The following is a 72,089-nucleotide window of genomic DNA, read 5'->3' as shown; positions in this document are numbered from 1 at the left end:
TGTAAGAGCTCATAAACTCAAATACAACTATTCTCTCATAAACTCAGGATAGATGAACAGAATTGTGAATTCAAGTAAGCAATTTTTACTAAAGGTCGTAAAGGCAAACGATCCTGAAAAATCCAATGCATTTGAAGGTTGTGATTCTAAACAGAAAGTTGATTTAGTTAAAGTTGTTTCAGAGTATGATGTTCTATTTCAAGAACCAAAAGGTCTACCACCCAAGCGAGAAATAGTACATGATATTTATTTGCAACAAGATGCTCCATTACCTAACAATGGAATGTACAGGTTGTTAGCTTTAGAGAATGCAGAGATAAAGAAGCAGGTACATCAGTTCCTCGATCAAGGGTTTATACGACCAAGCACATCACCATGTGGATCTCCAATCGTGTTGGTGAGAAAGAAAGATGGTTAGTGGAGAATGTGCATTGATTATAGAGCACTAAATATAATAACGGTCAAGAATCGTTATCCTCTTCCTCGTATTGATTGTTTATTAGATCAATTGAAAGAAGCAGTTTACTTTTCTAAGTTAGACTTGCGAAGTGGTTATCATCAAGTCAGAGTTGCAAAACATGATGCATGGAAGACTGCTTTCAAGACAAAGCAAGGACTTTATGACTGCTTGGTTATGCCTTTTGGCTTAACTAATGCTCTTGCTACATTTATGAGAGTTATGAATGATGTACTCAGACCATTTATTGATGACTTTGTAATTGTCTATTTAGATGACATTCTTGTTTTTAGTAAGACATGGGAGGACCATGTAAAGCATGTAAAGCAGACTTTAGATGTTTTAGAAAGAGAAAATCTCTATGTAAAACTGTCAAAATGTGAATTTGGCATAACATTTTTAAATTATTTGGGGTATATTGTAGGGGGTCGTGAATTGAAGATAGATCCCTCTAAGGTTGAAGTCATTGTGAACTGGCCTAAGCCCAAATCTGCTACAGAGGTTAGGAGTTTCCTAGGGGCAGCACAATATTGGAGAAAGTTTATTGCTAACTTTTCTTTGATTGCAGCTCCATTACATGCTTTAACAGGATTGAAACAGGTGTTTAAGTGGGGAGGAAAATAGCAGAAAGCCTTCGACACCTTAAAAGAGAAAATCAGTACAACACCAGTACTAGCACTACCAGATCTTCAACATCCATTTGAGATTGAGATAGATGCCAGTGACTATGCCATGGGAGCAGTGTTGATGCAACACAGAAAACCCATATGCTATCATTCTGAGACATTTACTTCTGTAGTAGTTAATTATCCCACATATGATAAAGAATTGTATGCATTAGTACAAAGTGTGAAAAAGTGGAAACATTACCTAATGGGTAAAGAAACAATCATACATACAGATCATCAACCACTTCAATATTTGCACTCACAAACTAAATTGCAACAATCAAGACATTATAGGTGGATGGGTTTTCTACAACAATTTCATCTTGTCATCAGATATAAGAAGGGCATACACAATAAGGTTGCAAACATGTTATCAAGACCAATCATAAATGCATCTACTATACTTAAGCATAACTCAGTAATGCATGAAAGTTACATTGAACAATATGCTCAAGATGTAGATTTTAAAGATGTATATGCAACTTTAAGTCATGGCAAGCAAGTAGAAGAATTGGATTATTATGTAAAGGACCAACTCTTATATCATTTGGGAAAGTTATGCATTCCACAAACTGAAAGAGTTAACATAATTTGAGAAGCACATACTTCTCTTATATCAGGTCATTTTGGTGTAAGTAAAATAGTTGCACAATTGCAAAGGTTCTATTATTGGCCAAGAATGCATGAGATAGTTTCTAGATATATCAAAGGATGTACAATGTGTGCTACAAGCAAACCAAGTAATAGAAAATTAGGCTTGTACACTCCACTTCCAATTCCTTCTCGTCCTTGGGAAAGTGTTTCCATGGATTTTATTGGGGGATTGCCAAAGTCTAGGAAAGATCATGATTATTTGTATGTTGTTGTGGATAGGTTCAGTAAAATGTGTATTTTGATACCATGTAACAAGCAGGTTACAGCTGAACAAACAACAAAGTTGTTCTTTCAGAATGTATGGGTTCATTTTGGGTTACCCACTTCTATTGTATCTGATCCGTATTCTCGATTTGTTGGGAAGTTTTGGTCAATTCTATGGGAGTTGATGGACACCAGATTGAAGAAGAGCACAAATTTCATCCACAAACAGATGGTCAGATAGAAGTGGTCAACAGGACAATGATCCAGTTACTCGGAGGCTATTACAACAAGCATCCCAAGCTTTGGGATGAGAATTTGTGTTACATGTAGCATGCTTACAACCGTGCCAAGCACTCTTCTACTCAAAGATCTCCTTTTGAGACTTGTTTTGGTTTTATACCAAAGTCTCCCTTGGATTTTGTCTTTGGTAAAGACATAGCAGTTGATGGACACAGTGATGTGGACAAAGCAACCAAGTTCATTGAACAAATCCAAGAAATTCACCAGGCAGTACAAGAACAACTGGAAAGAAGTCAAGCCAAGTACAAGGCAAGACATGACAAGCATCGAGTTGAGCATAGTTTTCAAGTTGGTGATCAAGTCTGGCTGTATATCAGCAAAGACAGAATGCAAGGTGAAGGTAAGAAGCTAAAACCAATAAGGTATGGACCTTTCAAGATACTTGATAAAATTGGTGAAAATGCTTTTCGCCTTGATTTGCCAGCTTATATGCAGATCTATTTAGTCGTTAATGCAGAAAACTTGAGATTGTATGAACCTTCATTGATTGAAGATCCTGAAGAGCAAAGTCAGTTGCCTTCTATTGAGGATCTGTTGCTTGAGTATCTCAATGAGTTACAGGAAGACACAGTTCTGGACAGGAAGGTGAGAACTACGCGTCAAGGGGATGTTGAGTACTTGAGAGTAGGGCTCAAAGGTTCAAATCCAAGCAAGGCACGATGGATAGAAATTGGACAAGTGAGGGAGCGGTATCCTCACTTGATCGATGCCTAAAAACCAAATTTTGGTGGTCCAAAAGCTTTTCAATGGGAAGGCGTGATCCAAAATGGATCTTAAACCTTCTAAAAATGTAAGTCTTCATATATATTAAACTATTGGAAAACAAAGATCTCAAAGCAAAATACTAAGGAATGGCAGAAAACAGAGTGAAGATGAGAGTAAAGTCTCGTTGCACAGGAGCCGTCGGATCGGACAGATCAATGACCCAGATTAAATCGGGATATCGCATCGGGAGAGGCCAACAGAGTGTATCAGAGGCAGCCTTATGGGAAATGTGACCGCGATCCAGCAACAAAATGTGGACCATTGATCAAGCATGCAAATCAAAGGCCGAGATTATAACATCGCATCACAAATTTCCAAAGGGAGGACTTACCGCAGGCCCAGAGACTCAGTGATATGCGATTGCGACTTATCGCATCGCAACAATGCAAAGGGGTGATGCCGATAGGCCGCGGGTAATGCAATTGCGATGGGTCAATGGCACCAATTACTGATCGGCGAGTGGACTGGTGGAACAACACAGAGACCCGCGACCCTGCAATATGTGATACGCCGATATCGGCGATTGGTGATTGGCGGAGGAATGGGATCGGAACAAAATACAAAGGGTCGTTGACATGCGACTTGCAATTGCGATCATGGTGGACCCAAAAGGAATTATAGATGTGGATGTATAAAATTTGAAGTCCGATAATAAGCATTTTCTTATGTATTTTTGTGTATTCCCACTATGGACCAAATACAAATGGATTATGACTGTAGCGCTGCGACTTGCAATAGTGATCAAGCGCGGACCCGAGAGGATTATAGTGTGGACTTTATATCTTTTGAAGTCCGGCTTGGTCGAATTTTCCTCTGTTTTAGAGTTTTTCCTGTGTATTTCTCTATGTAAACAAGGAAGCAATTCTTTGGGATTTTTCACTGCGCGAGCCTTTCCGTTTGAAAACAGGTAGCCACCATACCCTAAGCATTTTACAATGATTGTTTAATGCTCGACAGGGAGTTGAATGGACAGCGCCCAGGAGCTAGAAAGCCCAAGAATGTAGATGAACGAACAAAGCCGAGAGGCTTAAAAAGCAACTCTATGGCGAACAAAGAGGACGGAGAAGGGAGCAAGAGAAAGCAGAAGACAGAGAGTAGAGGGAGAGTTTGTGCACTCTTTTAGACTCGAGGATTTTGAGTAAATCCCTATTGTGTTTGTCACTGTTGTGTTGAGACTCTGCTTGAGCTCACACTTGTAATATTCTGCTCTTAAAGACATAATATAGAGGTCGACACTGAAAGATGGACCAGGAGATGTAGCCAGGAAGTTTGGTGAACTCCTTGATTATTTGTTGTGTTGATGTGTGTGTTTATTATGTTTTATAACTGTTCATTGTCTATATTATTCGCAATCTTTTCAATATCTGTTGCACTAAATAATATAGGCATTCCTGCACATGATTTTGTAATACCTCAATATTAATTTAAGATCTCATTTTCAGACCATCTATTGAATTAGTTGCTTCTTTAGGAGAAGCAAAGGTAGCCTCTACTTTGTCATCATCTAGTGGCAGTGTTGAGAAAGCAAGTTCTGAGGAGGCATTATCATTGTTGCAAATGGTTGTGGAGTCTTGCAAGTCATTGCCACTAGCTCGTGGTTTCTTTTATGATGAATTAGCGGGACTAATAGGCTGTACAGAACTGCATCCGTCTGTTATAGAATGGATATCCAAACACACAGGAGAGTCTTAGGGTCATTTTATTTTAGATATCAAGTTTGGTCATCTTCAAGTTGAGTTTGATCCCTATGGCTTCTTTTCACATTGATTCTATAACACCTTGTTTTTTTCCATGCACATGTTAGGACTAAGCATGTTGTCAATCAATCCATCAAAGGTTGTATTGGTATATGCCTTCCATCTGCAGACATGGTTTTTATTCAATTTTTCCGTAATGCTGGTAATTCAACCTATTGTGTATAGAGAAAACTTCATATTAGTTGGTCATATCCTATAAAGAAAATATTAAAATTTTAATCCATTCACCACCCTCACCATTAGATGCAAATGAAATGAGAATAATGAGTTTGATTTATTTATTTTTTTCTTTCAGAAAACAAAGATTCAGGTGTTGAGACAACTTAGGGAGTATATTTAGTTTTTTTTGGCATTGGAATTGATCCATATGAAGTGATTATTAGTGTAGTAAGAAATTTTGAGAAATGTTATAGTGGAAGGTGCAAAAATTCATGCTAAGGAGCCAGGAAAGCATTCATTCTCTTCCTTTGTTTAAAGAATAATTAATCCCTTTGAGGTTGCAATGTTCAGTGGTAAGATCGATTGGTTGTTTTGAAAGAAATAGGTACGAGGACATGACAAGTTGATAATTGTTTGTATTCCTCTCAGAAGTATATATGTACATTATGACTTGTGCAGAGACTCTTGTGTGAAAATTGACAGCAATTGCAACATAAAAGCTTCGAGCAACAACTCATAGTCTTATAACAGGTGTGTAATTTTCAAGCTTTGTAGTGATCAAATAGCCTTTTATGGAATCATGAGAAAAATATAGCGGAAGGCAACTAAAGCTAGTCCTTGAGTAACCTTTGGTGGTGACTGTTGGGCATGGAATCCCCCCATGACATGTTTTGGGGCTTAAAGCCCGAGTTTTGACCAAGTCTATTGTAAAGACTCCGCAATTTGTGGGCGCGGAGCGTGAAGTCATAATAGAGTCACAGGGTTGTCCGCCCTTGTTTTTGTAATGTAATGTCGGCTTGATAGACCTACCCATGGTCCGCGGACCATGGGATTGTATAAATAGAGCGAGGCTCTAAGTGTAGAAGATAGTGAATAACAAAGTAAAAGAAAGGAAGTAGGATGAGTCTAAGAGCTTGAGTCGAAGTGTAAAGGGTGTCTTGGATCGTAGAGTAGGAGAACGCTCTGCAACTGTGTGCACAGAGGCCTAGAAGTCCGCAGTTGAGTGCGAGGACCCCTGCAGCTGAGTGCGCAGGGCAGGTCGAGTCTGTAACCATGGAAAGAATTAATAAAGAGAAGATTACCGTATTTATATGTATCTTTTCCTGCCTTTTGTATTATTGGGTATAATTTGCAAGTTTATTTATTATTTACTACGCGAACTTAAATGTGTGTACTGTATAAATAAATATAACACAAGGATTCTATTTACGCAAAATAACTAACGGGTGTAGGAAGATAAGTAAGATCTCAGGTGCGACTTAGGGAAATAGTACAGAACGCTGCTCCATCAGTGCAGAAGCCCCACAACCCCTGGTTAGGGCTGCGTGAAGGTGAATCTATTAGGGCGCGAAGGCTAGGGAAGTGCGCAAAGCAACCTGCGAGCAAGGACTAGCAATTGGACCAAATCAACCCCTCAGACATCTCTAGGGTGCATAAACCTAGTTCCAGCACCCCTCCATACTACTTCGGGTGAGACCTCAGTTTGCACTCCGCGAACTGTTGCCAAAAGGGCCAGTAGTACAAGGATTTGTTTGGCTAAATTAACTCTGAACTTGGGTCAGGCCCGAATAAGCCAACAAATGGTTTCGTTGCCGGGACTAGGATCTGCATAGAGATGTTTGATGTCGCATCATTGGAATCCAACAAAGAAAGGAATTGAAGATTGGTTAGGTAGAAAGATTCACAAGTTCACGGCGCAGGAGAACAGGAATCCGCGAATATCAAAAGAAGAGTGGTTAGACTGCTACTTATACACATAGATCCATGAAATTTTCTTCGCCTCCTTCCCTACTAAGCTATACGAGTGGATCGCGAAGCTAGTAGATAACCAATGAAGGTGCAAGCTCGACAGACCTATTGTGTGGACTCTAGAAGTGGTGCGCAGATTGGAAGCATCGGAGGATAAGATCGTGCGCACTGTTGATCACTAGCTCAATCAAATTATAAGAGGATTCATCACCAAGTTCGCGGTAGATACTTCAGTCAGCTATAGCGAGGCAGAACGACGCTTCCTCAAAGGACCGCAAGGTAAGTACGTTAAATCTTTGAACACTTGGATTAAAATGCTACTATGTGAAAAGCGAGTTATGCAAATAAATTGATGTTTGGGGCCATGAGAAGTGGGAGAATCTACAAAAGCGAAGGTAGTGCAGAGCTAGAAACTAGCCCCTTGATTTCACCTCCACGAGGGGACGAGGAAGAGCTCGTGAAGGTCTCACCAATAAGTGCGATCAATTTGATAAGGCAGAGGATTTCGCGCATACCACCCCCACCCACACCGTCACCAGTTCCACCATCTTCACCCCTATCTTCGCCCATACCACCGTGAGTTAGTATGGAAAGCGCGCTAAAGTTTCCAGTGTTCAAGGGAGTAGGAAGTGAAGATCTAGACCAGTTTTGGTTCATGATAAAATATGTATGGGAAGCGTAGGGAGTTGCAAATGACAATATAAAGAGAGCAACGTTAGTCAACGCTCTGCAGGATCGCGCGCTGACGTGGTACATTAAACATTCCAATGACAATCCGAATGCGGGGATTGTAGATATTCAAACTGTGCTAAATAAAGAATTTAGTAGGCCGAAGTCAGAAGCGCAGTCGATCATTGGGTTCAAGGAAATCACAACGCTACCAAGTGAGACCCCTTGGGAGTTGTATCAGAGACTGAAGTGCACAATTCGCGAAGCTAACATGACGTTGATGGATGGACAACGCCGTGAATGGTTTGTAACATTGTTAATGCCACATCTAAGGAACGTGTTGTCACAACAGAGGCTAACAACTTAGGTCGAGGCCTTAGAGATCGTGATGAGACTGCACAAGACTTTGATACAGGATCCCAACCTGGGAGTTCAATAGATTCACGCGTAGTTGAAAAACTTGTACCTTAAGATGCAAAGTCTGAAACAAGATAGGACAGCTCGCCCAAAAGTGTGCGACGAGGTATGGTGCGTAAAGTGCAAGGATCAGGGACATGACAAGGACCACTACCCGATGTTCGCAAATTACATTGTGGGAGGAGGACTAATTCCATTGAGACCCGCGGCACAAGAAAGACCTAGTGTAGCACTTGTGTTGTGGTGCGCAATTTGTTAAATAGGAGGAAAGCATGCTACAGATAACTGCCATTTATTGCAGAAGTACGTGCATAATTCACAGCTGTTGTTTTGTAATTTCTGTAGATCAATGGGGCATGATGAGCGCACCTGTAGAAGTTATGAGTTGATGATGGATCAGACTCCTACCTACAGAGTTCAGGCCGAAATGGGACCACTTGACCAGAACGCAAGGATGGCGCAAACCAGATTTCAAGGGCTCGAATGAGGCCGAGGTGGAGGAGGGCCTGGAAGAGGTCGCAGACAACTGATATGTTACAATTGTGGAGGGACATGACATTATGCCTGCGATTGTACAAATCTAATGCGGCCCTCATGCTTGTATTGTACATTGTTTGATCATGAGATGGAAGATTGTCCCACACTAATAGCGCGGTTGTGCGATAAAGGAGTGCTCCAACCTCCCCCGACTCAGAACCTGCAAATGATGAGGTCTAAGCCGAGCGAGGAAGACCCTAATGTGAATATTGTGCTAGGAAGTGGAATTACGATGGGGGATGACAAAGGCAAGTAGCCTGAAGAGAGTACTTGGGTTCACAAGGCTTCGATGAAAGAACCAGAGTTTGATTTGGAGCACACTAAGGAAACCTTCATGGAGGCCAAGAAGAGCTTCATTGATGCCTCCACCTCAGGAAGCAAAGACAGACCGGACTCGGAAATGGACCCGTCGATGCTCACAACGTTTCTGGAAACATGCATGAAGCTACTGTGTGACAACAAGGCTATAAAGGGGCTACAAGAACTCATAAACAGATGCGCTAGGAAAGAGACAGGAGAACTGCACGTAGTCCAGAAGCTTGGAAATCACATGACGTGAACAAGAAGGGAAATGAGATTGACCGCGCAAATTGGGGAATATGAGATGGACCAAGTGATTTTGGATCTAGGATCAGACGCGAACGTTTTGCCTAAGTAAACATGGGAGCGCATGAGAAGGCCTACATTGCAATGGTCTCCTATCCAACTATGAATGGCGAACCAGCGAAAGATCCTACTTATGGGGAGATTGCAGGGAATCATAGTGGATATTGAAGGAGAAAACGCGCTATCAGACTTCGAAGTAATAGAGATTGTTGATGACAACAATCCCTACCCTGCATTATTAGGAATAGATTGGGCCACTGACATGAATGGGGTGATAAATATGAAGAAGCGCAAGATGATTTTTGAGAAAAAGTATATGCGCATACTTGTACCTTTGGACCCTGCAGAAGGATCACACTACATGGAGCCAGTGTGCGACTACGACATCGACGACGATCTGGAATGCATCTACAAGATAACCACGTGAGAACAAGACTGGGCAAACCCAACCATGGATGAACGAATCTCATGGGAGCGCGAAAGCTCTTGCACATCGGATTCTGTCGAGGAGATAGAACAATGGCAGAACCGGATACACGAGGTAACCACACTGAACTGTAACATGATGACAAGATTGTTGCACTGCGTATCAACGAAGGTAAGGGATCTACGTATGTATGATGGGTTAAGTGAGGTGGATGACTTCCTAAATAGATTTGAAAGAGAAGTGTCAAAATGACAACGTTTAGAAGCTTTGAAATGGGTACTGCGCGTTACACACGCGAGGTGGTGGGGTGCACACTAAAGAAGTTTTGAGGACTGGCGCGAATGCAGGTAGATGATGCGCATATGGTTTGGGAAGCCCCAGATGCGATTAACAGACAAGATTGTCAAACGAAACAGTTTGTGTGCCCACCTGTCCAAGTGGATACAAGCATATGGTATGAAACCTGCGCGGATGTACACCGCCTTTGTGTTAGGAGACACGGTCAATAAGCAGGTGCGGCCAAGGCAAGGGCACGAACGACCCCTCCGGTTGGAACCACGAAATAGGGAGAGACTAAGTGCACAAACGGTTATCCACGCAGAAGCCTTTAACGAAGTATGTGAAGCGCTGAACAAGGTACATAGTGCGCAATGGACTGATTAGGACCTGCACGTACTAGTGGTTCTATGGGATTATAGGACAACGTGTAAGAAACTGACGGTGTAGGTGCCTCCGAGGCTAGAGTATGGCACAAACACTGTAATCCCCATAGATCATAAAATTCATAGTTCGCACATGGCAGCACCAGCAGATACAACAATTCGCGGAACCTTGGAAGAAGGGGTAGTGCAGTTGAACGAAGCGGAATACTTGGGACCTGACAAGGGAATCCGACAGGGTGACCTTAGGCTCCAAGAACTTATGAACAATAGGGTGCGGTTAAGGGAGAAAAGCGCTCTGCTGGAAGTAGAAGCCAAGAATTTGGAGGACGGGATCAAGAAGGATTTTCTTGATAAAGAACTTAGGATGACAAAGCAAGGTGCGCACAATCACATCGAAGAATTTGGGGACTATCACAGAGAATTGATCAGCTTGATGCCTTGGATTGGACCACATATTACAAAACGAATCAACCATAGTGGCGTAATGCGACAATAAAGTGCACAAAGTGGCCAGCAACAATAAAAAGTGGGTATGTTCCAGGAAAAGTGATGGATGACCGAATGAAACCCTACACAGGTGTCGTGGTCACCTGACTAGCCGTGAGAAGTATAGTCTTAGCGCTCATGGCAGTTGAAAGGAGGTGCGGGGCTATAAACTACTCTGTCTAGGAGCTGCACGATGGTGGAATTGCGCACAGGAGTGAAGTGTCACAAGGTTCGCGATCGCGCAAGGGGGGCTGTGCTGCCGTGTGGGTTGGCTAGAAAGTGACCGTTGGAGTCACTATTCATGATGTGATGTTCGACTTGAGACCAAATGGAGTAGGCGGCAGGCATTTAAGACACGATTTATGGGTAATATTTGGGAAAATCTGCCGCCAAGGGAGCATTAATGAACCGAATTTGGGAGGAATGGTCAAATTCAAATTCAAAAAGCGCTATAAATTACAAAGGGTTGCCTAACAAACAACACTTGGTCATTTGTGAATTGAGCTGTTGTATACCCTATGTATTCTGAGCAGAGCTTTGTTCAGCTTGTGCAGAGCATTGATTGAGGCCCTAATTATGCGAGTGATAGATTTCTAGTTGGACACGATGGCAGCATCTGAGGAAGTTATGGAAATTACATGACCGTCGAAGAGGCTGCACATGCCTTAACTGTAGGGGATGCCCCTGAAGGCATCGAGATTATGGCGGAGATCCCTAAATCACCGCACATGGCAAGGCCAAAGAAATACAAATAGTCGATGGTTCCCGTACGGGTGTCCCCGCGAAACCCGCTACGCACCAGGCTGACGATGGAGGAGAAGGGGAAAGTTGTTAACATAGAAACCGATGAGGAGGAGGAAGACCTGGAGGACCTTATCATCGAAGAAGATGAGGACGAAGGCATGGAGGAAGAAACTAAGCCTACGCACCCTCAAACAAAGCTGCTCGCTTATATCCCCTCGCGAAAGGGGAAGGCTAAAGTGCCCAAGGATCTTGACAAGAGCAAGAGCTCTCTCCAGACCCTGCTCCTCCCAGATGACATCATTTTTTAGGGCACGCACCTGGGACAGGTGCCTAGCTTGAAATTTGAATATTGGGATCTCGCTGACCATGAGAAGTTCCCTCACCTAGAGACCGCACAGCTCATGAAGCCCAAGCAGAACACCATGGGGGGGTTACCAAATTAGAGCCGCGAAAGTGGTTACGCAGAGTGGAAAAGGCAGGGTTACTAAACCTGCTCTGGGTGTCGCATTTCCACCACGCCCCAATAACAATTTTCATCATCAGGTGACTGCTCAGCCTGGTGCATGGTGGGTGTTTATGGCTGGAGGAGCCTATCCCCATCACGGACCACTTGATTCACCGTATTACCCGGCTACATGCAAAGGTGAAGACCTCACAGATATCTTGGAGGGGAAGAGCAGTGACTTGGCCATCGTGGAGGCAATGAAGAAGAAATATAAACTAGAGAAGAAGAAAAGGGGCTACGCCATATCCAGCATCAACAACAAAGCAGTAAGAGTGGCAACCCAAATACTGGCAAGTAAGGTTATGCGAAAGTGTCGCATGGACGAGATACCCGCGCCAGTGGTAGCACTTGTTGAGCAGTGCATGGAGGGGGTCCAGTTTGACTGGTCTGAGTTCCTCTATAAGGAGTCCCTGGAAAATTGTCGCGAGGCTCAGGAACAAGGCAAAACATTCCACTATGCATGGCTTCTATTGTCTATAGTGCTCATGGCAGGGGAATTGCTGGAGGACAATCAGTTCCCCATAATTGACAGGGATCTGCTGGAGGCTGCGAAGTACGCTTCACTCTGGGCCACGAAGGACGCGAACTGGATACGCAATAGTAAGATATTCTGGGTGTTCATGGAAATGAACATCAGAATGGGGATTAATCGCAAGCCACAGTTATCACCCACTGTATACAATAGCCTGCAAAGTTTTGCAGAGTTTAAAGCAGACCTCCACAAGATCTATATCGGAGCGCGCAAGGACCCAGCCAAGCAATGGAGAGAACTACCCTTTGTAGTCACGAACGATGTAATCTTTTATGTACGGGAGACATGGCCGCCAGAGTGGCACGCCCCAGACATCACAACAATGGAGAAGTCTCCGGCACAAACGAAGAAAGAAGAGGCCAAACTGCGCATGTGCAGTTGGCTGAGAAGAGAAGGAAAGAGGCAGCGACAGAAAAAGCACAAGAGGCGTGGGATGCTGCACAAACAACGATAGAACAGAAAAAGGCTGCAACAACAGTAGCAGCACAAGAGGCAGTCGAGAAGGCACATGAGGCCAAAAGTTACCTTCGCATGGGCATGAAGCAGAGGAAGAGGAGGGTGGCGCGGACCCACAAACCGCGTCAACACAACTAAAGCGCCAGTGCCCGAGTGAGCGGACGGGGCCGCACAAGAAGGTCAAGGCATCAAAGTTGTCTATTGACCCAATCACCCTTACTGAGGGTGATCTGCACAACATTGGTGAGACGGTGCGCGATGTCACCTCTGAGGCCCTCCATAGTTTGGCACAAGAGAACCAGATTGTGTTGGGGGCCCTCAAAGCGCAATTGCAGGACTTGCAGGTGTGCACTCCTCAGGCTGGTACCCTTTTTGACCAGCCTTGCAATAGGAACAACTACAACAGAACAAATGTTGCACGCTCGGATGACAAATACAATAGTGCTACCGGAAGGGGCACTAGTGGCAACAAATGAGGCCGACAGGCCTACGATTAGCGCACTGAAGGGTATCGGGATCAACATGGCTGCAGTTCCGCAGGAGACGTTATACGTTTTGCGGGATGGGATTACTGCAGAACCGCGGGCTAAGGAGAGCCACCTGCTGCAAGTACTAAGCGAGCAAAAGATCAACATGGAGCAATTGAGCTTGCAGCATAATGAAGTGGTGTCTCAAAATCAGAAGCTGGTACAGATACTGGAAGAAGCCTATCAAAGCGTCCTTGAGCTGGCCATCCCAACCGACACACCAGTAAAGGCGCGCATCCACAAGCTAGCAGCAGGGGTGCGCGAGACGCAAGAAGAAATGACTAAGGTTCAGCTGGAGCTGAACCTTCAAATAGAGAGCTGCGGTTGAAGGCACAGCCGTTCACCCCTCCAGAAGTAAGAGAAGAGCGCGCCAACACTGTTACATCAGGGCTGGAAGATATCAACAGTACAGTAAGGGACTGCACCAGAATGTTGGAGGAGTCATTTGAGGTCCTCACGAATCTGCAGGACGCCAACATCCAGCTCTTAGAAATAGAGGCATGTGAACTCCAACAGCAATACGACAGCATCAAAGGGACCACGCAGACGGTGGCCCTCACTCAGAGGCTCGCGTGGATGCAATAGGCCAAAGCCCTGAAAGAACAGGTGGATGTAGCACGGCACAAAGAAGCAGTCCTGAAAGCGCGCATTCAGTCTTGGATCGACGAGGCCTTCACCATCACGGCAACAATTGAAGGCAAGCTCGCACAAATGCAGGGGATGCAAGAACAGATGCAAGGAAGTAGTTTCGACACCATGGTCTTGGAACAACACGTACAACAAATCCAGCAGGCAGTTTCTCAGTGCGTTGCCGACCTTGTAGTGGTTCGCACAGAGTTGGAGGGACTCCGCGCGAAGATCTTCGTGCCGACAGAGTGACTCAAGGGCGAGTCATGATGTTTGTGTTGGGGGCCTGTTGGGCATGGAATCCCCTCATGACATGTTTTGGGGCTTAAAGCCCAAGTTTTGACCAAGTCCATTGTAAAGACTCCGCAATTTGTGGGTGCGGAGCGCGAAGTCATAATAGAGTCACAGGGTTGTCCGCCCTTGTTTTTGTAATGTAATGTCAACTTGATAGACCTACCCATGGTTCATGGACCATGGGATTGTCTAAATAGAGTGAGGCTCTAAGTGTAGAAGACAACGAATAACGAATAAAAGAAAGGAAGCATGATGAGTCTAAGAGCTTGAGTCGAAGTGTAAAGTGTTTTTTAGGTTGTAGAGTAGGAGAAGGCTCTGCAACTGTGTGCGTAGAGGCCTATAAGTCCGCAGCTGAGTGCGCAGGGAAGGTCGAGTCTGTAACCGTGGAAAGAATTAGTAAAGAGAAGTTTACCATATTTATGTGTATCTTTTCCTGCCTTCTGTATTATTGGGTATAATTTGCAAGTTTACTGTTTATTTACTACGCGAACTTATATGCATGTACTGTATAAATAAATATAAGACAAGGCTTCTATTTACGCGAAGGTGTAGGAAGATAAGTAAGATCTCAGGTACGACTTAGGGAAATAGTACAAAACGCTACTCCAACAGCGCAGAAGCCCCACAACCCCTAGTTAGGGCTGCACGAATGTGAATCTGTTAGGGCGCAAAGGCCAGGGAAGTGCGCGAAGCAACCTGCGCGCAGGAACTAACATTTGGACCAAATCAACCCCTCAGACATCTCTAGGGTTTGAAAACCTGGTTCTAGCACCCCCCCATACTACTTCGGGTGAGACCTCAGTCTTCGCTCTGCAAACTGTTGTCGAAAGGGCCAATAGTACAGGGATTTGTTTGGCTAAATTAACTCCGAACCTAGGTCAGGCCCCAATAAGCCAACAGTAACATTATAACATGTACAAGGCTTTTAGCATTTGCAAATGGACCTCTATGTGTAAGATTGGCAGTGGTGGAATTATGAGCATGTGCTAGATACAGGAGATGGAACATGGGTAAGTGAAGGTGAGTTGACTCTCATGTTAACAACTCTACCTTATTTGCACGAGGACATGAAAAAGTGCAAGTGTGGGGGAGAATGCTTGCAAAATATGGATTGTGCTCCTGTTTTAGCTTAGTGTGTTGAAAACCAATCTAAGTGAAGAAGGTTTTAGAGCAAGTTAAAGTTCTAGCTTAGGTTGCCAGTGACAAGAAAAATGCTTTAGGTAATTTCTCAGTCATTCACATTATAAATGCATGAGTTGATTCGAGGATATCTTCCAAACCGTGCATCGGATGGCTGTGAAATTTGGAGGAGGGAAGCATTAAGGTGAGATGAACAAACCTACAAAGTTTCAAGAAATACCAGTTTATCATTTTTTTAGAAACTAAGCATAATCACCTACAATCATTTTGCTTATATCTCGAGATATATGCATCAGATGACTCTGGTTTTTAGTACGGAGAAGCATTAAAATAACAAAAACTCGCTCATAGAATATCATTGAAATCCAATTTTTGCATTGTGAGAAATTGGTTAATGAAGTTTGTTGCTACACATGTAACAGTTCGATACTACATGTGTTACAGTTTGTTGTAACTCTTGTAGAAGCTTATTTGTTATATCTTGGATTATGCAACTTATTGTATACTTACACAAATCCAAGGGAAATTCCACAACAAATATTTATGTTGTTTAATTCATACCCAAGTCAACTCCATAAGGCTCCAATTCATGATCTACAGTTCGGACAACTTGTGTTAGGTGGTATCAAGTAACAAACTTTGGCCACGATTTCTAGGGAAGCAAAGGAGAATATGGAAAATCTGAACATGGGTTTTGTCCAAAACATCCCTAGTTAGGTGATTCATGGTCGATTTCTCTAAAAATGTGTTATTTGAGAGATACATGTGGTTCTTTTAGGCAGACCTTTCTTCTTGCAACCATTGGAAAACTATAATCCAAACAAAGCAACCATTTAGCAAATGAACTTAATCAAACCCATTCTTAATTGATTGTGTGTCAGATGGATTCTATGTAATCATATTTTGAGTCTTTCTCCAACTAGGATTTACCAAAAACAAGTAAACACGATATTTTGTAATATATCCATAACCTTGATAGTCCAAATTTAGGGGAATTGGTTCCAAGTCGACCCTTGCTTCTTTGTATAAAATATATGGGTAGAACAGAGGATAATAGGTAGTAGTTAGTCAAAGAGATAGGTTGGATTAGAGTGGTAGGAAGGTTGCAAAAGATTGCAAAGAGAGTAGCTAGGATTGCTAGATCATTCACATCAATGTGGTGAATAGATTGTTGATAATTGGAGTTACTTGTTATGTATTGTTAAGAATTTTTCTTGAATTGAAGTATTAATTGTTGGTGCTTACAGATAATGGGTGGATTGATTACATTTCCTTTCCTTTCCGTAATGCATAATAGTTTAGTATCATTTCTTGTCAATGCTTATATTTGTGGGGTTTTACTTCCTGCCTTGTTTTCATTGCTTATAGGTTGTGTGGTTTTGTGTGAAGAGAATGAGCGGATTTAGGCTCTTATCCCGTTTCCTTGGTTTGGTATGCATTTACTTTCTGCATGAGTGATTTAATTTCCACACGAGTGTCCATGGATAGTTATGATTTGCTTGCTTTGGTTTCCATTTTGTAACAATAGGATAGGAAGACTATAAATGCCTTGAAATCCACACATATAGTGTAGCATCTTGAAGTTTACGAACATCCCGGTTGACAATTAATGTTTGAGTGAATGAATTGTTTTTAATAGACAAATAAATTCCCCAACAACTTGCATCAACTATAAAACCTTCATGACCAACACAATTCATTGTTGAAAAACTAACCATAGCTCCTCCTTCATCATTCACATAATTGCCATCCAAAATTCTTTTCCCAATCATAAAACCTTCAACACCTTCATAGTACAAACCACACAACATTGATGGGGTTATGGAGTGCCATTTATCATGGCCTCTCTCAACCTTGTGGGAGAGGCCCTCTCTCCTACTACTGCCACCCAATCCCATATTTGTCATGGTCATGTTGTTGTTTCAAAGAACAGTCATTATTATTACATTTCCTACCCAGTTAAGGGGTGTTTATGTAATTTTTTATTTGGCCAAATTTTTCTTACCACAAATTTTCAAGGTGGATATTAAGCAAGGACATCAGGAAGTAATCTTTACTTGGACAAATACATTATTAGTTAACTTTGAATTTATTTTCCTTGGCCAAAAACAAGGGATGATGTTGGTATATTGTTGGTTAAGTTATTCTCATTGGTCCCCTAATGGTCATTAATGTCATTTATGGCTTACCTTCAACGGATGATGATAGTTCACATTAGTGGTCAATAATGGGTCTTTGTGATCTCATGTTTTATGGCTCTCTGAAAAAAATATTTTAAACCTAATTGTTTATATTTGAGCATTTGTCTCATTTGTAATAATTGTCTCAACTATCATAATGTGATTCACCATTTTATATAGGATTGAGGATCCTTGCCATATCTTGTGTCATGGATTGTTCATATGATCATTTAAGTGAGGAATTTAATTTCTTGATGGTTGTAGCATTATAATTAACACTACTTTTCTCATATACCTCTAGTTGGATTTGCTCTGGTGTCTTTGTACCTATTATTTCCATATATTTATCCACCCACTTAGGGTCCTGCATAGCCCTAGATTTGTAAAAAATTAAGCCATTGCAGACATAAAAATTTCCTTTCACAAGAAACAAGCACTGATGCCAGGGAACAACACATTCTTAGGCATCTTGCAGACTTTTGGGGTTGCTCCAAAAGTGCTTTCATCTTGTTGGGAGACTATTATGTCTCTTAGCCCCTTGGTAATGCTTCATGGACATATGGGCAGTTTAGTTTGGATGGATGCTCGACCTTGGTTAGATTGTTGGCATGGTTCCCTTCCCTAGGAAGTTGTCACATGATCGATAATTGAATAACCCATTATGTGAACACAATGTTGGTGACTTAATCAAAGGAGGCGCCTACTTAAGCAAATGAATGTTGGGCACTTAGCTCAGGACCATGTGATAACTCATTGATATTGGTGTTGGCGAGAAAAGTTCCCTAAGGAAAAGGTTGAAAGCCTCAATAGAGCATGATAAGATAATTGACAAAGAACACTCAAAAGCATGCCAAACATTCAAATTATCAAAGTTGGATTTGGAGACATACCTGAAGGCATTTTCTCATAGGGTCCAAACCCTTCTGCTTCCTCCAAGATGTGCAAACCTGCAAATCAATCACAAAAGCATATACATAATAGATAATTCAATGTGCATACATAAGAATATGTTAGATCATCATATATAAACATTGAAAATATCATTCATAAGATGACAACATATATTGGGAACAAGACACAAGCTTCTTTATTGATTAATAACAATAAGTATAGGATAGATACAACTTGATCCAGGCCAAAGGCACCAATGAAGCCTTCCTCTGAATCCATCTAGCTAAAGCCATGAAGACAACCTCTCTAATAAGCGTAGGAAGATGTTAGATAAGGATGTTGAGCATCTCTACAAAGGAAACTGGGAGCGCAGGAGGCACGAGAAAAGAAGACTTGTTCTAGGAGAAAACGAGTATGATGTTGATATCCTTCTTCTAATGTTAATTAAGCCTACATAAGGGGTGTATATATACCACCTAAAATTGGTTATTTTAGTTAGGCCACGAGCTCCTGTAGGCGGGCTCTTAGTAAAACTCGTAAACCCCGCCCAAAAAATATCATTTTTTTTCATATTTAAAAATGTATACATGGGTATAGTGTTATGGGACTCCTGTATGTATGCGTTTTTGTATGGGTAGAGTCATGTATGGATTTTGAAATATTGTTTTTTAGTATAAAGTCAAGTTTGCATGGGAAAAGGGACCACCCAGGGCCATAAAAGAGTATTAGGTCCACAAGAGTTTTGAATGATGATATAATAGATGTCCCTTAATATATGAGGTCAGAGGGGAACATGATGGCCAAAATATATTAATTATAGAGAGATGATTCATCTGAAAACCTAGGAGGAGATCACTAGATTCCAGGCCATCAAATACCTACGGTAGGAGTCATAAAGAAAACTCATGTATGAGGCAGACATACCCATGTGTTACACTGTATTTTGTCACGCCTCCTGCACTTCCCTATGTCATACGCTGAAGTGCCTGAAACTTGGCAATCATGCAGTGTACCCATCCTGATATGCAGCTCAGATCCTCCCTGAAACACTGATGGAAACGTGCCTTGAGCCTCCCTTGAAGAAGCAATCTCTAAAACCCTAATTTCAAGACCAATGCGACCTTGACACTCGAAACTAGTGTTGATTGCTGGTTGCACTATACGAGCCTCACGATGCCAACACAGTTTTTACTTGGATACCCGCGTTGATCCCTAAAAGGCAAGTTTTCCCAAAGAGGACAAGAAGCTTCGTGATCTAGAGGCTTCCAGAAGGACGAGCTAGAGGTTGTTTGGTGAGGATGTGGTTGAAATCTCCCAATATTGCACTTTGAACTTATCCCTATGAGCTACCTCCTTGAGATGAGGGCCTTCTCCTATCTTTGGAGAGATCCTAACTCCCTTTCCCTGCCTATATATTCATCCTCTCCCATTCCCAAATGGTTGGTCTTTGGCTATTTGCACCCTTATGCTAAGATAGTGCCTACATGCTACTCATTTGGCTTGGAGAAGGAGTGCTTGGAGAGCTTGAGCTTGGACTTGGAAATTCACTCAAGGAGAGCTTATTGACATCAAGGCTTGGTTGTATGCTTCCTCCTTTATTTCATTAATATATACAATTTCTGGTTCATTTTCCATAAATGTTTGTGTTAATGCATCATTTATCTTAATGCTCCTTGATCTGTTAAGTGGATTACTTTCGATTATGCTTGTTGTACTTGTATGCTTTGTTGTGTCTTTGATCTCTTGTGCAGGTATCCAAACGCTGTGAGCAGTAGAGCTGAGCTTGAGGCACAAGTGATTCGAGGTCTTCAACAAAGGAGTACATTATAGCATCAGAACGAGGTAGGCCATCTTCCTCTTCTCTCATTTCGATTGTAATTTAGGAAAGTGTCATTGTAGATTGTCACGTAGGTTGCTAGTCCCACTCATTAGGCTAGAGGGATTGTCTCTGTCCGCAAAGAGGATTTTCCTAGACAACAAAATGGCGACTCTGCTAGGGAAGCTATAACCTTTTCCATCCATTTCTTCAATATGATCCTTTTTTTAGTTTGACCAACCGTCCAGTTCTCATTTAGATTGAGCCAGTATAGGTCTGCACAATCACTGATTACTACCTTAGAGTGTTAAGTCTGGATTGTTTTTTGGAATCTTTTTTGTTTTTCCCATATTCCTTGCTCAACACGAGTTTTACCAGTGATAGTCGCGCTGGCAGTGCTTGTTTTTACCTATACAGTCGCACTGAAAGCCTTGTTTTCCATTGTTTGCTTGCGCTGAAAATCAACACTACTTTTGTTATATAAAGTAGTGTTGATGACCCCGACGAGCGCGGGTTTTACTATGAGAAGTAGCATTGATAACCCAAATAACACGAGTTTTGCTATATAAAGTAGCATTGATCCTTGAATGTGATAATTCTTAAGGTTTCTGCCTTAGAATCCAGTGTGTCTTGGCCCCTGAGGTCTTTTCCCATCCTGGATGCTTCGGTTTGCTAGTTCTTTGATTTACTGTCTTGATTAATTTCCAAAATTTGTCTCATTGGCTTCGAAGTGAAATTTCATTGATTTCTAGGGTTTCTAGTCAATTGGTCATCGCTTGCTGCTTGTTGGTGTCATTGAGATGTTGATTTTGCTGATTGGTTGAGTGTTGTTTTCTATGGAAATCATTGAAAACAACATTTTGCATTTGTTTCAGCTTGTCTTTCAAAATTTACTTTTCATGAAAATGCATTAGATTAGTTGCATTGAAAATGTTTTTTGAGATTCATCATTGAAAATAACTCACATTTTTCAGTGATTGAAAGCTAAAGACTCTATTAGGTGCATCAAATAATTCAAAACGAAAAGAAAAACATAACTCATATAAGTGCATCTTAGTAAAGTTAAAATCATTTTGTTTTCGAAGAGTTGCATTTAGGATAGTGAAAAGTGAAAATCTTTTTTACTTTTGGCATTGCATTTGGAAGACGAAAGTGAAAGTTAGTGGAAGACATGTTGTTTGAGGCATTTTGTTTGATGCATTATTCATTGAGTTTCTTCCCTTGGTTAGTTTAGCTTTCATTGAAGTGGACATTTTTTTTTTTCTCATATAGCTGCATCTTAGGGATTCAGGTGACATTGTTTTGAGCTCGAAACTTAAACATAATTAAAGATAAACATTAAAATTTACCTCAATTAACCTAAGGAGCATTTGGAACTTAACACAAATATCTATAGGTCTAGACTAGAGATGTGTTCCGGTGTCTTTAAACATAGCAGCTGTCTAAGATATGGAAGGGTCCACAACATCTTGGTGCTAACTTGGTGTATGATCCCACTTTTATAAGGTAAGGAATGCATAAATTATGGCGGACATTAACTTGTATTATATATGCTCATTTACACATGAATCTTATTATTTTGGTGAAAAATATTTGCTTAAACTAGAACAACCATAAATTAAATGTCTTGGCTCAAGGCTATTGGGTAAAAGAGGTTGCCAATCATTTATCTGAACATTGTTTGATTTAGCTCTAGTGACTCACCATCTTTGCTTAGTTTGCATCCAATGACCATAAGAGTATTGACAAAGGAACATTCTTCCATCCCAAATTTCTTCAAATTTCTTTGAGGTATTTGCCTTGAGAAATGAATATACTTTTTGCTAATTAAGTAATCTGTAAGCATAGGAAAAAGGAGAATTCTTCAAGCATATACATCTAAAATTTAACTTCCATCAGTTGCAAATTTTTGGCTAAGTAAATCCACATCACTAGAAAAAATGATGCCATCAACATAAACAACAATAACTACAAGATTATCATTTTCAGATTTGATATACGTTACTATCAATTGTCCCTCTTTTGAAGCCTTGTTGTTGTAGGTGTTTGATTAACTTTGAATACCATGCCCTGGGTGGTTGCTTTATTCCATGTAATGCATTTTTCAGATTACACACTACCTAAGGATTATCTCACAACTAAAAACCTTCATACTGTTCTATATAATCCTCTTCTTCAAGCTCACCATTCAAGAATGTTGATTTACATTGATATGATAAACTTTCAAATTCTCATGACAAGCAAATGTTAGAAATATTGTAATTGCTTCTAATCCTGGGAGACAAAGGTAAATACGGGATTGTACAATAACATATTGCGTTGATCATGGAAAAATATGGAAGGGGGCATTGTAAGACGTTCACACACAAGAGTAATTTCATTTATTCACGTATAGAGAGAGACACCCACAAAGGGAAGAGACACATGGGTGCTCGACTAGTGAAATTCGTGAGTAAAATGTTGCCAATCTTGAGTGGAATGATGGCTGAACAATTCTAGGTGATTAGTCTATGTTTTGGGTGTTGAAATATGCCCATAAAAGTGTCAATCATGGATTGGAATGTTACTAGTGTTTTTTGGGATCTCTAAAAACATTTATGCCTATCAAGCACTTTCAAATGAGTTATGGACTTTAGCTAGGAAGAGGGGCTTGCGATTTGATATGAGTTGGTCGAGCAAGGCAAGCAAGAAGTGTGAAAATCATCGAGGGACTATAAATTTGTGAAGGGATTCCTTTTTTAACTTTGATAACCAAGCCAAGAGGCATTTGGAGATTTCAAAATCCCATACTTAATTGGGAATGGAAATCCATGACTTTATCATATGAGTGAAGAAGAATTTCCTTTACCTAGCCCATTTACCAATAAATTATCAGTTCTCCTCTTGTAGTATCATCACGTGGCTAGGGTGTGGACAACCATAGAGCGCTGATGTGCAACTTAGCCTATGATTGGGTGGAAAAGGCTCCTTCCTAGATCAATTTCCACCTTGAAATTTCAGCATTGTGTTTCCTTCTTCATTTGTTTATTGTCCATTTGGCTACATGATTATGGCATATATATACATATTTATGCAAAGATTTGCATTTATGTTTTAGTTTGATATGTTTTAGCACAAATGCATATTACCTCAAGTTTACAAGAACTTTTGGAAATAAATTGATGTCCTATTTAGGCACAAAGGCTTTCTTAAATATTTTGCGGGTAGTAACCTCTCGTAAGTCTACACATTTACATATTACCCCTAACTATTTTCGTGGTAAGGAATGCATAAACTATGGTCGACATTAACTCGTATTTATTTTTGTGCAAAATAAGCAGCCATATAAATTAAATCACTAGTAGCCAATCGGCATTAATCCATGATAAACATCAAAACACTTAATGCTACATCTCACAATATCAAGATTTTACAAATTCATAAAAATTAACTAAATTATAACTTTATTTTAAGTCATTATTATTATTATTATTAATTAAAAATATTAATATATGAGTTAAACATATATACATTAAAAAAAAACATGTAAGAAGATTCTTAACCATGGAGATTCACCTACCCTTAACTATGGAAATTCTTAACATTGTTACAATGCCATGGCTTATCAATACAAACCATGACCCATTTCATATCACACTTGTTCATATAACATTTTTTTTAATTAATCAACTTAATTAGAATGGTAGAAATGACATATCTACTTTTGAAATAAATTTCAATATTTGATTTGTGACTATGGCTAAAAATATTCTAAAATATTCCATGGAAGTTAATTCTCTACCATCCACCAAATAATCATTGATAATTATTATCACCATAATTATGGTGGACAATAACTTACCATAAATATGCATATATACACGAATTTCAAGAATGTTTGATGTTTCCTTATTTCTAGGGATTAAATTTGAAACTTCAACTATATAAGTTCCAATTAGTAAATGTTGGTAAGAACATTGTTGTACTAAAGTGAATGTGGTGAATGTAATAATTCATTCAAGTCAAATTTCCTTAGATGCATGAAGTATAGGGGAATATTTATATGCATATGATCTATTACATTCACGATTTTTCCATATATGAAGAAGAAGGGAGTTTTTGGGCATGAATTTTTGCCCAACCAATGATCTTTTGGAAATGGATCGAGAGCTTGCTCTCATGAATTTGATTAAGTTATGATCCCTTCTGATGTCTACCTTACTAGCAATTGGGATAACTCTCTAGGTTTTACCATGTGAAAATGTCAAATTTAGTGGATGAGCTCATCACAAGTTAACGTGAGTTTGACTCCATCGAAAGTAGGTAAAAATGTGAGGAGACCTCACTGGCCATTGATGAAATATTTTGGGTTGCACTATGGGAACTTGTGGAATTTCACTAGATGAATCTCTCAACACCTTAAATTTTGCCGGTGGATTTTTCTTACACACCAATTTATTTGAACATTGTGTTTAATTTTATTTGAATAAGGTGAAACATAAATATTTACATGGATTTATAAATTAAAGTTTTATTCCCACTAATGGAAAGAGGTAAGGTTAATTAATTGGATCTAGTTGATGACATGGCGGGGTTAGATGGCCTTAGTGCTGACTCAACACCCCAGTTGGTGTGACACATGGACTTAGGTGCCACATCCTTCACTACGAGGTAGATGTTCAATAGCATTGACATGGCATCAAGGTTAAACATCTTCAAATGATCACATCTCATTGATATATACTTGGATTTTAATAAAGTTTATATCATTTGAAATTTCTCAACAAGTAGAAGGTGACAACAATCTTAGATCGAGTTTCAATTTGAATAAGAAAGATGGAAATTTTGATAACCCATACCCTCAATATAGAGAGGATTGGGTTACATTTAGCTTCCCTTGCCCACTTGTATACACAAGGAATGAGATAACTCTTGCATTCATTTATTATCATTGTAGTCTTCTTTGTACTCGTACTGGAGATTTTAGGGTTCATGAGGAAACCTTAGGAGTTAGACATTAGGGTTTTTGAGGAAACCTTAAGAGTTAGACATCAAGTTTCATGAGGAAATCTTAGGAGAAGATAATGGGGGGGAGAGAGATGTCTTAAATGTTCTTGGAGAGATTACTCTTGTGTGATGCCAATGTTTGTTCTTGTGGTGACTAGGGTTTATGTTGTTGAAGAACATGATGTTGAAGATGATGATTGTTCTTGTGGCTCTTGTTATAGAACTATGCTCTGTACCCTAGTAGAACACATGGAGAATGGGTGACTATCTCTCTACATGATTTTGAAGTCTTGCTCACTTGGGATGTAAGGCCAGGGCATGATCATAGAGTTCTTGTATTCTTTATGAGCCATGGAGTTCTTGGTGCTTGTGACGATGGAAGAATGTAAGACCTATAGTTGAGGATTCGAACCTTATGACAAACACATAGATTTGGAGGATAGCATTATAATTGTTTTTCCATGTACTTGTGTGTTGTAATATGGCCAAGGGTTTGCAAACCCTGAGGAAGATTATGCTAGTGTGGAGAATTTATGTGATGCAAGCTTGTTGTTGAAGCCAAAAAGGTCTTGTTGGTGTTTATACTTGCTCTTTATAGATCTTGGGTAGTGAATATGACTTTCATGATTTCCCAAACTAGGTTTTGTGAGAGCTTGAAAGATTATACCAGCTTTGAGATAAATTCATGGCATGTACATGTGTTTCATTCTTATACATATATATGAAGTTTCAAGTTATTTAATACTCATGTAATTACATATGTGATTTTAGCTTTCAATTTGTTCTTGATTGGGTAAATTTCTAGCATTTATTGTTCATGCTAATTTGATATATATAAGGGCTAAAAATATTGAGTGATTTGCCAAACATATTGAAGATAATAGGGTAGGTTTACTACTGCAAATCCGCAGTAATTAAAGCGATTTAATATCTAGCTTATGTTTGGAAAACTGTGCCTTGAGGGTTGGCATATGTTTGACATTTTCTTGGTTGTGTTTCCTAATGCGTTGGTTAAAGTGAGATGCAATATTATCCATTGTTGTTATTGCAAGTTAATAATTTAGATCAACATGCTAGTTACTGCGAGATGCAAAATTGTCTATTGTTGTTACTACAAGTTAATAGTTTGAATCAACCCTAAGGCTAAAATTCACAAGGATTTAATTCAAGAAACCTTGAGTGCGAAGTGAAGTTCATGTTTTGTAATAAAGGTCACACGCATAATTTTTTTAACACATCTAAACTAGAATAACATTCCCCACAAGTCAATGATAGAGTGTTTGGAGAGGAACACATCTTCGAGGCCATAATGAACAAAGATTAATTGCAGTAACAAACTCTCAACTACAATGAAGCATCACAATGACAAGTTATTGACTATGACAAGAAATTGGTCAGAACTAGAGTTATTAGAAGATAATACAAATAACATGCAAATGGTAATGTCCATGTAAATACAAACACAAGCCACAAGTCCCATGTTATTGAAAACAAGCAATGTACTATAAAAAAACACAAAGTTGCCACCAAAACCATGAAGTAGATGAGAGAAGACACATCTAGTGTAACTTTAAATCACAAAGCAAAAAACATGAGAACAATCCACCACAAGAGAAAACCTTACCTTTGGAGGAAGTGAGGTCTGAACATTGCTAAATAAGAACAATGGTTATAGAATTGAGGCTTCTGTGATCCATAACAGTTTATAAAAAGCTTTCGGCGATAATCACATCAAAATTCATTTGTCAACGCATTCCAAACCAGCAAGTGAAGTTCATCGTCAGGACAAGATGAAGAAGCAGATCATAGCAACATATTAAATAGAGAGATCCCTCATTCAAACGGCTAGAAAGAAGTAACTAATTCAGACCACAGGAAACAACTACAATTGATTGGACTACCACTGACTTTGACTGGATCAAGAGTTGGGAAAGTTTACTAATTAGTTAATTAGTTAGATTTAATTATTCTGATTAAATTTCATATGTAACTCAATATATCCCTTAAAAAAAATAAATTCAATTTCAAACAAAATAAATTATATGTGAAAACTTTTGTTATGAGATTAAAGTTTATTGATTAAATAATTAGTTAGTTGAATTTAATTGATTAACCCATGTATATTAATTTAAATTGATATGCATTATCTTCTTATCAATGGTTGAAGAAGTTTAATAATTAGTTAGTTAATTAATTAGTTAATTTGTTAGATTTAATAAATTTAATTCAATTCAATATCTCTGTTACTAATTATTAAATTTGTTTTCCTTTTCAATTTAATTGAGACTAAATGTATTTAATTTGTTGAATTTAGGCCTCTGTGATCCATATCAAGTTTTTTGAGAAGAGTTTTTGGTATAAATCACATTATAATACATTTGTCGACTCGAGTGTGGTTCATTGTCGAGATAAGTTATGAATTTATAGTATTTAATTTCTTTTAATTAATTAATCTTTTAGATTTAATAATTTTGATTCAATTTTATATCCGTTACCAATATATATATATATATATATATAATATATATATATTATTATTATTTATTTATTTATTTTTTTCGAAAATAAATTAAATGTGAAAACTTTTGTTATGGGATAAATTCAGGTAGAATTAAAGTTTAATGATTAAATAATTAGTTAGTATAATTTAATGGTTAACCCTTTTTCCCCAAGTATATTTATTTAAATTGATATGCATTATCATCTTTAAATTCACATAATTAAAGGATTATGGGATAAGCTATAAATGTTTATTCGATGATTGATTAAAAGGATTATTTGTTTACTAATTATATTTTGATTTCTTTTAAAAAAACGAGTTACTAAAACTATTATGAGATAAATATGGATTAAATGTGTAGTTAATATTTTTAATAAGTTTATATGATTTAAATAAACTTGTTTTAATAAAATTATTTTGAATTAAAAAGAATATTTATAAAGAACCTAAGCAAAATGAATAACAAAAGGGAAAGGAAGGGAAGAAAGGGGAATTCAAACAAGACAATAGCCGAAGGAACAAAACAAGAAAAAAGAAACAATTTAACAACTGCTAATCTTCCAACGATCACACAATTTTTTTTTAAAATAACACCAACTATATAAAACAAAAACTAAAAAAAACTCCAAACTATATAAAAAAAACCAAACTATATAAAACAAAAACTAAAAAAACTCCAAACTATATAAAAAAAAAACCAAAAAAACTCAAACTAGAAAGCCAAAACCAAAAAGTTCCACGCCATCGCATACTAATGCATCAACCACGCTCATTACCACCATTAAAATGTTACAACCAATCTCACCACATCAACTAAATAAAAACCAATCCACATTAACCATGCACCAAAACTCCATGCCCCACCCTTTGCTTTAAAAACCCTACGTGGCAGGGTTTGAAGCGCACGGAAAATGAGAATAAAGCGGCCTTCTCTATCGCTCGATATATCTTTAACCAGCGAGATCCCGGTATGCTTGCATTACGGGATTTTGATTTATTTAGACGAAAAAAAAGCAAAATTAAAGATATACACATCGTTTTCGTAACTTTTTGAAAATCAGGGAATGCGGGGGAAGGCTAAGGGTTTGCGTCAGTTGATGGAAGGAGGCAACAGTCTGAGAGGAATTATTTTTGGCGGAGTTTGCAGAAGGTTTGTTGGAAGCTCCATCTCCGCTGAAAGGCCATCAGACTGTATTTGTTGGAACGCATTTGAAAATTCAAATCCGAAACCCTTAAAACCGGAGGGAAGAAACGATTTCCGAAACCCTTAGAACTGGAGGGGAGAACGGATTTTGTAATGCTTTACAGAGCCAAAAGGAAATTGCTTTAGAGCGGACAGGAAATTGCTCACCAGGTTTGTGTTTTGTAAAACTGATAACAGAGTAATAAGAGACTTGTTTCTTTCAAATCCTAAAAACGGTGTGATTTTGTTAATGGGAGGAAATCAAAGAGGCGGAGAAAAATTTGCAGAACGAAAGGAAATTACTGGTCAGAATTGTGTTTTTTAAACCAACGGATGTAAATGATTATATGATTTTTTTTCGTTTTTGAAGAAACATTTGTTTATTATAAACCCGCAAGGTTTGCAAATTTAGTGATGTTTCCAGGCTAAGCCAATGTCCAATAAGAGTGATATCATGGTGCAGCAACAGCAAGTTCCCTCATTAACGGAACTGCAAGAGCAGAATGATTTAGAGGAAAACCTAAGGGCTCAACAACATGTATTGTGCGAAAAGAATAATAATGGGATCTCCCGGAAGCCCCGTAGCAGAGAAGTTCATTCAAGGTACAAGTCGGGGATTTCAGCGTCGACACCCATTTCTGTTAGAAGATTCGGTGTTCCCAGCGTTAGCCGTAATGTTATGCCTTCTGATGTTACCACTTACATACGACCACAGTCTGTTGAAGTTACGTCATCAGAAATTGCTAGTGATAGACGGCCACAATCTGTTGAAGGCGATGTTACTAATTTTAAACGACCGCAGTCTGTTGAGAGAAGTCGAATATCTTCTGCTTTTTCTGGTGTGTCTAATGGGCTTTCCAGTAATAATGGTGAATTCATGGATCATATTACAAAATGTACTCCTGACATGGTTCATGGTCCCAGCAACACATCTTTAGCCTTGGATTGCAAAGGGACAACAGAGAGGAAGAGGTCATCGACGAATAAACAACACATTGAGCAGTCTGAAAATGCGAGACCTCGAGAAAAGTTGCAATCTCATGCGAAACAGGACCGAAATCGGTTGCCTTGCACAAGTACTCTGAACTTATCGGGAATTAGGCTGAGTAAGAGCTTGGATCTCATGGATAGAACCACAAGTGTCTCGACTGCATTAGCTCAAGGAAAGCCGGTGGCAGCTTCAGGCAGGATTTTCGGGCGTGGTGTTCATGGTCAGGCATTTTCACAGACTATTAACGAGGGTTCCCTTGCCACATTCAGTGCTTCGAAACAGGCATCTGTAGATGGAGCAGCTGGTAGCCTGAGAGGATATGGGCGAGAAAGATTACAGAACTTTGATTCAGGAAAACAGGTTTCGGCTATCGAGGGTGCTAGTCAGGTTAGGCTAACATCTCAAGAGACCGAGCTGGCATGTGCAGATAGGTTCCATGGATCCACTGATACTGTGTCTGACTCGGAAAGTGTTTCTTCTGGCAGTACAATTTCATCTCAGGATGCGATTGTGTGTAGCAATCGAAGATCCAGCAGAGGGAGAGCTAGCACAAGACGTGGTACTGGCACCGCAGTACCAGCTCGATTTTGGAAAGAAACAATGAGGAGGTTGCGGCGAGTATCTGGCATTGGGTCACAACCTTTGCCTGAGTCTGATTCGTCATCTACTACATTTTCTTTGGTGAGACCTTCGAGGAACTCAAAGGTCTTGTTATCAGGCACAGACACTTCTGGAGATGGGGTATTACAATCATCCGAATCTCTTAATTCGGTTTCTAGAAGTCAGTCCAGTTCAGGTTCTCATCCTCCTATTTCTTCAGTTAAGTCAGTCTCAACATCTTCTACTTTAAGAGGCCCATTAAGTCCAATAAAGCCAGGGGGACGGCTATTGCCACCACAACCGGTAAATTATCAGAGTATCCATAGCAGCAATGCGGGATCCGTTATTTGCCTCAAAGGTGATGTACGGAAGGGGAAGCAGGGAATGAACCACGTAGAGGCATCTCATATGTTGCGCATGCTTCAGAACAGGCTGTTGCAGTGGCGCTTTGTTAATGCAAAAGCTGAAGCTGCTAGGAATGCACAAACTGCTACAGCTGAGGTTTGTCTCCATAAACCTGCATAAGGTCATTTTGTTACATCTTTATTAAATACTATTAGTTGCATAAAACACTATGGAAGCATATACTTTTGGTTAGGCTGTAGTGCTGTATTATGTTTGAAAGGGCTTTTAAACTTATATCGCTTGCATTATCTGTGTTTGTTTATTCAGAAACGCTGCTTCGCAGTTGCATGTGACCTTCTGTGAAGCTGCTTGTTCATTCCGTTTACTTAAATTTTCTGAAATGCGAACTTCTTGAAGTAACTTTAGAAGTTGAGTTCCTTGTGGGCAAGTTATATTGGTTTAACTATGCAATTAGACCAAAGTTTGGAGTTTGATTTCTCTGCTTGTTGGCTTACCCATAAAAATATTTCTATCATCTACACAGCCCAAATTGTGACCATGGTAGGAATTTAAGGAATCCAAATAATGGAAGATGAATAAAATCTAGACCATATGAAATAATTCTATTTACATGTTTGTTTGTTGTTGATACACCCAACGGATGAGTACTTGGTTATCATTGTTTTTATCTCGTGAGAGGTATATGGCTGTATACAGAAAAAGTTAAAACATGTACTTTAGGACCCGTGGTTATAAATTTACAACTAGCTTTGTATCCATTATTTATAAGATTTGCATGTCTTGGTGCCATGATTGTTCTGTTCCCGATTGGGGTTGTATGTGGTGATCAGCTTATAATGTATGCTTTCATTGTTACAAAATGTGCATTCGTGCATGCTATTATTTTTAATTTGCCAGATATTTAATGTGCATTCGTGCAGCTGATATTTTTATTGTTTCTCACAGAAATTGCTCTACAATGCGTGGGCTAAAATTTCAGAACTGCAACATTCTGTTAGCATGAAGCAAGTACAATTGCAGCGAGTGAAGCAAGCTGACAAGTTGAGCTCAATTATCTCTGGACAAGTAAGGTCTTTAGTCTATATAATCCAAATATGTAACCAAAATATTATTTGCAAAACCATTAGAGAATTTTTCAGTTATTTATTTATTATTTTTTTAATTATAAATTTAAATTCTCATTTTGACACATTCTTATAAAGGTTGGGGTTGAGTATATGGTATTTTGTTCATGTTTTCTTGGCTATTTCTATGTCTTGTTTTCAGTTTTTATGGTTCTGCAAATAATGACAGCAGTTTTACGAACAGTATTGTTACTAATCTTACCCTGTAAAGAGATTATATAAAAACATCCTGTTAAAGAAAACTATATTATTTTCACATAGACTGACTATATGATAACGATCAAGAGTGGTGCAGCAGCGACAAAAAACACTCATCAAACTATTTGCAAACTCAAGCAAAGCAAGGGACACCAAGACCATTTCACACAATTTCCCCGAAGGGTAAAATTCTATCAATTCCTCAATCCTTGAGTGTTGCAACTATTGTACAAATGGTTCCTTATAATTATAAATGACCATAACAATCTTTTCAACTATCTCCACAATATCTCCATAACTATCTCCTATGATCTCTCCATTATCTTCTCAAATCCTTCCATGAATCTCTTAGTAAATCTTCATCCCTAATTTTACTCATTCCTCTTCGTCTCCTGTAGACTTTTAGAATTAGTCTACATCTCATCATCTTACTTTTTTTAATCATTACAAATTTAGGAATTGATCCTTTAAGGCCCCTTCTTCATCTTTGTGCTTTTACCTATACTTTTTATTCTTCTTCATTTTTTTGTCCTTGATCTTCTTCTTGCACCCGCAAATCATAAACATTGTTGAAGTCCATATGAAAGAATTATCATCCACCAGAATACATGGGTCGCCAGCTGCTGTATCCTGCCGGTTCTCTAGGAAATTCTTTCTCGTACATGGTTCTCCAATGGTTAGCACAACATTGTCAGTATTGTCCCATATATACAATTAAATAACTTGCATGTGACTCCATCCCTTCAGCATGTAGCTGTGGATACAAGATTGTTAGAATAAATAAGTTCCAATTTAGATAGGAGCCTTAGTTTGCTAAAAATTAGAACAAATAAGTTCCGTCTTAGATGGGGGCCTTAGTTTGCTAAAAGTAGGCACTGGATTTTAAAATTACAGTTGTGCCTAATGCAGGAAAATACGAGCACAATTTTAAGATAAGAAAACTAAATTTCGTCTGAAGATCAACAGCTGAAGTAGGAACAAGTATTGTAATATAAATTCATGCTATTACACAATGCGAAGTCAATCAATTTGTATGCAAAATTATTTCTTCTCTCATGTTCTGTGTTGTGCACGTGTGCTCTGAATTTGTACATGGTATAAAAGTTACAAGTGGCCTGTGGTATTGAATTCGAATGGCTTTGCAGACCAGACTGCATTTTGACAAATTTGTATGCTCCTCTAGTTCACTGCAGGCCATGAAGAGGTTGACACTGCTTTCTTAAGTCAGTGTTCCTCACTGCCCTTTACCTTGTGGGAAAGTGATGGAAGAAAGATAAGAGAGAAGGAAAAATCCCTTAACCTTTTTACAATCTCTCAAAAGGGGAATATACCAAGCATATTCTTTTTAAGTTGTAGCCTTCTCATAAAGTTACTTGTTGAATGAGATATTATTAGAAAGAGGTGCCATTTTAGGGTCACTTTAGTAGTGAAGTGCAAATTGTTATTACACCGAGAGAAGTGAGATGCATTCCAAGGCCTGGTATTGAAGGGATAATAATGTCTGTCACATGTCTGTAACACTGATGTCAGCATATGTTGGCCCAATATATTATGTTTTACAAAACTAAAAATATAGTAGCAATAAATCTAATGGGAATGAAATAAGAGACATTACCCTGAGAGAAGCAAGGTGCATTCTTGTTAAATTTGGACAACTAGGTCCAAACTCCATGTTCTGATGCTCAGATTAAGAGGCTAATATTTTTGTTGGATTCCTCTTACTGAGAGGTGTAAAATCCATATAAAAATAGTCTTAATCCGATGAGCAGAACTTATATTGTGAATTTATTATTCTTAATAAATTATATGTGCAAGGTCAGCCAGTTTTGTAATGTAGGCTCACATGCCCAACAGATGTGTCACACACCCTCATTGATGGATATATATACAGGAAAAGTTGGAGAGAATTTTAAGACAACTCAACTCACATCTTCCTCTCTCATCTTAGAGAGTACGCTACCTGGAGGACGAATTTCAGCCACACGTGGGAAGGACGAAGAGGACAGACAGTACGGATTTTCTGCTGCTAGGGTTTCTGCTGCTAGGGTTTCGCAGAAAGTTTGACCAGCGTTGACTTTGGTCAACGCTTGGTCCAATCAAGCTGAAAATTGGTGGAAAGTTCGATTTTTGAAGGCCGTACTATCTGGCACAAAAATCGAGGTCAAAGGGTTGACCGTTTTGCTGCTGTGTTGACTTTTAGCTTGCTGCCCCTGCGTTGACTTTTCAGGACAACGTTGACTTTTGTAGAATTGACTTGGGTTGACTCATCTACTAGTTGAAGGGATCTTGTGACACATCTGGGCTGGCTGACCAAAGGAGACTTTGCTGGTTGAAGCATCCTGTTGACCGCCGAAACGAACACACACATTTTTCTTGTTTCTGATTTGTCTTCTGTAAGATCTGCTTATATGTTCTATCTGCATTTTGCTTAACTACTTGTATGATTGCTGTGAGGAAAGTGAAATTGCTCTTAGCATAGAACATCTACAAAACTTAACATGGTATCAGAGCTGAGGTGAAGACAAACTCTATCTATAGCAATCATCATCGATGTCAATGGATGCCTTTGTGTCGCTGTACATAAAGGATTATATACGCTATCAATGATATACACGTTGTAACGGAAAGATATACAACGCAGTACTGTAGAGGATATGTTTAGGCAGTAAAGGAAGCCGCAGTCATAAGGACATGAGGCTGCAGTCATGAAGAGTCAAGTCGTAGTGATGGAGAGGTATCCGCAGGCTTAAGAGCTCTGGCCAAAGTGCGAAGAGGAGTATTTCTGTGTCTTTTGTTTATGATCTGATTGGCCGAGTAAGGAAGGAGGCTAGCCGAGCTTGTAAAGAGGAGTTCTGGGCATAAAGACAAGGGTTATTCTCTATGCACAGGCCGCTGAGTGATTTTGAGTTTTACAATGGGACAAAAGTCTGTTTTGAGAGGGCCGAGAGGCCCAACAAGGAGCAGGAAGAAGGCCGCAGTACCCTTGACCATCAACGCAGTAATTAAAGAAGTTTGAAGGCTGTATAGTAGGGCTGTCGTAGCAGCCACAGAAAGCCCTAACCAGGGCCGAAATTTCAGGGTCTGTGCATTGGTCGAAATGTATTTGTGGACAGAAATATGACGTCTATCACAGGTATGTGCTTGTCTTTTATAATGATGAATTTGCCAGATATTATGGTCCAGATTAGACAGTTTGCAATTCTGGTATAATGGGCTGTAAGTAGCTCCAAGTATAGTCCCTTGAGAGGGACAACAAGGGCTGTTACAAGGCAGATGCTTTGGAGTCTTAAAAATGGATATATGGAAGAAATTAAGGGTGGTCAAGTGGGCTTATTATCAGACCCCATCTTCTGTAGTGAAACATGACAATATGACATAGTTTTCTGACAGTGATCTTCTGCACTTATTGTAGTGTCACTTACTCTCATGACAGTTATGCCTAGCAGTGATATTTCAATTTTCACAAGTCCTCCATCTACAAAGATGTACTCTATGTACCCAAATTGAAGAAGAACCTTGTGTCTGTATCTGCCATGGAAGACAAAGGATTCAATGTAACTTTCTCTGATGGAAAGGTACTCATGTGGAAGAAGAGCTTCAAGGAAGCTATCTCAATTGGTTTTAGAGTTGGTACACTCTACCAGGTTGGAGGGAGTCCGTTGGGAGCTATGACTTGTGATACTATCCGTCAAACCGAACTATGGCACCGAAGATTTGGACACCCTCATTACAAGGCTCTTCCCGAAGCAAGGAAGGTGGTGACAGGGATGCCTGATTTTGGAAATAATCATGAAGGTGTATGTAAGGGCTGTGCTGAAGGAAAACATTCAAGGGGACCTTTCCCCTCAAGTGTCACAAAGACATCTGAGATATTGCAACTGGTCCATTCTGATCTTTCCGGTATGTTGCCTGTAACATCCCTAGGGGGATGTTCTTACTATATGACATTTACTGATGACTTCTCTCGCAAAACCTGGATATACTTCTTGAAGAAGAAGGATGAGGCTTTCATGTGGTTCCGTACCTTTAAAGCCTTCGTGGAAAATATGACCGGAAAGAAGATCAAGATTTTGAGGACTGACAATGGCACTGAATATGAGTCAAATGAGTTCAAAGACTTTTGCAGAGAAGCTGGCATTAAGAGGGAGACTACCACTGCATATACTCCTGAGCAGAATGGTGTTGCTGAACGCAAGAATAGGACTATTGTGGAAGCTGCCCGTGCCATGCTATGTGACCAGGGTCTTCCAAAGTTTCTGTGAGGAGAAGCTGCAAATACTGCTGTGTACATTCAAAACTGATGCCCTCATTCCGATTTGGACTCCAAAACTCCCGAAGAGGTTTTCTCTGGTAAGAAACCTGATGTCTCACATTTTAGAATTTTTGGATGTCCTGTCTATTTTCATGTGCCGAAAGAAAAGGGAAGTAAGCTGGATGCTACTGGAAAGAAAGGAATGTTTGTGGGCTACAGTGATACTTCTAAGGCATATAGAGTCTATGTACCTGGTCAAAGGGAAGTAGAGATAAGCCATGATGTCACTTTTTGACGAAGATGCTTCCCTGAAGAAAGTAGTAGATCTTCCTAGATCTGAAGAAAATCATGAAGAAAGACCTGGAAATCTGGAAGAACCCCAGGATGAGACTATGCCTGATGTTGAAGGGCCAATGGACCTTATTGATCCTTCCCCTTCTCTAGGAAAGAGGCCATCATGGCTCAAGGACACCCTCGAAGATGCTAAGGGTCATGCTGCCCCAAGGGGGACATTCCGAGAAAGCAAGAAGCCGTGTAGATACCAAGGGTATCTAGCTGCCATGAGTTCTATTATACAATCTGAACCTGGATCTTTTGAGGAAGCCATCAAGCATCAAGTCTGGAAGGATGCTATGCATGAAGAATATGAGGCTATTATGAAGAATGATGTCTGGGATGTGGTCCCGAGACCAAAGGACAAATATGTTGTCACCTCTAAATGGCTCTACAAGATTAAACATGGACCTGATGGGAGTGCTGAAAAGTTTAAGGCAAGATTTGTTGCCCGTGGCTTCTCTCAAAAGGAAGGAATTGACTATGACGATATATTTGCACCTGTGGCACGATATACCACCATCCGATCCATCATAGCCCTTGCTGCTACGCAAGGATGGAGTCTTCATCAGATGGATGTCAAGACCGCTTTTCTGCATGGTGCAATAAAGGAAGAGGTGTATGTAGAACAACCTCTGGGATTTGAAGTTCAAGATCGAGACACTTATGTCTGCAGGTTGAAGAAAGCCCTCTATGGGTTAAAGCAAGCACCCAGAGCTTGGTATGAGAGGATGGATAGTTACTTGATGAAGCTGGGCTTCACTCGAAGCAATGCTGATCCAAACCTTTACTTTAAGGTTGTGGAAGGAAAGCCTCTCATTCTAGTGCTGTATGTGGACGACCTCTTCCTGACAGGTGATGACCCTCTCATTCATCAATGTAAGAGGGAGCTTGCTGCTGAGTTCGAGATGAAAGACCTAGGACTGATGCACTATTTCCTAGGCCTGGAGGTCTGGCAGAGACTTGGAGAGATTTTCCTTTCTCAAGGAAAATATATTGTGAAGCTTCTGGAAAGATTTGGGATGGTGGACTGTAAGTCCGTGTCGACACCAATGGAACTCAACTTTAAGAAGTTGAGTGGCAGCGCTGCAGGGCCTATCTTGGCCAATCCTACTGAGTATCGTCAACTCATAGGAGCTTTGATGTTCTTAGTGAACACCCGTCCGGACATATGTTTTGCAGTGAATACTTTGAGTCAACAGATGGTTGAGCCTCATCATTTTCACTGGGTTGGTGCCAAGAATCTTTTGAGATATCTTCGGGGCACGATAAACCATGGGCTGAGATACACTGCCGGGAGTGTGATACTCCGGGGATATACTGATGCCGATTGGGCTGGCAGTGTGGTGGATCGTAAGAGCACATCTGGATGCTGTTTCAATCTTGGTTCTGCTTCGATCTCATGGATGAGCAGGAAGCAGAAGTCGATGGCTTTGAGCACCGCGGAGGCCGAATACATTGCTGCTAGTATGGCCTGTTGTGAAGCAGTTTGGTTGAGGAAGCTCTTTAGTGAGCTGTTCCAACATGTGCTAGATACCACTGTAATACTCTGTGATAATCAGAGTGGGATTCGTATGACTGAGAATCCTGTGTTCCACGACCGATCCAAGCATATTGATATCAGGTACCACTTTATCCGGGATATGGTACAGCGAGGCGCCGTAAGGCTCGATCATATAGGAACTGATGAGCAGGTCGCGGATATTCTCACTAAGCCCCTGGGGAAGGTCAAGTTCCTAACCTTCCGTGAGAGTCTTGGTGTCGTGGAAAGACCCTAAGATGTGGGTCCTGTTGGACGATGAGCTCTGGGAGCTCTGGGGGGCTTTGGGGATAGCTTCTCGGAGCTATAAGCACTCATAATGCTTTTGCCCCACCCTTGTGATTATTGAGCTGGTTCGCCACTCATTTATCTGTGCCCCGTATGCATCCTACCCATTGAGTTCAGGGCTCATGGGAAGTACCTATCATTTGGCCAATGAGGTGTGGAAAAGCTAGAGACTATTAGCAAAGACTGATGGACGCATTAGAGATTGCCGTACTCTCTATCTAGGATGGCATGGTCCAACCACTTGATCTGGGATCAAGATTTGTGAGGTCTGGGACCTCTGGACTGACTATGTCAGTCGGGGAATGATGTCTTTGTGACTGACCCACTTCTGTTCTGAAATAAAGAAGCCAGCAAAGCAAGTTTCGGCGGGATGACTCACGATGTTGATTGCACTAATAAATGGAGTTCTCCCTAGTTGAGAGGGAGTGTTAAATTTGGACAACTAGGTCCAAACTCCATGTTCTGATGCTCAGATTAAGAGGCTAATATTTTTGTTGGATTCCTCTTACTGAGAGGTGTAAAATCCATATAAAAATAGTCTTAATCCGATGAGCAGAACTTATATTGTGAATTTATTATTCTTAATAAATTATATGTGCAAGGTCAGCCAGTTTTGTAATGTAGGCTCACATGCCCAACAGATGTGTCACACACCCTCATTGTTGGATATATATACAGGAAAAGTTGGAGAGAATTTTAAGACAACTCAACTCACATCTTCCTCTCTCATCTTAGAGAGTACGCTACCTGGAGGACGAATTTCAGCCACACGTGGGAAGGACGAAGAGGACAGACCGTACGGATTTTCTGCTGCTAGGGTTTCGCAGAAAGTTTGACCAGCGTTGACTTTGGTCAACGCTTGGTCCAATCAAGCTGAAAATTGGTGGAAAGTTCGATTTTTGAAGGCCGTACTATCTGGCACAAAAATCGAGGTCAAAGGGTTGACCGTTTTGCTGCTGCGTTGACTTTTAGCTTGCTGCCCCTGCGTTGACTTTTCAGGACAGCGTTGACTTTTGTAGAATTGACTTGGGTTGACTCATCTACTAGTTGAAGGGATCTTGTGACACATCTGGGCTGGCTGACCAAAGGAGACTTTGCTGGTTGAAGCATCCTGTTGACCGCCGAAACGAACACACACATTTTTCTTGTTTCTGATTTGTCTTCTGTAAGATCTGCTTATATGTTCTATCTGCATTTTGCTTAACTACTTGTATGATTGCTGTGAGGAAAGTGAAATTGCTCTTAGCATAGAACATCTACAAAACTTAACAATTCTACAGCCCAGTATTGAACAGATCATAACATTTGTCCCATGTCCATAATACTGAGGTCAATGTATGGTGGCCCAATATGATATGTTTTACAAGACTAAAAATATAGTAACAATAAATCTGATGTGAGTGAAATATTAGTCATTGCACTGAGAGAAGTGAGATGCATTCAACATTCTAGTATTGAAGTGAAGTGCAATTTTTTTACCAATCTAAAGTTTTCTGCTGTTGATGGTTAGTAAGGTATATGGTGGATTTTGATTGTGTTAAGCAAGTTGTGTGTTTTATAGATGACTTAACAACACATCATTATCTTAATCATAGAAATCAGCTGGCATTCATCATATATTCAGAAAACACTGTTGGATTGTTTATATGGACTCATTTATCACAAGATTCTCAATGGAACATCCAATATTGCCTTTGGTGTTTTATGCTTAAGTTTAAAGGCGGCAGGGCTTTAAGATTTATAGCACTAATATGCTTATTTGTGCATGCCATTATTACAAGCATTGTTAAAGTTAGGTGAAACTTGCTACTCATGGCTTTAAATTAAAAATATATGATTTATATGTCAAAAATTGCCCTTTCCAGGAAATGCTTTCCAAGCATTGATTCTTTCATGTGTAGGTGTACAGTGTAGTGTATACGGTAGGGACAAAAACTGAAAGAATAAGAAATTGCAACAGCAAGTTGCCAATGCATTTTACTTGGTTGGTTCCTGATATACAGTTTATTGTCTGATTTTGTTGTTGTGTAGACACTATTTAAAAAAAAGAACCTCTTTTTGTGTCCAACTATCATAAATCTATCAGTGGCCAATGATTTGAAATCTGTAGCACTGATTTCTTGACAAATATAGAGGAAATCACAATTTTGGGACTAAACTTAATCAATATACACTAAATTTTAGTGTCACCTTGTCCAAGTCAGTCATTGTTTGGTGGCTTTAATCTCTTGGTGTTGGAAACAGCAGCACAGAAAAAAATATTCGATGCAGAAATGCTGTGTTGTAACTTGTAACTTGTTGCTAAATGCTTTATTGATTTGGTTACATAGATTAGTATTGTAAGTATTGAGTTTTGATAAAAGGGAGTTATTTGTAGAAGTTTTAGCAACGACATATAGCCTTTTTTGTACTTTACATTTTATTTATCTGTAAAATGATGATGTGCATGATTAACAGATGAATTATCTGGAAGACTTCAACTCGTTACAGCATGACCATTCCAATTGTCTCTCTGGAGCTATTAAAGCTCTAGAAGCTGCCACAGTTCGACTTCCAATCACCACTGGTGTGAAGGTATGCATGTTATCTTTGTCTGAGTATTCTGTTGGTGGTTGTATATGTTGCCTGGTTGGTTTTGGACATGTTTTTCTGTTGTTCCTAATGAATGACTGATTTGGTTACCAGTAGACAAGGAGTTTTACTGATATGCATCCTGTATGCAGGCTGATGTTCAATCTGTGAAAGGAGCTCTTAATTCAGCTAGTGATGTAATGCAGTCAATGGGATCTGCGATCTTTAGTTTATTACCGAAGGTGAAAAATATCTTTGCTGTTCGTACATATTTAGTATTGAGGCAAATACTAATCAGTTTTACTAATTCTGCATGCAATATTTCTTATGCTGCACGGTTACATTAATATAAGAAAACCAACTTATTATGAAATACTGATGGATTGCTTGCTCACTTGGCCTGATTATCCCTTTCAGTATGATGAAAGAATTGAATACTTCAAGATAATTTTAATAGTTATCTAAAATGTTGTAACTCCATAGAACAGAGTGTTGATTTTTGTAGCTATGGTCATTTTTAATAGTTATTATTTTAGCCCTTGGAATATATATAATAATAAATTTACTGTGAAGCAGGGGTATCTGAACCCAGGGGTGGGGTTCTCGTACCTGTACCCGATTCACACACCTAAGCACCGGAAATGGTTCGGGCTTCTCAAACACACCCTTCCGAACCCGGTTTGGGTATGGAGAACCTGATACTCCGAAAATTAAAAATGGGTTCTACTTCTCTCTTTGTGATGGGTACTTGGTACTCCGTAAAAGGGTGTGTGGTTCCCCGAAAATGGGTACTTAGTCAGTCACAGTTTTTTTTGTGTTGGATTTTTAATAAAATATGGCTTTGTGGTCCCATGCTTCCACTAGACCCTAGTATTTGCTAAACCAAAAGAACTGCATGTGTGGACGAGGAGATACAACCAGATGGTCTTATGGAGCTACCTCCAGTTGATATGAAAGAGCAGGAACCTCCATATGAAAGTGATCCCTCCCTAGAGAGCTTGTTCACTGATGAGCTTAGTGATGTTGATCATGATGGCGTGGATGCTGATGAGTGATGATATGGCTTGAGGAAGCCAAATCAGTTATCTTGAGACTTGTTCATTGTTCAGTTTCATTTTTGTTGTTGTTGAATTTTCTATTTCATGTGTGGAAATGCCTTAGGGAAAATTTTGAATGTAGTATGACAATGGAGTCCTGGACATATAATATATTGATTCATATCTCTCTGCTTGATATTAAATTTGAAATTTCAATGTGAGTGTGCAATGTTTTATTTTTCTTGTTGTAAATTGGAATATTTCAAAATTGAAAATTCATAATTTGAATTTCATATCTATATATATATATATATATATATATATTATATACTATAATATAGTATAAACCCTCAGCGAACCAACGCACCTTGTTTCAAAAAGTGACATCCTTGTCCTTGTCCCCGTACCCATACTCGAACCCATGTTTCCTGACAACCTAGTAAATTTTAGACATGTTCTTTATTTCTGTTTCAAAAGAGAAAATTTTGAATTTTAAAATTTGAACTATTGGCTTCAAAATGATCTAGTTGGCCCTCCATCAAGTCAAGTCGGCCCCAGTTGAAGTGGCACCCATTTGGTTATCCAGAACACTATACATACTCCACTCGTTCTCCTCCACAAGATAGAAATTCGGATCACATAACAACAAGATATCTTCTGGGCATCCAAGCGAAGGAGAAGAAGACAAGAAGGGCAAAGAAGGACAAAGACATCTCAAGCATTCTCTCTCTCTATCTCGCACATGTGAAACCCTCCTACAACTTTGCATGTGTAATTTCTGGGCAACAAGTCCAAGCTCTTCTGGGTAGCAGGTCCAATCTCTTCTTGGAATAGAAGATGGCTGAAATTTGGCCTAGGCAGATCAGACAGGGTCGAGTTGGTTGGGCAGATTGGTGACTTGATAAGAGGGTAGTTTGACCAGGTTTGCATTGCTAGTCAGTTTGACTAGAAGAATTAGATGTATCTCTTGTTGAATTGGATAATTTTTCTAGGGAAAAGGTTACTGGGTTTTCCCCCCAAGTGGGTTTTCCCAGGGTACATCCTGTGTTGTCTTTGTGCATTGTGATCTCTATTGTCCTATTTCTTTTATGGTTGAAATTTTGAAGTGTAATTGCTTAATGATAATTTGGAAGTGCTAAAATAATATCTACATCATTGGAAGTAATTATCAGTTTTCAAAAGTTAGTGCTTGTATCTATTGCACTTGTAAAATCAACATGGTATCGTAGCTTTGGTAAAGACAAGACAATTGAGATCACTTCTTGAAGACATTCTTCCTACAATCAGATTTGTGATCAGATATTTGACTAGATGCCTTCTTATGTCAAGTATGAACATGAGCTGGAAGGTGCAACAAATCTCAAAGCTTGGAAAACCAGATAGATCTTATCCTAGAAGAATGCTATGAAATGCGTACAAGGCAAAGTTCCCGAATCTCAGAATAATGAAGAAAAGGTCCACTACAAGAAAATGGAAACCATGGCCAAAATGATTATTGTTGAATCCATCAAAAACCATCTGATTCCATTGGTTGAAGGATTGCAAACTTAAAAACAAATGTATGGCACTCCGATAAGGTTATTCTCAGTCAACTATACTGATCAAGAGAATGATAAAAGGAGAGGAAAGTCTCATAATTTCTAGGAAAGAAATGCAAGTAGAAATATTGCTCCCGTTCCGAATCATAGGAAAAAGAATATTCAATGTTACTGATATCTCTATGGTCACTACAGAAATGAATGCACTGGACATAAACGTCATAGAAAAAGGAAAAGCGAATATTCTAATTCAACAACAGAGGTTATTAATGTTGAGCATCCTCAACACAAGAAATCAAGGAATGACAAATCACATGACTTTGAGGAAGATGATATGCTTGAGTAAGCAAGGCGGGAGGAGTTCATCATCAACCTCCCTGAAGTTTGTCAAATATTTTTTATTTTTATCTTTGAAAAGTCTAGTTGAAAATAAGTCTATTCTTAAGTGTTGAACATACTATTTAAAGCAGTTTTTGTTTTGACACTGAATGGACCCTTCTTTCTAATAAGGCATATTAAATTCTGAATCCTATCTTCTAGTCTCATAATTTGAATTTATGCTATGCAATTCAACAACTAGGATTGAGTTTAAGATGAGTACCTCATCAACCTTTTGTAAACCAAAAACCTCTGGAAGATCAAGTCATGACACTTTAAAGGACAAATGATGGCCATTAGAAAAGGTCGAGATCATTCATCTCTGTTTTATAATGTCTTTAGATCTTAAAGACCACTAAAGGCATGAGACTCCCTGATTTGAATTATTCCATCTGTTGTACAACAAAAATTGCTATGACAAAAGTTGATGACTGTCCTATAAGCTGTCATGAAGCAATGACTTCATCACAGTGTTCAGAGCTTGGACTATGGTTCAAAGTTTGAGAAAGTCTATCAACAAAATGAGAATACCTGAAGTATGACATTATACTACAAGACACAAGTATCTTGTACAATATGAAAAATATTTTATATATGTTGATGCATCTAGATCAATATATGGCAGAACTTCTAGAAGTATGGCAATTTTATCAAAGGATACATTTCTGATTAATCCACCAAGGAAGTTTCTCTCTGAGCTAGAGTGTTCTAAGAAGACCATTAAATGAACATGTACAAGCAATATTGTCATTGAGAAGGTATAGGGTTGCCCGAACAAAGAAGACAAATTGTTTGGAGAAACTTTTGAAAAGCTTGGCTATTGACATTGCTAAATCTTTTTGAAGTCTCTTGTTGGGACAAAATGCATCTTAAGGATTTGAATTTAAAGAAAAAGATGTTGTGATGGATCGTAATTAGTTTTTTCTACATAGTAAAATAATAACTGTAGCTACAACGAGGAGGCTGAGGCTAATATCTAGTTAGCACTAAGAGGACATATTTTGCTGATGCCTCTCCCATAAAGGAAGTCTGAACCATTTGAAGACTGTCTACTTATTAAGAGTTGGTTGGAGGAGCAAGTTATTTTGTAAAATGCTATTCCATATCCTCTTTGAAGATTTATGTCTATGATTTGACATGCTATATTTGTTCGTTTTCGATAGATGGAGGATGTTGTTTCTTTACCATGCTATACAAGTCCCCACAAAAAGTATGTTGGACCATCAATCTTGATATTTTTGCTTGAATTGATATCAAGATGAATATTTTGAGTCATGGGGATTCTATGGTTGTTGGACACTTAAATACACTTAAATATGGTTAAGAAAATTTGCATGTGACAGTCTGTTGGTCTGGCAAAAGATGAGTATTTTAAAAACTAGGGTTTGTAAATCCTAAAAGATTGGAAGTCTTGGATATGAAAGCCCTAGGGTTTGTGGATAAAACCCTAGTTGGTCCTAGATCAATGTTTCTGTTGAAAGAAGAAACCCTAGCTCATGCAAAGTAACTGATGATGAAGATAGGGATGATAAGATTGCAAAGAATGAATTTTGCAAGATGGCAAGGATCAAGAGGGAGTTGACAAATCCCTTCAATCGATCAAAATATAAGTAACTTAAATTTCTCTTCCTTGATTATTGTTGTTGTTATTTTACTATTAGTTAGCCTCTTGTCTTTGTATCTTTTGCTTGGTTATAATTGTTCTTCCATGGCATCCTAGTTAGAATTGCAAGTACATTGTGAAGGCTGCCAAGGCTCTAGTAGCAGATGGAAGTATTGGAGGAACAAAGCAATGATGGCAAGGGAATTCTCTCAGAAATAATTTGTATTCGAGAGGGAGAAATAGTACCATGTGAGATGACCAGAAGAGCTTCCAGTTCAGAGGGAGCAGTTTTTCAGGTCAACAAGTTTGAAGGACAAAAATGTATATGAAAATTGTGCCGATACTTGAAGAGAAGTCATTGGTGACTTCCAAGGGGATCTACAAGACCTATCATGCAACAAATGGCAGTGTAGAGAAGTACAAAACAAGATTCATGTACTTCTAGTAAGAGGGAGAAGACTATGCTATGACATTTGCTCTGAATTGTGAGGTACACAAGCTGAAATTTCTATTGAAGGTTACACCAGATGGATGTAAAGACCATTTTCCTCAATGAGGTAATTAAAGAAGCGTATATATAGCTACCTCAAGTTTTTAAGGTACATGAAGAAGTCTCTAGCTTGCAAATAGAAGAAGGCTTTGTACAAATTAATGGATCAAGGTCGATTTTATTATCATATGACTTGTTACTAATAAGAGTAGAAGGACTCACATGATATAGGGAGCAGATAAGCCTAGGAGTTGACCTCTGAGTTCGAGATTAAGGACCTAGACTTGATGCACTACCTCTTTGATCAAAGAATGCAACCAGTCAGAGTGACTGGAAAGCAATTATGATGTTGCATCCAATAAAGGAACATTTGAGCCAAGGCATCTCGTTCAACATGTGTTGAAGTACTAGCATGGTACAATTGGTTATGGTACAATCAATTATGGTTTGAGATATGTCTCAAACAGTGAAGTACAATTGCAGGGATACACAGATTCAGAGCGAGCTAAGTGCAAAAGACATAAAGAGTACATTAGGATGATGCTTCAGTTTAGGGCCTAGGCTCCATCGTGAATTTTTAGATGAGCAAGAAGTAGACATTTTTTGCATTCAGTTCTACAGAGGATATTGTAGCATGGTTGGCGGGTTATGAAGCAATATGGTTTTGTAAGCTACTTGCAAAATTGTTTGACCAAGTGCAGAAGATGAACACGATGATATGTCAAAGCACAATGAGATCTAGTACCGAGACATGGTATGATGGTACAAAAGGGAGTAGTTAGGCTCCAACACTGTTCTACAATGAAGTAGATTATGGAGAATGGTCCGGAGAGGGGCAATCGTTCTCCTTGGGTCAGGCATGTTGACCAAAATTAGGGACAATAGTCTAGAGTGTATAGAGGCCTAAAATAACTCAACCATAGGGTTGAGAGGGTTCCTTTCAACATCAGGCTCATAATTACTCTCTAGTGAGGTTGAGTGAGCACATTTAGCAATAGGCCTAGAATTAATCATGTGGAGTGAGGCCTTTGGGATTGGGATAAGAATTATTCAAAAAAATTGAGTGTGTCCCTAGGGTTTCACCATGGGTCAAAGATGTTGACCAGGATGAGGTGAACTAGGACTAGTTTGTATACCACGTGTCAGGTGTTGACCAAAATTATTGTGACTCATTGATGCTAATGATGTACCATGGGTCAGAGGTGCTAACAATAATTATGGTAACTAGTTGACGCTGTTGATTTAACATGGGTCAAAACTATTGACCAGGATTATGGTAATCAGATGATGCTAGGTTGATGATGAGTTGTTTTAACCTTTTCTTAGAGAAATTTGTCAACAATAGAACATCTGGATAGTTATAACTTATTATGAATACCTTCCTAGCTAAGAGGGAGTGTTGAATTTTGTGGCTATTGTCTGTCTTCATAATTAATATTTTAGCCCTTGAAATATATATAATAATAAATTCAAGACATGTTCTTCATGTTGGTTTCAAAAGAGAAAATTTTGAATTTTTGGCTCCAAAATGATCAAGTCGGCCCTAGTGGAAATGTCACCCATTAGGCCATCCAAAATACTATATATACTCCACTCGTCCTCCTCCACAAGGCAATGTTGAGAATTCAATAGGGCAATGAATATGTCAATTCTCTTAACTTGATAAATGTTTGTTATTAGCTTTGTTCTTTATTATTCCAATGTGTAATACATCAAACAACTACCAAAACAATAAGAACAATGACATAGTATATAGGCTGTAAGCCAAGGCCAAAACCCCTCCTCTTGAGGGGAAAACTCGTAAATCTCTTCTTTATCTTTCAGATCTTTCATTTGACAAATACCATGACTTAGACTCAGACAAATACCCTCCAAGATCAAGTCTACCACGACCTCCTGCTACAATATCTTCGACCTCCCAGTAGATCTGAAATTTTGCTCCCCAGCAATTGCTGCTGCTTCTCTAGGAGACTTCGATCTCCCTCTAAGACTTCGCTTGCCTTGACTTGAGTCCTAGGGCTAGTAAGATGCCTTAAGAGACCTTCGCTTACCTTCCCTTCTCTTTTGCTTCCAAAATCGAACTTGAGAAGATCTAGCGCAGAAACCCTAACTTCAATCTTCCCAGAAGAGTTAAGGCCCAGAAACACTTTGACTTCTTCTTCTTCGCACTTCCTTCTTCCACTTCTTTTACTTCTTTGCATAAGAGATGAGAGAGTGAGTGATCCAAGTGGAGGATGCGTTCCTCCTATATATAGGCTTCTTCAGGGGTGGGCGTGGCTTTTCATGTAGGCCATCTTGAAAACTCATTAGGCCGACTTGATCTTGGAGGTATTTTGACACTTTAAAGACAATAAATTTTTCTTTACAATTTACAATATGCCCATAGGGTCTTCAATATATGACAATGACTCTTATACCTAGGACTAACCCTAGAAGCACTCAATGGGTGCTTGACCTATAAAATAAAAGAACTTGAACATGAAACCCATGCTCCAATAATAATTTCTTTCTCATTTTATATTTACAAGAATACATTTCATACTTATGAAGACTGAACCTAGTTACACATTTTTCAACAGGCAGAAATTCAGATCACATAACAATAAGATATCTTCTGGGCATCCAAGCGAAGGAGAAGATAAGAAGGACAAAGGACAAAGGCATCTCAAGCATTCTCTCTCCCTATCTCGCATGTGTGAAAGCCCCCTCCTAAAATTTCACATGTGTTAATATTTGGGCAGTTTTTGGGTAGCAAGTTCAAGCTTTTTTGGGCAGCAGGCCAAAGCTCTTTTGGGCAGTAGGTTTGAGTTTTTGGGCACAAAAGAAGGCTGAATTTCGGCCTAGGTTGATCAAATAGGGTCAAGTTGGTTGGGCATATTGGTGACTTGATCAGTGAAGCATGAATCTATCATCACTTGGGAGTTTGACTAGGCTCGGCCCTCAAACGATCTCATTGAATTCTAGGCGAGTTAAACTCTAATAATATTTTCACTGCTCAAAAGTTCATAGACGTTGCGCCCCACAACGATGTTAATAAACGCATAGTTTCAAATTTGCCTCTTCGACCCGCTCTAATCCTAGCACCAATTTTATGAATTGATTTGTGGCGTGGCTTAAGTTGCTCCAACTGAAGTGGTGAGCCCCTAGATCTAAGTTTAGCGGCTTTCTCTTTAGCGGTTTACTCTGCAACTCATATACCAAGGCTTGAGAAGACTGAAGTTAATAAGACGCCCGTCATCACAACTCATACGCTGAGAAGTGAGGGTTTATTGAATATTCAACGCGAATTTCTAAGAAGTGAGGGTTTATTCGAGTTTCATTATTTGTAGACGCCGATTTATTGAATATTCAACATTATAAGCTTTATAATATAAAGCCAACACTTTAAAGTTCAAGCTTTATATTTAACTTAATTTATAGTTTAATTAAACTTTATAATTTAACTAAACTTACAAATTAAAATTTAAACTTATAATTCAATTAAAATTTAAAGTTCAAATTCGAAACTTTAATTATATTATATTAATTAAACTTTGAAGTGATTTTTCCACAAGGAAAAAATCGTAATTTCCATTATATTAATATTGAAAATTACATGTTGTATCAGCTGCATAAAGTATTATGCTTAAACAAAGATGGACTTTGCTATCTATCCACTGAGTGTCAGTTCATAGTATCATGTATATTCACAAAAAACTGTAGCAGTGTTATGCAATATATAGACTGTTAAAGCAAATCGATAAAAAAGCTGCCGACGATCACGATGTCGGATCCACAATTGCTGGATGCTCTATGAATGGCCGGTGGTAGTACTGATAGCTTTCCTGTCCCTGTTGTTCCTATATTATCCATTGACCGATGGGCTGCTGTGCGGCTTCCTTGGAAAGACTGTTAGAAATTTGGTTCCTTTCCCTGTAAATATGGTTACAAACAATAAAATCAAAATGAGATTTTAATGTTGTAATTTCGTCTAGTAGTCCTCTGAGTGTGTGCACGTGACAATGAGATAGAGTTAAACCAATTGATGACAATTTTGGAGTCTCCAAATATCTGTATCCGATTGCAATGCTTCTCAAGTGCGAAGATGAGGAGAAGTCTAAGGCTGTTTAGTTCTGCATAATTGTTAGTGCCCCGGCCAAATCCCATCTTTAGTTTGTAAAAATGGTTCTTAGATATATATAAGATGGCACCACCTCCGCAACCAGTTTCTTGGGCAGATCCATCAAAATATGCCCAGGGAAAGGATTTGTCAATGGCTTCAGGGGATATGTGGCGGATCCGGTGCGATTGTTCCTCATTTGGTATTAATTGATACAAAGCCTCAATGTTAGAACATGTGGAGTTCCAATCGTTTGAAGTGTCCTGAAATATTTGTTTGTTTCTTGCTATCCAAATGCCCTAACAGACTAATAGAGGAAGGTTGCGTAGTTTGTGTTCATTTGCGTTGTGCCACCATGTGTGCCAGGTGGACAATATATTTGCCCCTTGCCATCTAAGATTGATTCCAAGAGACTGATATAGGTGTTGCCATACGTACTGGGCCATAGGACAAAATAAAAAAAATGGTCAATTGATTCTGCATTTTCCTTACAAAGACAACAATGTGAGGGTTTGTGAATGGATCTGCTTTGAAGATTGTCGTCGGTAGGAGCCTTGTTGTTTATCAGGTACCACATGAGAAGTTTTGTTTTTGGGGGAGATTTTAATTTCCAGAGAGGACGCCACCACCAGTCAGTTATCTCAGGTTCTCGATCCGAATATATAAACGTGTATCCCTCTTTTGGAGTGTATCTACCATGGGTGGATATGGCCCATATCAGTTCATCCTCCTGATCTGTTATTCTGACATGGGATTCAACAAGAGCACTAATATATTTGTCCCAATCCTGTCTCCATTGATTGGGGATCATGAGGTTCGGAGCCGATTTCCATGCTTGAGAGAGTAACGATGTGTGTTCATCATCTGCAATCTGAGATAGATATTTTATGCCAGCAAAATCGAGATACTGCTTGAGTTCATGCGGGAGAAGGTGTGCATTCCCACATCCTGACCATGCATCTTTTCCAATACAGACCTTTTCACCTGTGCCTACACGCCAAGCCAATCCTTGTTTTATGACTGATATGGATTGGGTGACTGCTCGCCAAATTGTGGAGATGTTGGTTTTGTTCCTGATCGGGCTACGAATCCAGTCTAGTATCGATTGGGGATATATGTATTTATGGTATACCACTTCTTGCCAGAGACTGGTGGTGGTGAGAAGCTGCCAACCCATTTTTGCCGCGAGGGCCTTTGCAAAACAATTGAGGTCCTTCATACCCCATCCACCCCATTTCTTGGGTTTGGCTATCCGGTCCCATTTGACCTAGGCAAAAGTCTTGCCTTCATGGCTTCCTCTCCATAAGAATTTGTGACATATTTGTTGGATTCTGCTGGTGATTCCCTTTGGAATCCAAGCTAGGGCCATCTAGTATATTGGAATGGATTCTAGCACTGATTTGATGAGAACCAGTCTGCCAGCTCTTGACAACCAACGTTGTTGCCAAATATTGATTCTGGCCTCTATTTTTGCAATCAACCATGTCAAATCTGCAATGCGATAATTGTTAGGTTTGAGTCTGTAGCCCAAGTATTTGATGCCATCCTCAAGAAACAGGTGCCTGTACGCACTACAATCATTGAGTGACCAATTAACAATCATGATAGTGGACTTGATCTAGTTGGGCACCATACCTGTAGCTTTGCAGAAGATAGCTAGGATATGCATAAAATTTGTTGAGTCTCTAATGGAGCCATCAAGGAAAATGAGGACATCATCAACAAATAAGAGATGTGTCAGAGAGAAAACACCAGTCATTTTTACCACATTTATATTGCCAGAGGTTTTGGTAGCAGAGATGAGTCTACTCAATCCTTCCATGATAAGAAGGAAAAGCAAAGGTGATAATGGGCAGCCTTGTCTGAGTCCCTGTTTCGCATGAAAGAAATTCGAGGCCGCTCCATTTATGAGGATGTTGTAAGAGGCTGAGGAAACACAACACATGATCCAGTTGATGAAGGAGTGAGGAAACCCAATGTGGGTTAGAAGGAGGTGAAGGTAGGTCCAACTGGTTTTGTCGAAAGCTTTAGATAGGTCAATTTTGAGGATGATGCTCTTGAGGTTCCTAAGCTTGATGGAATGGAGACCTTCCTAGGCTGTACCTATGGCCTCATGGATTTGTCGATGATTGAGGAAAGCAAATTGTTCTTTGGATATGTGATGGGATAGAATAGGTTTGATACGGTTAGCAATGATTTTGGAGATGATCTTGTATATGCAATTACATAAGGAGATGGGGCGAAAGTTGTCAAAAGATAGGGGATTATCAATTTTGGGGATAAGGGCGATGAAAGTGGAGTTAAATCCTTCGTACATTCTATCGCTCAATCTGCAATCTTCAATAGCCAGTAGAAGATCCCTACCAATTAATTCGAAGAAAGTAAGGTAGAATTCAATGGGCCATCCATCAGGTCTCAGACTCTTGTCTCTTTTAAACCATTTCAGTACAGATTCTATTTCCCCTAGAGTGACCGGTTTGTTCAGGTTATCCAAATCATCTTTGTCAACAAACCGTGGAAGCATTCTGGCAATCCTAAGCACCTCTGCTATAGTTGCTTCCCGAGGGGCTTTGAATAAGTGGCTAAAATGTCTGATGCCCATGTCTGCAAGTTGATTGAAAGTAGTGGCCTCCCTACTTGACTCATTTTTTAATGACCAAATGGTGTTAGTGATATTCCTGCCTTTCGCACATTGTTGAAAAAATTTGGTGTTGTTGTCCCCAGCTTGGAGCTAGATAGGCCTCCCTACTTGACTCATTTTTTAATGACCAAATGGTGTTAGTGATATTCCTGCCTTTCGCACATTGTTGAAAAAATTTGGTGTTGTCGTCCCCAGCTTGGAGCCAGATAGCTCTGCTCTTAAGTCTCCATTCTTCCTCCTTTTGTCTTAGTAGTCTAATCTTCTCTGCTTCCAGTTTAGTTAGATGGAGTTTATGTTCCATGGAAAGAAAGCCAGTGTTGTCCGAGTCTGCCAGAGCAGCAAGTTTTGATTCAATTTGCTGTAGAGTAGCCTCATCCCTTTTCTTCTTTTCCTTAGCCCACATGATCGTCCTTCGTTTGAGTCTAGATAGATTACTGGAAATGACTTCTACAGGGGGTACTGTGTTCCTGACTGTAGGCAGTCCACTATTCTTTGACAATTTTGTGAAATTCTTCTTCCCTTAACCAGGCAGAGTTGAATTTGAAAGGAGTTTTTGGCTTGCGGGAGGAATCCACAACCTCCAAGAAGATGGGAGAGTGATCTGATATGCCCCCAATATCTACCCATTGTCTGATCCTTTCAAGTCTATCCACCATCTGTGCCTTAATGAGAAACCGGTCCAGTCTTCATGTGAGCAATACCTCCCCTATTCTCTGATTTCGCTAGGTAGGTTGAATTCGAGCCATGTCAATATTCAGAAAATTATGTTGGTCCAAAAGATGCTCGAAAAATCTGTGAGGGGGTCAGTCTGGGCATGATTCCCCCATGATTTAGCGTGACCCAGGGAGAAATTTAGGTCACTGCCAATGATGATGTTATCATTTGTCATGAAAGATGTCCTCATTAGATTTTCCCAGAAAGCTTCTCGATTGTGACAAGGGCCATATATGTTAATCAATTGGAGGGGGAACCCAATTCAACAGAGGTTACATCAGCTCCCAAGACCCCTTCCCTCCCCCAAATATTGTCAATCTTCATAGATTTGTTGTTGAAACCCATAACACAGCCCCCAGACCTACCTCTCACATCCAGAGTATGAAAAGTCCAACCAGGGAGGATGGACTTCAGGATATTATTAATAGAATCTCCATCGCCCAGGGTTTCCTATAGGAAAATAACATCCAACTTCTCAATCGCAAAGAGTCTCCTAAGGGCCAGTTTTTTATCGGGGTTGGCCATACCCTGTAATTAAATGATAAACACTTCATGAGGAAACAAGGTCAGGGTTGCCTTTTGCTCTAAGGACCCGATCAATGGATGTTTGTTTTCCATAAATGTTTGAATGTCTGCCCCTTGTAGGCCGTGGTATCTTGGGAGGGGAGGAATTGCCTATGCCATAGGTAGATGATAGTGAGGGTTTGGTGTGAGCTAGGGATCGAAGGTTGTATCTATGGCTCGAGTTAGTATCCGATGAAGCCTCACCTTCATACGAAGTCGGTAACATGGCTCCATCAATATTGGTCGGGACAGGGGAAGGGTTGCAAGGAGGAGCCGATTCCACAGGACAGGGGAAGGGTTGCAAGGAGGAGCTGATGCCATAGGACAGGGGATAGATTTCAAATTACAAGAAGATATAACAGTTCCAGATAAAGATAAAGATACAGAGGCAAGTTCAGAAAGTAAAGGATGAGATGATTCAAGGGGGGAGGAAGAGAGTACAGTACCCGCAAGCGGACTAGATCCAGAAGAGTGTGATCGAGTAACCCTTGCTGAAGGTGGTTGAGCTGCCGGTTGTTGAGGGCTTTTCCAAGTGTCCTTCTGTCGCCTCGGTGTGTAGATGGGTGCATTGGTGATTGGTACCTCCCTACCATTCGCCTGCGTTTGTGTTGCTACCGATTCATGTGTCGGTGATGCTTCCTTGTTCTCAGAAGTGAAAAGAGGACATTCCTTAAAAAGATGACCAACCTCATGACACCTTCTGCAGCGAAAAGGAACCCCTTCGTAGTCTAGAATCTGCAATCTGGTATGCCCTCGATATTGAAGCCTCAGACTTTCTACTAATCCATCTCTGGTATCCAAGTGAACGAGGATACGAGCAATAGCCACATTCCCTGTCTCAATGAAAGATTTTTCATGGTCCAAGTACACACCCAAATCATCGCTGATGCAGCGGAACACATCCTCAGACCAAAAATGTAGTGGTAAACCAGGGATCCTTACCCAAATGGGTCTGACACCCATTTTTTCTTTGTTTGGGTCGAATAAGGGCGTCCACCGCTTCAGAAGTACATGAGCCATCTCTATGTGCCAGAATTTGGATAGGACCCAGCTTGCATGATCAGGATGTGCAAAGATTAGGGCAAACCAACCTCTTGTCATGGTAAGAACTGCGGGCAATTGTTCGAGGACTTGTCCCCAAATTTCCATCACCCAACGCTTGAGACATACTGTTGTGTAATTTCGTCCTCTAACTCTTCCAACCAAAATCATATTCTCTGTGTCTGCGACCTGTGCCATGTTGATTCCTTCTCCGAAAACCAATAAATGCCCTCGTTCTCTGACCTTGGTATACTTGGACTTTTCCCCGATTTTTTGGGCAGAACTTCCCCCTCTTGCCCTACATTGTCGACCCTCACGTCTTCTGAATCAGGAACCCTAGCTTCTTCCTTCTCTGGGGGATTGTTGGGGGCTCCTTCAAAACATCTCGATGCCCTAGATGCTAGTATTGTTCCTCCTAGTCTTTGGTGCCCTAATCTCTCAATACCAAAAGCTTTTGCTTCAGGCTTGAAAAACCCCTCTGCCGCAGTGGACGTCTTGCTTGGCCCAATTGTCAACTTGTCTAGCTGATCGTGCTCCCATTTTTGAAGTTTGGATGGGGACAAGATAGAGAGAACAGGCTGAGGTTGATAGTCTGGTAAAATATGGTCTTATGACGGAGACAGGTGCAGAAATAGGCTGTGAAAACCCTAGGGTAGTTAAAGAGACCTCCCCTTCTTCCATAGTTGCGATATAGGGATCTACTTGTACAACCGGTTCTCGGGAGACAGCTGGTGAAGGCATATTGTGTTGCTGAGGTGGATCCTCAGTCCAAATCTGCATGGAATCAAAGGAGTCTGTCGAGTAATCCACTAATTCTTCTTCCATCTCAGCGAGAAGAAACAGGAGCAGTCTCCACAGGAACCCTAATCAATGCGGTGTTGTTGCCTTCCATCCGAGTGTTGCTTAACAGTGGATTGCCGCATCCTCCTCCACTGCTAACAACCTTTTTCGCTTTCACCACTGACACACCCTCCACCTTTCAGGTTATCAGATTCCCACAGATAATTAACCATATCCTAATCTCTCGTTGAGCTTTGCATCACTGCAGGAATTCAAAGCCATTATGCCTCACCCAATGCTTTTCCCAAAAGCATTAAACTGTAAAGTGATATTTTGGACATCGATTGATATTATGCATATTATTTGGACATGTCTTTATTGAATATCAATGAATTTTTTGTTGTTGTTGTTTTTTTGTATCTTTATGTTTAAACTCAATATATGTGTATATCTTTATTTATTGAATTCACCGATGTTTGCCCCATTTTTCCTAATCTGATTAAAACTCTTTGCTCTGGACTTTCCGATTGTGGGTCTGGTAGCATTGGACTTGATAAGAGGGCAGTTTGACCGGGGTTGCATTGATGGTCAGTTTCACTTTGTATTTGACTAGAATTAAATGTATCCGGTTGAACTCAATAATTTCTCTAAGGAAAAGGTTGCTGGGTTCTCCCCCCCCCCCCCCAAGTGGGTTTTCCCAAGAGAAATCTTGTGATATTTTGGTGCATTATGATCTCTATGATTGTACTGCTTTTATGGTTGAATTTCTGAAGTGTAATTGCTTAATGATAATTTGGAAGTGCTAAAATAATATCTACATTATTGGAAGTAATTATCATTTTTCAGAAATTAGTGCCTATATCTATTGCACTTGTAAAATCAACACAAATAATGATCATATTTGAGTTTTGGGCACTTTTTCTTTGTCTTTTTTCCTATCAGATTAAACATTGAAATATTGACTGGGCTATTTGACTGATCAATAGTCATCAATCACTTAGAAACTATTAAATTTTCAATGCTTTTCAAGTTGAAGTAGTTCAATGCTTTATGCTCAATCTTCCTTCAACACCAGGGTCAAGTCTGAGTTTCTCTTATTTTTAAATTTGCTTTCAATCATACTGCAGCAATACATTGTTTCAATAGCAAAACTCTTCTTGATGATCATCATATTGTCTATCCCATGCATCCGATGCAACCTTTCTTTGTTGCTTACAGCATCAACTTTGTAATGCATTAATTTGGTTACGTCTATCTTCTCTCTGACCTTAAATGTAAAATTGACTTTGGTTTAGGTAGAGGAGATTGATTCTCTCATTTCTGAGCTTGCACAAGTAGTTACGAAAGAGAGATCATTGCTCGACGAGTGCAGTTATTTGCTAGAAACCGCAGATGCACTGGAGGTAAGTTGCATCCTTGGAAAACATCAAGCAGGACTTTTCTTGAGGGTATTATAATTATCAAGTTGGATAGGATTAATTTTTGATTTTAACAGGTTGAGGAATCCAGCCTAATGACACACTTAATTCAACTAAAACAAGAAAAGTGTGGGAGTTCAACTCAATCAATGGAGAATGGCGCACCTGTTTAAATTCAATAATTTCAGGTTCGAGAGATCTATGGGCCAAAAGATAATGATTTGCCTTGTTGATTTATAATAAAGAGGAGAGATTATTTCTCCATTAGTGTCAGGAATGACATCTTGCATTCTTATGTTCAAGCTGGCAATAACAGTGTAAAATAGTTTCTTTGGTGATGGTTGCAATCTGGATAATTATCTATCTATGCCAGTAAGCATTGCTTCTTCAGATCTCCATTATCAGTTACAAAATTTTGTTTTCCGATGTCTGCAGAGCATTGAGTGCTATGTTCTTACACCCCATGATTTTTTCTTGGTAATAGTCTCAATGCCTCGTCACTTGTGCAGTAATGAGAATATCAAATTTCATTTTTATAGTTATTAGATACGTCTTGTTACATAGATTTGTAATGAGAAATGTATGAAATCATTTACTGAGGGCTGATGGTCTAGTATTTTGAACACTGGTCCTTCTGTTATGCTGTATGGCCGGCTTGCATGCCCATTGCCATTGTATTTAATAATTTGAAGACTCACGTCCTATTGGCCTCAAGGTCATGTCCGTGAGTTTGGCCCAGTCCTATTGGCCTCAAGGTCATGTCCGTGAGTTTGGCCCAAACCCATATGACGAATATTGATGCACATCGGATATGTGAAGCAGAGAAGGGTTTTCATTTGGGCACAACTGGATGTTTGGATAATGACATCTTTCAATAATATCAGGCAAAAGGGTGTTATTATTTGGTTTTGCTTTCTACATGTTTGGATAGTATGATATTCATGGCTGATGAACATGCCATGGGTTTAAGTATTTTATCTACCAGTTTTAGGGAAAATTTTAAGGATGAAAATTTATTTGTGTGTAAAAATATTGGTGAATTTTACTATGCAAATTGTAAAATGTTTGATGATATTTTTATAAAAATGTTGAAATTATAATATAGTCTTTATAAAATTTTGTTTTTTAACAGTTGAAAATTTCTGGAGAATCGATAACTTCGAAACATCAGTTGCTAATTTCATAAATGCCACAATGGCCCTGGCGACTTGAACCCATGCAGCTGGGAAAATGAATTTCTCACCAAACCCCACTTATCTAAGATCCATTGATGAATATTTTATGCACCATAAAATTTGGTCAAATTGCTTTTAGCAAAAGTGGAAATTAACGATGTTTGTTTTTTAAAAGAAGACATAAGAGGTCAAATTATTTTTAACAAAAATGGAAATTAATGATTTTTTTGAAAAAAAACATGAAAAACTAATCTATATACAAAATTCAACCCAAAATTCAACCCATCTAAAAAATTCAACCGAAAACTAACCCATCTACAAAATTCAACCGCCAAAATTTTCTCAAAAGGATTTCACTGATTGACTTGGGAGGGTTGTCTTATCAACCACTCGGTGGTGGTGGCGGAATGTTATAAAACCCTCTCTCTTCCGGGTTTTGAATACGCCCCTCGATCTTGGTACAAGACAATCTGGAAGTCATCTGCGCCTTTAAAAGTGATTTTATTTTGCTGGCTGGTATGGCGGGATCGCATTCTTACATGGAATAACTTGTGCAAACATGGTTTCACTGGACCGGGTTGCTGCGTTTTGTGCCGGGCGAGCGAAGAATTAGTATCACATCTGTTCCTTCATTGTAACTTTGCTTTAAATGTTTGGTCTATCATACTTGCAGGTTACCCTTCAGGATATTTTTATCCATAGAACATTCTCTGAGATGGGGTGCTGCTGGAGGTGGAACCAGTTCTTACATTCCCTTGTTCATACTTTGGAACATATGGAAGGCATGCAACCACGGTATTTTTCGTGGGCAGCCTTTCTGCGTACACCATGTATGTGCAAAAATTATATCAATGGATAAATCACATGGAACCAAAGTGTCCTCGTGTCCGGGACACGTCCAAGCGATTCACATCGCCTTGCATTATTTTACCGGCGAGATACTTTGATGTTGCTGCGCAGAGGGGCAAATGTGGTTGTGAGGGGTGGCTGCGCTTGGAAGAGCATACCTGTTATCGACTGCACTGGAGTGGTGGACACGGAACAAACACCAAGGCAGAGATAATTGCCCTTTGGGGCTTGCTGTGGTTTGCCAGAGAAAAAGGGATACAAAACATTAATATTTCAGAGATTCACAGACATCATCGGCGGCATCAAGGGTGTTACAGTTTTTGACCCACTGGATCTACGGTGATGGAAAGACCGCATCAATGCTTTACTGTCTTTTTGGGAGCTACACTATGACACATATTTTCAGGGAATCTAATCAGGTTGCAGAGTGTCTCTCAAAACGTGGTCTGCAGAACCCAAAAGGCCTCAGGTTCTACTGTACCACCACGGAAGGCAACAGGTGGGAAGAAGGACAAATCGTCATTCCGTAGCTGATGGGGTTTTCCTTGTGTGTTTTGTCTCTTTTTATGATGTTTTTTCTGAAACTTTTGTGGACATTTTAGGTGCCAGGATATATATCTCTTGAACATGACTGTTTTTTCTGAATCGTGATATGTTTAAATCTCTATTACAATGTCTGTAGATGTTACTCCCAGTTTGGTTTGGTTGAATCATAAAGTTGGATGCACAAGTATATATGTAACTGGTTCTCTTTTAATATAAATACCAGTTAGTTTTTTTCTTCTGCAAAACACAGCAAGTCCCTACATATTGACAGGACAAATGTTGCTGCTAAAAATGTAAGTTTGACATATATTTAAGTTTTGCATTGAATAAGGAGTTTGACAGATTGATCCCGGGGTTTTTCAATCTCTGGGTATTCAGAAATGAAGAATTTGTGCAACTCCGGCCTTCCAAGTCAGATTTGACACTTCATTGGAGCAATGATTTTAATTCGAAAGCTGGATTGCAAAATATCTAATATTGTTAAAATATAAGCGGGTTCGATTCCGCTACCCGCTAACAGATACCTATCTATTCTATATCTACCTATATAGATAGAATAGGTAGATATAAAGTGATTAAGTATATAACATAATTTCACTATTCAATTGAAATCAATTCTCCATTGCAATGTGAAATAGATTCCATTCTTTTCCTATCCTATAATCTCATTGTGAATAAAAAGGTAGATCGGGACAATGTATGTCAAAAGGGAGTTAAAATAAAAAAAAAAGGAAGAGAAAAAGAGCGTCCATCGTCTAATGGATAGGACAGAGGTCTTGTTGTTGAAATTTTCTGTTTTAAATAAAATAGGCAAAAATCTCAGTGTGTGACAACAATAGGAATTTGTTGCTAGATTAGTTCCAGGTTGTTGGGAGAGAGTTAATGCATCCTAAATTTGATGTGAGAAGATTTATGAGGCAGTTAGATTCTCCTTGCTATAAAACAGGTATCCATACGGATGGTTTGAGAGTGGTGTGAGAGTTTGTGAGGATTTGATTAATTATGTAATCTCTTGTTTGATTAATAAAGATTGCCGATGCTTATGTTTGGTGGACGTAGCCCAGATTGGTTGGGTGAACCACGTTAAATTGCTGTGTCTCCTATGCTTGATTTTATTTGCGTTCAAATCGCATTGGAAGTAATACTTTTCAATTATTTTAAATGGTTATGCAATGTATTAGAACAAATTTTTTAGTTCTTTGTACTGTTCTGAATAATCCCACCAAATGATCAAATATTTATTTTTGTTCTTGAAATAAGTCAGTACTACAATGTCTGTAGATGTTACTCCCAGTTTGGTTTGGTTGAATTATCAAGATGGATGCCCAAGTATTTATGTAACTGGTTCTCTTTTAATATAAATACCAGTTAGTTTTTTTCTTTCGAAAAAAAAGCAAGTTCCCACACATTGACAGGACAAAATGTTGGTGCTAAAAATTTAAGTTTGACATATATTTAAGTTTTGCATTGAATAAGGAGTTTGACAGATTGATCCCTGGGTATTCAGAAATGAAGAATTTGTGCAACTCCGGTCTTCCAAGTCGGATTCGACACTTCATTAGAGCAATGAGTTTTATTGGAAAGCTGGATTGCTAAATATCTAATATTGTTAAAATATAAATGCCGCTTTTCATTTTATTAGTAGGGAATTCCAAAATTCGTAGCCATAAACATCCCGGATATCATTCTCTAAGCATCATTTTTATTAATTTTCGTGATTGTTGTTTGGGAAGTGCATGGCGGGATGGCAAACAGGATAATCTCTCTCCACTGAATGAAAGAAATAAACTTTAATACCATCCTTCCGTTCGGTGGAGGCTATTTGAGCACATCCTTTATATTTTTGCGTGGATACATTTTTTGCAGTTATCGAATAATTGGTGCGTTGGGCAAAGCAACTAATAGATATGGACACTGACACTGAGTAATTCATATTATTGACCATGCAAGTGACAAATATAAATATTGTTGCATCAGTAGCCAGCATGTTAGGGTACATAAAGTGAATTATTTGTCACTTTTTCGCAATGAGTGATAATGGGCAGGGGTTAAATTTGACTGGTGCCCCTACTCGTCAGAGCAGAGATTTTTTTCTGACGGTTTTATTTTTATTTTTAGATTGCTCATTATATGATTTTTAATATTTATTTGTACAAGTTTTATTTAATTTTTGTAATTTGCAAAATTTTCATGATGTATTGTACCAATCAACTCAAGTGTCATAGCTACACTTTCATGACTCGTTGATGAATTTTTTCTGTGATTTTTTCAAATTGTTGAAATGTTCATCTTAAAAAAAAAAAAATAGAAATAGTGAGAAAATAAATGGAAAATATGTATCTACATATCTGTAAATTTTTTATTTCTAAGAAATAACAAAAATATATATTATAAAGTGCATATATATATATTCATAATTACTCTCACATGAAAATAGTCACTGTAAATATTATTGCAATTAAAATTGGACAAAAAACCTCACATGTTTCTATCCACGGATCTGTTCTGTTTATATCAGCTTATAACTATTTCATGGTAACGAATATATTTTAGAGTAATTGAATTATATATTTCCAAAATTCAGTTAATATAAACAAATCAAACAGTTGAATTTTGAAATATCAGTAAATTTAGTTAAATTTTTGACAGATTTATATTCATTGATTATTAAATCTAATTCTAGAGGTTCCGAGAATCCATTATCTCCCACTCTAATGCAACCATCTCTATGATGGTACGAAACACACATTATCTCCCACTCTAATGCAACCATCTCGCACAAATGCCTATAAATATTACACACTATAGGATAAATTGACTCACTATTTTTACATTTTTATTATACAAAGGTAAAATAATATTCACGTGGTAATTAATATTTTTCATCTAAATAATGAATTCATTTTAATTGCAAAAAAATTCAGAGAAACATAAACTGTCTTGAAATTTGAATATTTTTTTTTTATCAACTTGGGAATAATTTGAATAATTTTTTTTTATCAACTTGGGAATTTCAAAACAGATCCACTTATTAAATATCACAGTTTTCACACTTTATTTACCCATATTCACAATTTCAAAGAAAAATATTTACGATTTTGTAAAAATTTTAATTATATTTGACTAACAAAGCACCTAATTTCATCTTTGCTTATGACCTCTTTACACGAATCAAACTAATTATGAAAGCCCTCATATAGAAGTTTAGAATGTAGCTATTGTCAATGGCAGTAGAAGAAAAACAGACAAGACACTTCAAAGTCTTATGGACTCAAAATTTATTGAACATCTCAGAATCCTAATAACTAAAATCATCAATACAAATTATGTGATATAAGTGTTGACTAAAAGAGGCAACTGTTGGCGTTGATTTTGCACTAATTTATGTAGCATATTTTGCATTAATTTCTGGAGCGTTTTCGGCTACCTGAAAATACCAAGATGGATGAGGTGAAGGCTTCAATGGAAAACAACGTGTTAATTGTCATTGTACCCAAGCAGCGTGAGCTTAAACATGAAGTTAGGGCATTGAAATTTTTGGTTAACTGAACGGAAAATGTTTGTAAATGGCGGTTGTGTATATAGGTTTACCTTTTATTTAGCGGGTTGTTTTGTTTTGGATTTTTAGAGGGTTTGGGTTTTGAGATGGTACTGTAGAGCCCTTGTGGTAAAGACATGGTAGTCTTAAATGTAAATGATTGACGGTTTATAATTGTGGAAATAATGAAATAGATGGCCATTTTTACTCTCTTTGATTGTAATCAGTTGTATTGCTGGGATTTTGATGGATCATAAATTATGGCAATTAGTTACCATTCTACAATTGCCCTATCGTTTTAATCTAGTGTACTAATTATTGTTGTAGGTTTCTAATTAAAATTAGTTTCAAAAAGTTGTATTTCTGAATTGAGTTTTTGGTTGTTTTAAGTTTATTTTTGGGTGATGAATGCGTAATTCCTTATATATGAATTGGAAAAATCCATTATTTCCTGAAATAAAATGTACAGAAAACCTCTCTTTGAATAGAAAGCCAAGTAGACAAGTTAATTTTTCTTACGACCCTGAATTTTATAAATTGATATTTACTTCTAACCAATAGTCCTTCATTTGCTACAATTGTAAATAATTTTTTTAATAATCCATGTGAATAGCAGAGAAAAGTCCGGCAAGAACAAGCACAAGAAGATTTTGTTTATATATTAAAATCAAGTTTGATCAAGAATGTAGATATATTCAATGGAGTCATTATTTCAAAATTTTTTGGATAAAAAAGAAAAAGAATTTTCAGACAAAAACATAAAAGAATCAAGTGCAAAAACCACCTACCTGTAGCGAAATCTATTGGCAAGAAGCTTAAGAGCCATTGAACATATTCATGTTGTCGAACTCTGCGAGTGTTCTGCAATCTGTTCTCAAACTGTGATAGCTAAAATGGCTAGAATTTGGAACTTGAATCGGAGTTTGGATGTTGTGAACATAACTGGTAGGGTGGTAACTACTCGCTGGAAGCCTCGAGGTCACGACTCACCAACCCAATTAATTCATGCTACATGAGATGGCATTCACACTTAAAGCTGAAATTTATTGCGTTGTCCTGCAGGTTTAACTATGTAACACCTTTTCATCATGGATTTATGGCTTAGGGAAATATTATATATATTTTTTTAGGTTAGGCTTTTATCGTACCAATTACTTCCCTTTGTCCATATTTTTATGAAATGTCTGCATATACGTTCATGTGCTTTAAAAAAATAGTTATACAAAGTTGCACATACTTTATATAAAGTTAAAGTTGTTCCGCTGTCAAAACAATTAATTTTATATCATTACATGTGGGATATGGGATTTTTGTTCAACATATTGTATCAGAGTCTAGATTTTATCACGTGGTAGTTATCAGCAACCAGTTTCACCAATGTACTGAGTCCCAAAGAAGCATGGAATGACATAAACACCTTTCCCATCTTTAGGGTCCACAGGGTGCTTCACAGATATAAGGGAGCTTCGAATAATTTTTAGGGGCCTAAATGTCAAAGGAACCTTATGCTTCTTTAGGATCCTAGCAATTTTGTTAGTGGTCCCTTGGATAAATGAAAGATGAACCCCTGAAAATCGATCTTTCAGATCTTTCTTAATCCTGGGACCCTTTTCAACCTTAAGGAAAGCTCTAAGACACTGGTGCCTACTATACCCATTCTTAATAAAAAAATTAAGGATATGGATTTTCTCATCTTTTAAGCGTTTTTCATCAGAAACTCTTAGCACTCGAGTGGCTAAGGTGTTGAGACCACCTAACTTTTGAGTAGGGAAATTATGCGAATTAGCATGAAGATACTGCTCAATGTGAGTTTTCTTCCGAAAAACTTGGTGGGAGAAATAACCATCATCTCTTTTTGAAACAAGAACGCCGAGGAAAGGCAGGGTACCATCAATTTCACATTCCATAATGAGCTTAATTGAACATATGGATCTCTCTCTCGTGATTTCCTCTTCCCTTTGGACGAGGATTAAAGCTTGTTCGACATTGAAATCTCTGCGCATGGAAGAAATATGGGAGGATAAAATTTTTAAGAAATTTCTCAAACTTGAGGGAAAATCCTCTTCCTATGATAGTTCCCTTTTTTTGATTTATTCTTCCACCAGTAGGATTAATAAGAATAAAGTCTCTACATTGCGTTCTTGTATCAACAACCTTGCGCATCTAGAGTGGAACCGATCCTTCCCAATGGAGCGAGAACAATGTTTCGGGGTCTCTTTGTCAGCGAAATCTCGTAATTGATTCCAGGGTTTCTTCCATCGATTAGTGCGATAATTTTGTTCATTCAGTAGTTCCACTTCTCATTCATCCTCTCTCATCCATTCGTCTAAATCATCTAGAATTCTCCAATGTTATGGATGACTCTCATTCCTCTTGGCCCAAAAATTTCTCATTTTCTAATCCCTCCGATCAGGATTCCACTTCAAACGCTACTCCTAATCCTCCATGATCGCCTCCCTCCAACGAATTAGCTTTGATTAGTCAACCCTCTTGCTAATTCATTAAGTTGTGCTCCCAAGATAAATATTTCCTTTTGACCTTGGTTTATTTCAATCAATCTTGTCTTGATGATCAACCCTCCACTAATCCATTTGTTGGCTTATATGCGCCTGACCCAGGTTTGGAAGAGTTATTTAGCCAAACAAATCCCATAGCTACCGACCCTTTCGGCAACAACCCGCGGAGTGCGCACTGAAGTCTCAGTTGAGGTAGCAGGGGAGGGTGCTGGAACCAGGTTTCCACACCCTTGGGATGTATTGATGTGGTCTGGAAGGTTCGCGCGCTGTTCTATGGCCTCACGCCACTCCGTTTCCGCATAGATCCAGAACAAGTGAATTCCTTAATACTTATTATTAGTGAGCTGTTATAGATCAGATCTACAGTTTACGGTATATTTACTAGAGATAACCAACTCACACACCCAGAAAAGATATAGATTTGTATAAACTCAATATATAAGCATACGCGCATAGATCAAACAGATATATCAACCTAAATTAACCAGATCCGCAATAATTCAGATTCAACACAATATTTCAGAACCAACTTATCTTTATTCAATTCTTTCGCTAATACGACCAGATTTTCCATGCGCACTCAGCTGCAATGGTCCACGCACACAGCTGCGAACTCCACCAGGGCTCTGCGCACACAGCCATAGAGCCTCTATCTACCCACCAACACCCTCGACTTCGACTTACACTTCAAGACTTCTTCCTTAAAAAACCCATTACATTCTAGATCCAAAAGTACATACCGAAAAACTGACTTCGAACTCTAGAGCCTTGCTCTATTTATACACTTCCATGGTCCACGGACCATGGGCGGGCCGAATTATTTTACATTATCTTTGGGCGGAAAACCCTTTGACTTGACTCATTACAATTCGCGCTCCGCGCATCTCGCGGAGCCTTTACCATACCTTTACCCAAAATTGTGGGCTTTAAGCCCCAAAACCGTTACGCGGGGCCTCTGCTACCCAACAGTCCCCCAACACAATCATCGTGACTTGTCCCGAGTCACTTGGCTGGTGTGACAATCTTCGCGTGGAGGTTGGTTAGCAACTTCTGTGCTTCGCTTGTACTTGCAGCAAACTCTTCCACCATCCGCTGTACCTGTTCAACGCGTGCTGTCGACACATCAGTCTTTGTCTTAGCTACTTCCCCAAGTGCATATTCTGCCTGCATGTGTGCCACCTTGCGCTCGATGGCGGTGGAAACCGCGAATGCCTCATCAATCCATGGCTGGAGTCGTTCTTTAATCACTGCTTCCTTTTGTCGGGCAACATCAACTTGTATTTTCAGGGCCTGGGCCTCCCTCATCTTGGCCAAGCACTACGTAATAGCAACTGTTTGCGCGGTCCCTCTGGCATTATCGTAGGCTTGCTGGAGCTCCCTTGCCTCTGTTTCCAGTCACTGTAGGTTGGATCTTCTTGAAGTGAAGTGAGCGTAATAAGCGATTGAGCCAACAAGTTGGTGCATTCCTTCATAGAACGTATGATCATTTCCCGCCCAGAGTTAATAATGCTTTTGCGCTGCTCGGTGACCTCTGGTGGTGTCGAACACTGTACTTGCAATTTCAGCTCTGCGATCTACACATTGAGCTCCGATTGAATCCTCGCGGCCTCTTCCTTTGCGTCACGGAACCCACTAGCCAACTTGTGGATTCGTATGCCAACAGGTAAGTCGACCGCAATCTCCAGCTCAGGGGCACGCAAACATGCTTCCCCTACTAGTTGCTCCAATTGTTGACTCTGTCTGACGACTTCGTCCCGTTGGAGGCTCAACTGTTCTATATTAATTCTCTATTCGCTGAGTACCTATTCCGCGCGCCCTTCCCTGGCGTGGAGCTCCATCGTGGCTGCTGTTGTCCATTGTGATGGTTACCATTGAACTACCTGCAGACAGTGATTTTCCCTCCTTGGACCAAGATTGACCAGCATAGTGGAAGGTCTTTCCCTCCTCTTGGACCTCCCTACAGTTGGTCAGGAATTTTTCACAAAGGAACTGCGCCTAATTGAACCGTTCTCCAGCTGCGCATTCCTCAGCTAGTGCAATGACAATTGCTAAAACCTTGGTGCCGCGACATTTCCGCATCACTTTCCTTGCCAGCAATTGGGTAGCAACGCAGATTGCTTTGTTCGAGATACTATCAATAACGTACCCTTGCTACCCTTTGTCTAGCTTATATTTCTTTTTCAGGGTTTCTTTCATCGCCACATCGCCTCTCTTATCGACAATTTCCCTGGGGTCTCTCCCTTCGCAGGGAAGCAGTGAGATCCTATGAATGAGGTCTGCTGTGATGTGGATGGTTTTGCCGAGCCATAAGTATCCATCATGTACGAGACAGAGCAACTGTCTAATGACCAATATTGTAATAGAGGGTTGGAGAAAGTGGGGAATGGACAGGAGACAGAGCAACCCGGCTTTCTCCACCTTTCGCAGCCATTCCTTTGGATGAAGTGTCGTAACCATCCCTTGCGCGCTCTGCTCCATCTGTTTGCTGGTCGCCAAATGGGGAAATTTTTCTGTATCTGCAAGGTCCCAGTCTTCAAATTTCATTGTCGAAATCCGGCCAGTCACCGTGCTTTCAACTGGAACCCCTTTCGGAAGAGACAGGGTGATGAGTATATTGTCAACGTCATCCAGATTGGAAGGGACCTTATCCTTCCCTTTTCTTGGAGGAACATACTTGGGACGTCACACTGGTTGGATAGTTTCCTCGTCGAGATTTATTTTTTCGATATATTTCGGGGATCCCTCTTCCTCCTCGTTGCTTTCAATTGTAACAGTTTTTCCCTTTTCTTCCATTGTGAGCTTGCTAAAGCGTGGATTTCGCGGTGACCGCCTTATTGGTCCTGGTATCTGGGGGTCCTTTTTGGTCTGCGACATCCTGGGTGATTTAGGGATTTCCGCTACTTGCGGCGTGGGATTCTGTGGACTTTTCGTGGTAGGGTTTATTGACCCGAGGAAGGACTCTTGGTATTCCTTTGGTAGTGCCTGAAACCACGTGCTTTCCTCCATTACTTTGTCATTCATCTTGCTTCTCTCGGCTTGAACCTAGGGCGTGCTAGTCTTCGAATGATCAAAATTTGTGCTGTGCCCCTTTTCTTGCTTGTTATATATGATTTCAAATTCAAAGTCGGCTGTTCGCCCTCTTCGTGGCTCATTAATGAAATTTTGGTGGTTATCCTTACGCCTTAACTGCCCGCCGTTCTATTGCTACCTATAACTATTATGGCATATTTCATTACATATTGGCTTGATAACAAGATAAATTTGCAAAACATATTACTTGATATCTATTGTAGTACATGGAAATGATCAGTGTTGGTTTACTGAATGCTCCTGACATGATTTATGCTTTTTGCCTTGACAGACTAAATTTTCTCCCTCTTGACTTAGAGTGGAGTTTTTTATGAAAGCCACAACTTCTTCCAGATGCACACACTTATTTTTAATGCGATTATTTTCGCTTTCTGGCTTTCAAAGTTCTTCTTTTGGTAGCTAACTTCCATTTTCATCTCTGATCTGAGATCCTGAATTGATTCTTGGAGCCTGCCTATCATGAATTTGTTGGCCTTATAGGTGGCACAACCGTCATTCCTAGCAGCTTTCTCCATCGGATTAAATTCCATCTTTATAGCTTGTTTCTCTGTGATTTTGGAGTGCTTCCTGTATTTCCTGTGAATGTTGTTCCTTAGTCTTTTTTCGCTTCCCTTGCTATGGTGTCTCTTCCTCTGCTTTCTGCTGTCTTATTTATTTTTCCCTTGCTGTAAAACTTCCTTACTGTTGTTGGAAGCACTGCTAGCTTTGAAATGGGCTTCCCTGAAGACTTTAGGATTGAAGGAGAGCTCTTTCTTTATATCTTTCTCACTTAGAGAAACAGAGTGGTCGAAATGGATGGCTGAAAGAGGGCTGATGGGTGAGGATCTCAGATTTTTATGTGTTGAGGATCCAGTGAGACGATGGGGCAAACTGGAAGCAAAGGCTACAATGATCTTCTTAACGTTATTACAGTCGGGAGATGGAGGGGAAATCTCGTGCTTTGATAAGGGAGGGCAAAGGAGATAACTGATATATGGGCACTTTTTATGATCCTTTGCGCACAGAGAAGTGTATCCAACATTTGCACTTATGGAGGGAGGCTCATAGCGATGACTAGATGGATAAGAATTAATGGTTGAGGGACTCAGAATATTGATCAGATGAAGAGAGTGCGAGGCAAATATTTCTTGAGGTCGATGAGAGGAATGATAAAGAATGATTTCAAAATTCTCTTTGACAAGGCTGCAATGAAGGGGAGAAGGGGAATTCTTGCGATTTAAAGAGGGGAGTCTACGATAAATGACTGTCATGGAGAAGACAATTCACATCACCGTTCCAATGCATGAAATGCTTATCCACCTTGGTCTTCGAATTGATATCAAAATTGGATACTCTCAGGATTTTTTGTTTTGATTCACGTGATTTCCTTATGGATTGAGTTGATGGAATATCTATGAACTGATTTGATGTTGTCCTTTGACTGATCTCTTTGTTGATCTTCTGGATTTTTTTGAGGAGTGTGTTATTTATCATGATAACTGATTGGATAGAGCTAAGGGATTGAATTGTGATAGAACTCTTCATTCTCCCTGATATCTCCTTCCCTTCTATCAGTTGCCTTATTAGCATAATGGTCTGCTGTTTTGTTATGCTCTCTTAAAATATGCTTAAATGTGACCTTGCCTGCGTTGTCCAGGTTGTTTCTTATTCGTTACAATATCCTATTCATGGTTGCATTTGTAGGATTTTTATTGCTTGCCATTGCCTTTATGATGATCGTTGAGTCTCCCAATATTATTGGGTCTTTGATGGCTCTCTTTTTATATATCCTTGAGCCCAGTAGCAAGTTGGTAGGCTTTTTCTTTGTTCTTTGTAGTTTCTCCCAATCCCCATTCATAGGAGATTATCGCTTTCCCCCATGGGTCAATTATAATACCTCCAACACCTGCTTTCCTCGGGTTTTTTTTAGATGCCCCATCAAAGAACAAGCAATATATTTTTTGGTTTTCTTTCCAGGTTGTGAATTCATCTTCATTTAGTCGAATTTTCCAGTTCTACGCTGTAGGAGTGTTCATGAGACTTTTTTTGTTTTGTTTTGTTGCTTTACTGATCTAATATCTTTCTTCTTGTTGTAGGAGATTGTAGTCAATTGTTGTAGTGCATTTCATATTTATGAACTCAGATGTCAGACCCCATGATTTTGATTATATTCTCCCTATTCTTGGCGGTTGATCTTTGAAAATGCTCTTGTTCCTTGAGAGCCAAATTTGCGAACAAAGAACTATTGGGAGGCATTCCCAGAACCTATTTATCATTGCCTTTTTCTTTGTCGAGTAAGGGTATGTCTTTTTCCATTCTCGAAAGAAGTCCAAAAAAGTTTTCGAAAAATTTAGATTGATTTCCAGGGGGCTTGATAGTTGTTTCCGACACTCTTTTGTTACCATGCAGTCCAGAAAGAGATGATGAATAGTCTCTTCTTCTTTCAAGCACATTGGACACCTGGATGGACCATAAAAACCCCTTTTTTTTAGCTTTTTAGTGGTGAGAATTTTCCCTTTTAACAGGGTCCATATGAAGATTTTGATTTTAGGGAGACTTTCAATCTTCCATACTGACTTCCATGGTGCCCACTCTTGTTGGTTTTGCTGTTCTTGAAGAGTTATGTAGCCAGCCTTAACTGTGTAACATCCTCTGCTTGGATCCCATGCAAAAGTGTCTTCTTCCTTAATGCTTGTTGGTGTTGCTCCTTTGAGTTTCTGCCTAAGGCTGTCCCATTGACCTTTCAGATTTGGGGGAATTCTTGTGATGTGCCATTCTTTCCAATTTCGATTTTCCCATTTGGAGATTGAGTGTAGAGTTTTCAAGCTTCTATCATTCATCCCTTTTTGAATGTCTTCATGGCCTGAGTGGAGGTTTAAGGGATCCTTCCCCATAATTCTGTCCTCCCATATTAAGACCGTTTTCCCATTGC

At 39.3% G+C, this 72,089-nt stretch overlaps 1 protein-coding gene across 2 annotated transcripts; it reads left to right on the top strand.

The window, feature by feature from the left end:
- The first annotated feature begins 28,684 nt into the window (after positions 1-28,684).
- LOC149139291 (uncharacterized) lies at positions 28,685-59,790 on the top strand. 2 transcript variants are annotated; one of them, XM_089446840.1, is made up of 6 exons: positions 28,686-30,990; positions 31,801-31,920; positions 41,048-41,164; positions 41,314-41,403; positions 57,342-57,449; positions 57,542-58,011. In XM_089446840.1, the coding sequence occupies exons 1-6, from the start codon at positions 29,332-29,334 to the stop codon at positions 57,635-57,637; spliced, it is 2,190 nt and encodes a 729-aa protein (XP_089302966.1). In that variant the 5' UTR covers positions 28,686-29,331; the 3' UTR covers positions 57,638-58,011. The 2 variants fall into 2 exon arrangements, with proteins under 2 accessions (XP_089302967.1, XP_089302966.1); XM_089446841.1 differs by lacking the exons at positions 57,342-57,449; positions 57,542-58,011 and adding an exon at positions 59,313-59,790 and having other exon boundaries at positions 28,685-30,990.
- Positions 59,791-72,089: the final 12,299 nt, after the last annotated feature.

Source organism: Pinus tabuliformis, chromosome X, assembly GCF_031772625.1.
Source record: "Pinus tabuliformis cultivar Carrire ecotype Pingquan chromosome X, CPIR1, whole genome shotgun sequence".
In the NCBI taxonomy this organism is placed as follows: domain Eukaryota; kingdom Viridiplantae; phylum Streptophyta; class Pinopsida; order Pinales; family Pinaceae; genus Pinus; species Pinus tabuliformis.
Note: the sequence above shows the minus strand (reverse complement) of the source record. Positions and strands in the feature narration are given on the sequence as shown.

What these genes read in the sequence shown, in the direction of transcription:
- LOC149139291 (XM_089446840.1), top strand. Translation starts at nt 29,332, where the DNA reads ATGTCCAATAAGAGTGATATCATGGTGCAGCAACAGCAAGTTCCCTCA. An exon ending in TCTTTAGTTTATTACCGAAG is followed by an intron (nt 41,404 to 57,341) that starts GTGAAAAATATC and finishes ACTTTGGTTTAG; the next exon opens with GTAGAGGAGATTGATTCTCT. An exon ending in AAACCGCAGATGCACTGGAG is followed by an intron (nt 57,450 to 57,541) that starts GTAAGTTGCATC and finishes TGATTTTAACAG; the next exon opens with GTTGAGGAATCCAGCCTAAT.